Genomic DNA, 72089 nt, shown 5'->3' on the forward strand with positions numbered 1-72089 from the left:
ACGGCATTGTCTTTGCTCCTGAAACTGGATCGGATTCACGGCACTGGACAAGGTCAGTAGTGATCATTACACTGTTTTGAGAAATCGGTCAATGTTTCTGACCATATTATCCAGAACATAGAGGGCCAGGATGTATTTCATCATCTCACTCTCACCACCTCTCCACTGATTCAAAACCATAAACATCGAACGCCTTTCCATCCCAGTATGTTCTGCCAACTTCTCAAACTGAGGGAAAGGAAGGAGAGAGAGGATATTAATGGAATTATAAACTCCACATGCTTCAGCTTCACGGGCAATGGTCGCAGACGGAGAGAGACGGAGAGAGCTGTTCCATTGGGATGAGCTTCAGCTGAACTGAGTTGTGGCCAGTGTCCTGGGGAATCACGTGAATACTATGTAGACCAGGCTTCAGTCTAGACAGAAAGGGGAGGGATCCAAGGGCAGAATGCTTAATAACTGAAGAGAAAGTGAGAGAGCGGTGGCACAGAGGAGTGAGGGGGATTTGACAAACCAAGTGTGGCAGGAGGGGGCAGAAAATATCAGTAAAATGAGGCAGCACAAAGTAAAGCCTGAGTAATAGAGTTTAACACGTGGCTAAGGAGATGGTGCAGGGGGGAGGAGGACTTCAGATTATTGGATCATTGGGCTCTCTTCCAAGGAAGGTGAGACCTGTACAGATGGGATGGTTTGCACCTGAACTGGAGGGGAACGGATATCCCAGTAGGAAGGTTCTGGTGCTGTTGGGGGAGGGGGTGTTGGAGATGTAAACTAGAGCTGCAAGGGAAGGGAACCAGAGTGCCTGAACAGACAGTGGAGTGGTTGTGGAGATGATTGTTTATAGGTCTACATCCAAGATCAGGAATCAAAAAGTTGATAATGGTGTGGCTAATGTTCTGAGTTTTTTATATTTCAATGCAAGCAGTATTGTACAAAAGGGCAGATGAGCTTAAGGCTCGGATTAGGGTACAGAATTATGATTTGTAGACATTAGTGAGCTTGTTTGCAGGAGGAGCAGGTCTGATAGACCAATGTACTGGAATTCTGTTCTTCAGATATGATAGAGCGGGAGGGATTAAAAGGGATGGTGTGGCAATTCTAGTCAGGGAAAATAACATGGCAGGGCTTATACAGGATAGAATCAACAGTTTGTCTCCTGAGGCTTTATAGATAGAACTGAGCAACAAGAAAGGTATGTATGATCACGTTAATGGGATTACATTATGGATCACATAATAGGCAGCAGGATATAGGTGATCAAATTAGAGAGATCACAGACCGTTATAAGAAACATAAGGTTGTGATATGAGGTGCTTTTAAGTTTCCACATATTGACTGGGATTCCCATGCTGTTGATGGGCTGGATGGGATAAAATACCTCGAGTGTGTTTAGGAAAGTTTCCTGAATCAGTGCATAGAGATCCCAGGTAGAGAGTGCGTGATTCTAGATCTCCTATCAGGGAATGAGATGGGGAAGGTGACAGAAGTGTGTGTAGGTGAACGCTTTCTATCTTGTGATCACAATGCCGCTTGTTTCAAGTTCATTGTAGTGAAGGATAGGTCTGTTCCTTGGGTTGAGATTCTAAATAGGTGAAAGGCCAATTTTGGAAGAACCTGGCAAGTGTAGATTGGCACAGTTCCTTGGTTTTCTAGAGCTGTTGAGATATTGGTTAAGAAGAAGGAGGAAGTGGATAGCAGGAATGGAAAGGTGGAAATAAATTAGGCACATGAGGAGTGAAAGACATTCAAGAGAATGCTTTTAGAAAGAAATCAGGGTTAAAAAAAAGACTTCAGGGCTTTTGAAGCTATTTTAAGAACACAAAAACAGCCAGCAACAATACTACTCCTTTGAAGATCAGAGCTGAAAGATATGGGGAGATCTTAAATGTATTTTTTTGCTTCTGTATTTACTGAAACCATAAAATATAGGAGAAGAATTAAGCCACTTGGCCCATCCACCATTTCATCATGGCTTATCCATTTTTCACCTCAGCCCCAAACTCCTGCCTTCTCTCCATGTCTGTTCATGCCTTGAGCATCCAAAAATCTTTCAGCTCTGCCTTAAATATACATAATGACATGGCCACCACAGCTACCTGTGATAATGAATTCCACAGATTCAGCACTCTCTGGCTAAATAAATTTCTCCTCATTTCCATTCTAAGAGGACACCCCTCTATTCTGAGGCCGTGTCCTCTGGTCCTAGGCTCACCTACCATAGGAAACATCCTTTCCACAACCACTCTATCAAGGCCTTTCACCATTCAATGATGTCACCCCTTATTGTTCTGAATTCTGGTGAATACAGGCCCAGAGCCATCAAAGACACTTCATATGTCAGCAAATCAAACAGAGGTGCAGTGGGAATAAGGTTAGAGTTGTGGAGAATTTCAAATCTCCCATCATTTCCTGGGGTTGCCTTAGTATAAAGGGCGCAGTCTGTGTGGAATTAGTTAGTGTGGCCAAGAGAATTTCTGAGACAATACGTAGATTGTCTATTTGAGATGGGGCGACACTCAACTTTATGTTTGGGAATGAAACCTGGCAGCTAGTGGAAATGTGAATGGGACAGCACTTTGGGAACAATTGTTGTCTGTACATAGAAGAGCAATATTGGGACATTATAAACTACTGACTATCTTGCTCTTGGAGGACACTGTGCAGTTCTGGTCTTTCTGGATCTCTCCTTAAGACTTATTTCACTTTTGTTGTGTTGGAATCAAATTCTGTTCTCTCTTGCTCTATCATCAAGTCACTGCATTCTGAATCTCTGTCACTATCCAGAACGAATCCACTTTTCACCAAATTCAGTCTCTCACAGGCAGATAAACCCAGTAATGATTTTGCATTTTTGGCACTACCACAAATGAAAGTGTGTGCACAATATTTTTGTGTGATACTTTTGCCACACATGTTCCTTTAACTGGAATATCTGCACTTGAATACCCAGTCACTTTTATATTTTTCTGATGTACCTTTGGTCTTGTCTTTAATGCATTAAACTCAGATTCTGCAAGAGCATTTAATTGTGCTCCAGTATCCAGTTTAAGCAGAATATTGTTTTGGTTCACTTTCAATGGCATAGTCCAGCCATTCTTACCTTGTTTGTTTAAACAAAGCACATTGATATAAAACTCCTCACGTTAATTTTCAAGCACTGAATTTACTTGTTTTGCTTTCTTTCTACTTCTGCAACAGTGTTAAAAATGATTGCTCTTCCCACCGTAGTTGCACATTTTCTGAGACGCTGGACACTTTTTAGGTCAGTGCTCCCACCCACAGTGATCACAAAGTTTTTTCCTTTCAGATGACATCTTGCTCTCTGTTGGTTCCATTGCCGTTTTATTATTTTTTCTAACATGTTCATTCTTACCGGCGTGTATGTTGTAGTTCTCAACAAAAAGCTCATTAGCCTGCGAATTTATGGTCTCTGAAGCTTTACAGAGAATCAAAGCTTTTTCCAAATTTATGTCTGGTTCTCTTGAGCCTATCTCTCAGAGCATTATCCAGAATGCCGCAAGCAATTGGTCTTTTACAAGAGAGTCTGTCAGCTCTGCAAACTCATAATTTTTATTGTAGTTTCTCAATTCAGTTACCAATTGATCAATCATTTGACCAGGTCTCTGCTGACATTTGAAAAAATTATACCATTCATACATCACATTACACTTCTGTATAAAAATGCATCAAATTTGTCAATTATCACTTTTAGATTTAAATGATCTCCATTTTCAAAAGTAAAATGGTTAAATGCCTCAATTGCATCATCCCCAATCACGTGTAGTAGGATTACTGCTTTTGTTTTTTTTTCATTTTTTATCTTCTCCAATCGCCGTTAAGTATATTTCAACTTTAAGTATATTTATAGTTTTTCCGGAGGTTGCAAAAACTCCATTTTCAAAGCTGTTAGCAAATAACAAAAATGTTTGCACTTTTCTGTTGTTCTGTTTATCTTCGCTTCTCCCGTGTTAGCGAAACAAATTATTTTCCAGATTGACTTCTGACACCATGTTGTGTTCTTATACATACTGTAGGTTACTAAGAACAAATCATAATCTGGAAGAATTAAAACTAGAACTTTTATTTAACAACAAACAGAAAGCACGTTTTCATCATACAGCTTCTCGATCCTTCTGCATTTCTGCGCATTCTCTGAATTCTGTCCAATCACAATTCAATTTGTTGTGGGCATACTAGGTAAGTTCAATAAGCTTAACATAATCAATGAAATACCACACCCAACAGAGTAGACAACCAGTGTGTATTATGACATGTACCCAACGTGCCAGCTTCTGGGGTTTAGACACTCTAACTCTCCAGAGTATGGATAGTTGGCACAGCCCCTTTAAAGATTCAGATCACCCCACTGACTGGCGGCCATGTTTTGGTGCAAGGATTTAAAATTTAAAGAACACTTGAACTAAGGTGTGGAGCTCAATAATCAGCTCAATTTTGGATCCTCATCTACTGCCTAGCTGAAAACCCTGTCTTCATTTCAGTCTGGTATTATGTATCGATTCTAGTCTCTGATACTCCAGCACTTGGGTCTGAACCATCCTCCTGTTGATCTCTTGTCACAGTGTGTAAAAACAACAATCTGTGCCAATACAAAATCAATAAAGAAATAATAATAATATTAAGTAAGGACATGAGCTGAAAAGTCTTTGAAAGTGAGATCATAGATTGTGGAACACACACAAAATGCTGGATGAACTCAGCAGGCCAGGCAGCATCTATGGACGAGAGCACAGTTGCCATTTTGGGCCGAGACCCTTGTGTGTGTTGCTTTGATTTCCAGCACCTGCAGATTTCTCTTGTTTGCAATAGGCTGTGGTAACAGTTCAGTGATGGGGCAAGCGAGTTTGTTCCACTCGTTCAAGAGCCTGATGGTGAGAGGTAATAACTGTTGGTGAACCTGGTGCTGTGAGTCCTGAGGTTCCTATATCTTCTTCTGGATGGCAACAGTGAGAAGCGAACATCACCTGGGAGGCGTGGTGTCCTGATGATGGATGTTGTTTTCCTGCAACAGTGCTCCATGTAGATGTGCTCAATGGTAGGGAGGGCTTTACCTGTGAAGGCTTGGGCTGTGACACTTACTTTTGTAGAATTTTCCTTTCAAGGGCATTGGTGTTTCCCTAGCAGGCTGTAATGCAGCCAGTCAATATACTCTCCACTACACACCAATACAAGTTTGTCAATGTTTTAGATGTCATGCCAAATCTTTGCAATCTTCTAAGGAAGTAGAGGTACAGTTGTAAGTTTTTTTATAATTGCACTGATGTACTGGACCTAGGGGAAGTCTCTTGAAATGATAACATTAAGGAATTTAAAGTTGCTGACACTCTCCACGTCTGACACCCTGATAAAGTCTATCTTGTGGATCTCTGCTTTCCTTCTCCTGCAGGCAGTAATCAGTTCCCTAGTGTGCTGACATTGAGAGGTTGTGTTGTGGGACCACTCAGCCAGATTTTTAATCACTCTCCTATCAGCTGACTCGTCACCACGTTTGATTCTTCTAATGACACTGGTGTCATCAGCCATCTAATCTAGTACTGTAACCACTATGGTTACATCTACCTCCTTGACTCCATTCTCCCTGCTAGGGCAGCTCTTTATTCCATCTGCATTTTCCCATCTCAGAAAGAGACCTCGGGGCAACCTCTTCACACAGTATATATATGGAACAAACTGTTGGACATTATTATATGGGCTGCTAAGAACTATTTTAAACGTAGCTTTCGCTGCAGCACACCATGCTGACAACATCTGTACCACTGACATGTACTCTTACGATGCCCCCCTCACCTGCACCTCCCACATCCACTCACATACCTTCCTCTCTGCTGGAATGCTGCTCTTAATCTACTGAGTTATAAACTGATAATGACTGCAGTCAGCTGAGCCACTGTGTGCCGAACCTTGTGCCTGGAAAAGGGAATGACAAGAATGTGAGGAACTGCTGGCTTCAGCTTCCCTACATAACTCCATCATAGTGACAGACTGAGCTCCATCACACACGCTCCGAGTGGATAGGCATGGAGTGCAGAACCAGAACTGGTCTCATTCCATTGAAACCTGCCTTCCTCAACTTGACTACTCTACTGGCACATTCAATACCGCATTCCATATTCATACTAATGATTAAGATTGCTGTTCTCCAGATCTCCAATGAAACATCAGTCTGTTTCTTTCCCACTCATTAAAGCCTTGATTTTTTTCCAGTTCTGAGTTACACCTATGGAATGTTGTCCTTAATAAATTGAATTCATGTGAATGCTTGTTTCATAAAGCAACTATATTTGGGAACTTTATAATTAGGTGGTCAGACAAGCGATTCTATGGACGCAGGAAAGAAACATGGATGGTAGCTTTGCCTCCCAGGTGCTAGGGTCCGGGATGTTTCTGCTCGCATCCACGATATCCTGAAGTGAGAAGGTGAATAGCCAAAGGCTGTGGTACATATTGGTACCAATGACATAAATAGGAAAAGGGAGGAGGTCCTGAAAACAGACTACAGGGAATTAAGAAGGAAGTGGAGAAGCAGGACCTCAAAGGCAGTAATCTTGGATTACTGCTTGCGCCACGTGACAGTGAGTATAGGAATAGAGTGATGTGGAGGATAAATGCATGGCTGAGGGATTGGAGCAGGGGGCAGGGATTCAGATTTGTGGATCTTTGGGACCTCTTTTGGGGGCAGGAATGACCTGTACACGAAGGACAGGTTGCACTTGAATCTGAGGGGACCAATATCCTGGAAGGGAGGTTTGCTAAGGCTTTTGCAGAGAATTTAAATTAGAATTGCTGGGGAGTGGAAACAAACTGAAGAGATAGAGGAAGTGCTCTTTGGCTCACAAATTGAGCAAGCCTGGAGACAGTGTAAGAGGGAGGATAGGCAGGTGATAGAGAAGGGACATGTTCAGACCAATGGTTTGAAATGCGTCTATTTTAATGCAAGAAAGCATCATGAACAAAGTGGATGAGTTTAGATTGTGGATCAGAACTTGGAGGTTTGATGTTGTGGCCATTACAGGGACTTGGATGGTTCAGGGGTGGTTACTTCAAGTGCCAGACTTTAGATGTTTCAGAAAGGACAGAGAAGGAGGCAAAAGAGGTGGGGGCACGGGACTGTTGATCAGGGATAGTGACATGGCTGCAGAAAAGGAGGAAGTCATAAAGGGATTGTCTACTGAGTCCCCCTGGGTGGAGGTTAGGCACAGGATGGGGTCAATAACTCAAATGGGTGTTTTTTATAGACCCCACCCAATAGTAACAGGGACATTGAGGAGCAGAAAGGGAGACAGATTCTGGAAAGGTGTAATAATAACAGGTTAGTGGTGGTAGGAGATTTTAATTTCCCAAATATTGATTAGCATCTCCTTAGACCAAGGGGCTTAGGTGGGGTGGAGTTTGTTAGGTGTGTTCAGGAAAGTTTCCTGACACAATATGTGGATAAGCCTACAAGAGGCGAGGCTGTACTTGATCTGGTATTGGGAAATAAACCTGTTCAGTTGTCAGGTCTCTCAGTGGGAGAGCATTTTGGAGATAATGATCAGAATTCTATCTCCTTTACCATAGCATTGGAGAGAGATAGGAACAGACAAGTTTGGAATTCATTTATTTGGAGTAAGGTGAAATATAAGGCTATCAGGCAGAAAATTGGAAGCATAAATTGAGAACAGATGTTCTTAGGGAAATGTACGGCAGAAATGTGGCAAATATTCAGGTGATATTTTCATGGCTTTTTTCCTAGGTATGTTCCAATGAGACAGGGGAAGGATGGTAGGGTACAGGAACCATGGTTTACAAAAGCTGTTGAAAATCTAGCCAAGAAGAAAATAAAAACTTATGAAAGATTCAGAAAACTAGGTAATGATAAAGAACCAGAAATTCATAAGGCTAGTAGGAAGTAGCTTAAGAATGAAATTAGAAGAGCCAGAAGGGGTCATGGTGAGCAAGATTACTCCAAAGAATTCTACAATTATGTGAAGAGCAAGAGGATAAGACATGAGAGAACAGGACCAATCAAGTGTGACAGTGGAAAAGTGTGTATGGAACCGGAGGAGATGGCCGAGGTATCTATTGAATATTTTGCTTCAGTATTCACTACCTGAAAAGGATCTTGGTGATTGTAGGGATGACTTACAGCAGACTGAAAAGCTTGAGCATATAGATGTTAAGAAGGAGGATGTACTGGAGCTTTCAGAAAGCATCAAGTTCGATAAGTCACGGGAACCAAAAGTGATATTCCCCAGACTACTGTGGGAAATGGGGAGGAGATTGCTGTGCCTCTGGCAATGATGTTTGCATCATCAATGGGGACAGGACAGGTTCCGGTGGTTTGGAGGGTTGCAGACGTTGTTCCCTTATTCAGGAAAGTGAGTAGAGATAGCCCAGGAAATTAGAGACCAGTGAGTCTTACTTCAGTGGCTGGTAAATTGATGGAGAAGATCCCAACATGCAGGATTTATGAACATTTGGAGATGCAAAATATGATTAGGATAATCAGCATGGTTTTGTCAAAGGCAGGTTGTGCCTTACGAGCCTGAATGAATTTTTTGAGGATGTGACTAAACTCACTGATAAAGGTAGAATAGTAGATATAGTGTATATGGATTTCAGCAAGGCATTTGTTAAGGTACCCCATGCAAGGCTTATTGAGAAAGTAAGGAGGCATGGGATACAAGGGAATATTGCTTTGTGGATACAGAACTGGCTTGCCCACAGAAGGCAAAGAGTGGTTGTAGATGGGTCATATTCTGCATGGAAGTTAGTGACCAGTGGTATGCCTCAGGGATCTAATTTGGGACTCCTTCTCTTTGTGATTTTTATAAATGATCTGGATGAGGAAGTGGAGGGATATTTTAGTAAATTTGTTGATGACACAAAGGTTGGGGATAGTGTGGAAGTCTGTAAGAGTTTACAACAGGACATCAATAGGATGCAAAACTGGGCTGAGAAGAGGCAGATGGAGTTCAACCTAGATAAGTGTGATGTGGTTCATTTTGGTAGGTCAAATATGATAGTAGAATATAGTATAATGGTAAGACTCTTGGCAGTGTGGAGAATCAGAGGGATCTTGGGGTCCGAGTCCATAGGACATTCAAAGCTGCTGTGCAGATTGACTCTTAAACTCAATCATGGGGTTGAGTTTAAGAGCTGAGAGGTAATGTTACAGCTATGTATAACACTACTCATACCCCATGTGGAGTACTGTGCTCAGTTCTGGTCGCCTCACTACAGGAAGGACGTGGAAATGAGAGAAAGGGTGCAAAGGAGATTTACAAGGATCCTGCCTGGATTGAGGAGCATGCCTTATGAGAATAGGTTGAGTGAACTCAGCCTTTTCTCCTTGGAGTGACGGAGGATGAGAGGTGACCTGATAGAGGTGTATAAGATGATGAGAGGCATTGATCGTGTAGATGGTAAGAGGCTTTTTCCCAGGGCTGAAATGGGTAGCCGAGAGGGCACAGTTTTAAGGTGCTTGGAAATAAACACAGGAGATGTCAGGGATAAGTTTTTTACACAGAGAGTGGTGAGTACATGGAATGGGCTGCCAGTGATGGTGGTGGAGGCGGATATGATAAGAGAGACATTGGTAAGTATACAGAGCTTAGAGAAATAGAGGGCTATGTAATTTCTGAATTAAGTACAAATTTGGCACAGCTTTGTGGGCCAAAGGGCCTGTATTGTGCTGTAGGTTTTCTATGTTCTGGCTGAGACTTCTCGGAGGAACCTTGTCAAACGCCTTAGTAAGATCTATGTTGACAACATCAACAACTCTGCTTTGATATAAAAAATACGAAATATTAATGAGAAACTAGACTGGCACCAGGGGCAGTCCAGGAGAGATGGACAGGGCTCATCCCCGGGGTGGGGTGGAGTGCCCCATCACCAGCAGTTAGGTCCATGTCCCATCACAAACAAGAGCAAACCTGCAGATGCTGGAAATGGAAGTAACACACACAAAATGCTGGAGGAACTCAGCAGGCCAGGCAGCATCTATGGAAAGGAGTCGATAGTTGCTGCTTCAGGTCGAGACTCTTCATCAGGACTGGGAAAAAAAAGACGAGGAGTCGGAGAGAGAAGGTGGTGAGAGGGGAGGAAGAAATACAATCTGTTAGGTGAAACAGGGTGTGGGAGCTGAGAAGTTGATTGGTGAAAGAGAAACAGAGCTGGAGAAGGAGGAATCTTAATAGGAGAGGGCAGAAGGCCATGGAAGGAAGAAAAGGGGGAGAGTCAATGAGGTGTGAGAGGGAAAAGGGAATTGGGACTGGTGAATGAGAGGAGGACATTACTGGAAGTTCGAGAAATCAATGTCAATGCCATCAGTTTGGAGGCTACCCAAGCGGATTACGAGGATTTGTTCCTCCGACCTCAGTGTGGCTGCATTGCAACAGTAGAAGAGGTCGTGGACTGACGTGCTGGAATCAGAGGTGCCAAGGGCTTTGGGAGTCATTGTGCTGAATTCTCTAAAGGTTAGCTTGCAGATTGAGTTGATGGTGAGGAAGGCAAATGCAATGTGAGCATTTGTTTTGAGATGATTAGAACATAAAAACAAAGATGTAATGCTCAGGCTTTATAAAACACTGCTGAGACCGCACTGGAGAATTGTGAGCAGTTTTATGCCCCAGATCTAAGAACAGATGTGCTGGTATTAGAGAGGATCAAGAGGAGGTTCAAGAGAATGATTCCAGGAACGAAAGTGTTAATGTACAAGGAGTGTTTGATGGCTCTGGGCCTGTATCCACTGGAGTTTAGAAGAGCAAAGGGCAGATCTTTCAAATATTGAAAGGCCTAGATAGATGGATGTGGAAAGGATGCTTCCTATTCTAATCCTATTGTGATCAGAAAATTTGCTGATGATACAATGATTGGAGGTGTAGTGGACAGTGAGGAAGGTTTTCAAAGCTTGCAGAGGGATTTAGACCAACTGGAAAAATGGACTGAAAATGGCAGATGGAGTTTAATACAGACAAGTGTGCAGTATTGTACTTTGGAAGGACAAACCAAGGTAGGAATCAAGGTAAATGGTAGGACACTGAGGAGTGCAGTAGAACAGAGGGATCTGAGACTACAGATACAAAATTCCCTAAAAGTAGCATCACAGGTAGATAGGGTCTTAAAGAAAGCTTTTGGTACATTGGCCTTTATAAATCAAAGCATTGAGTATAAGAGTTGGAATATTATATTGTATAAGACATTGGTGAGACCAAATTTGGAATATTGTGTGCAGCTTTGGTCACTGAATTACAGGAAAGATATTAAGAAGGTTGAAAGAGTGCAGAGAAGGTTTACAAGGATTTTGCTGGGACTTGAGAAAATGAGTTACAGAGAAAGGTTTAATAGGTTAGGACTTTATTCCCTGGAGCAAAGAAGAATGAGGGGAGATTTGATAGAGGTATATAAAATTACGATGGGTATAATTGGAGTGAACATATGCAGGTTTTTTCCACTGAGGCTTGGGGAGAAAAAAAAAACAGAGGACATAGGTTAAGAGTGAAGGGGAAAAGTTTAAAGGGAAAATCAGGGGGACTCCTTCACACAGAGAGTGGTGCGAGTGTGGAATGAGCTGCCAGATGAAGTGGTAAATGCGGGCTCACTTTTGTCACTTAAGAAAAACTTGGAAAGGTACATGGATGAGAGGAGTATGGAGGATATGCTCCAGGTGCAGGTCAGTGGGACTAGGCAGAAAAATGGTTTGGCACAGCCAAGAAAGGCCAAAAGGCCTGTTTCTGTGCTGTAATGTTTTATGGTTCTATGATTGCGTCTAGGACCAGAGCACACAGTCTCATAACAGAACAGAGATGAGGAGGAATTTGTTGAGCCAGAAGGTGGTGAATCTGTGGAATTCTTTGCTACAATTGGTGTGGAGACCAAGTCATTGGGTACATGTAAAGTGGAGTTTGACAGGTTCTTGATTAGTAGGGTGTTCATGGCTATGTGGAGAAGGTAAAAGAATGGGGCTGTGAGGGATAATGAATTAGCTGATGGAATTGCAGAGCAGACTCAATGGGCCGAATGACCCTCATTCTGCTCCTATGTCCTGTTGTCTAATCTAAAAGAATATCTCTGTCAGGTGAGGGTTCTGTCATATCTTCTGCCTTCACTCACATACTCACATTTCCTCAACTGTACATAGCTTTTTTTCTGTATTTAATATTTCATTTACGCTCAATTCAATTGAATATGTTTGCACATATCTATATGTATATATAGTTTGATTAAGAATTCTTGTTCATTTCAATAATCCATGATGGGTTATATGTATAAATACATGAATTACATAAATCATCATGCTGCCATGTGATATATTTGCGCCTTTCTTAAATTCAACATGAAGTTCTATGCACATTTCGGACTCCCGTATCTTCCTTTGAATTAGGTTAAGATTATGAAGTTACAAAGCATAACACTGGCGATGAGGTATTTTTGAAACAAACGTGAGACGTCTACCGACCTGCTGAACTGCAGTGAGACATTCAAATTGTTATGTTTTGTAATTTCAAAACATTCAACTAATTCAAAGGGAGACACGGGAGTCTGGGACTACGGGTCTAACTTCATGTTTTAGTTTAAGTGAGGCGTGCATATGTCACATGGTAACGTGGTGACCTATGAAATTCACATATTTATATATACAGTTCATAATGAATTATGTAAATGGACAAGAACACTGTCAACCAATATATACTGTGTATGTATGTAAGTATGTATGTGTGTGTGTGTGTGTGTGTGTGTGTGTGTGTGTGTGTATTTATGTATATACACAAGATTACTCAAATATTACTAAACTCCAACTCAAGAGAGAATGCATCTCAACTGTATACACAGTATACTATATTATATGTTCCAATTGGAAGGTTAATTGTTCATTATAAGTTGCTCCATGATCAGCCAAGGGTTAAATCAGGGCTTACTGGATGGTGTGACGTGAAGGGCTGAAATGGCTCATTCTGTGCTGTATCTCAATAAATAAATAAAAACAACCATACTCACACACTCACAGTGTAGCAAATTTTAAATTGTCCCATTCAGGCCTAAAGATTTAATCACTGTGGAGGGTTTCTTACTCTTCTGGGGTAATGTCTTTCCTGACAAGGAGGATCACTCTGTTTGGCTGATGAGACTTGTGGCTGTGAAACAATCTCAGATTCTGAGGCCTCCTCTGTTGTTGCTGTGGGAGTTGATTCTGAGACTTCAGGAAGTGGTTCTGACAGTGGTAGCCACCTTTCTTCTTCTTCATTTTTCTTCGAGTTTGTTCATCTTGATCTTAGGATGGTGCATTTAGCTCACTGGAGTATTTTCTTACTAATCCATCTATCTCTCCTCTTGTTTTTTTTCATGGATAGCATCATCTGATGAATACTCTATATTTGTATCTCCATTGACTCCTTTCTGTTTGGCCTTCCATTCATCCAGCTGGGCTTTGGTCTTTGTATCTACTTTTACAAGCAGCTTTCTGTCTCCCACTTGAAATTCATGCAATATCCTCAATGCACACAGAGTAGATTCTGGTTCTTTATACACACAAATGCCGAATGATTGCAACTTTCCTGAAGCTCCTTGAAAACTCTTCCTGTTGAAAGCCAAGCAATATTTCACAAGTATCTGCCTGAACCAAAGAACTGATTGTGGATTTCAGAAAGTGTAAGACAATAGAAAATACACCAGTCCTCATAGAAGGATCTGAAGTTAAAAGAGTAGGCAATTTCAAATTCCTGGGTGTCAATATCTCTGAGGATCTATCCTGGGCCCAACACATCAATGCAGTTGCAAATAGGACATGACAGTAGCTATATTTAACTCAGAGGTTCAGGAGATTTGGTATGTCACAAAAGGAACTCCCATATTTCTACAGACGTACCATGGAGAGCATTTGTGGGGGGGGGGTGGAAGGGAGTTGGGGTGTAGTTCAAAGTATCAATATCAACTGCAGAAGGTTACAAAGACTGCTAAATTATGGGCACTTGCCTCCCCAGCATCCAGGACACCCTCTAGGAGTGATGCCTGAAAAAGGCAGCACCCATTAATAAGGACCCCCATCACCCAGAACATGCCCTCTTCTCATTACTTCCATCAGGGAGAAGGAACAGAAGGCTGAATACACACATTCACTGAGTCAGAAACAGCTTATTCCCCTCCGCCATCAGATTTCTGAATGGAAATTGAACCCATGAACACTAACTTACTTCTTTTTGCACTAATTGTTTAATTTACCTTTAGAAAAAAGATATACATACTGACATAATTCACAGTTTTATTACCATGTATTGGTACTGCTGACACATATTTCATGACATATGCCAGTGACAATGGAATTAATTCTGATTCACATATCAAAGCTTTCTCAGACATGTTGTCTACAAAAATTGGTCATCAGATCATTGCGTTCGTCACTTTCACAATTCTTCTGAACACCGTGGTCCTTCATTGGTCCAATATGCTTTCCAGCCAGAAGCACAGAGTTTGGCACCAACACCAGTTCTCCTCTGTTGGGCAACGGTTGATCATGTTCAGCATGGAGACAGTTGTGGCATCATCCAGTACATTTCTTAATTCGCTTTCAGTTAGCTTCATTGCAGGGGATGTGGCTGGATCTCTAATCAAGTTGTAGTTCTCTCAGCCAGAAACAACCCCACAGTGTTGGGCTTCCTGTTTTTACCACACACAAGCTCAATGTGGCTTGTTGGTTGTATTTCATTGTTACAAATGTCATTCCCACAGGAGTTATTTTTTCTCCAGTATAAGTTGTTAGTTGGTAATTGGCAGTCTTTACTTTAATATCTTAGAAATGCCTGTCAAACAGATTTTGTGGAATGACTGAAACAACTAAACCAATGTCCAATTGCATTTTAATCAATTTGCCATTTACTTCTGCTCTAAGCCATATTATTTGTCAAATGCTCTCCTTTGCCACTCTTACATTGCAGGTAATTCAGGAACATTTAAAGCTGAAACGATCGCTGAATGCAGAATGTCTTAGGTGTCCTAAGTGGAATCTAAAGGAAGGGGAATCCATTTCAGCATACATGGCTGAATGGAAGAAATTGCTTGAGAATTGTCAGTTCAGTGATGGTCTTCATGATGCACTGAGAGATCATTTAGCTTATGGAATCTTAAAGTAAAGCATTCAAAAATAGATCCAAATTTCTGTTTCAATGGAAACTGCAGACAGAGTTGTGGTTGTGACAGATTGAGTTGTGGTCAGGAATGAAAGTGAATGTAATCAGAATTGCAGCATCGAGATGGAGGCCTTCATGGTCAAACCAATTGTGTTGCCATTGTGGTGCAGAATCATATATGCTGGTAGGAAATCATATTGGATCAAGGAAGGACCATGCTTCTCAGAGGAATTGTGAAAATGACAAAAGTAGGGGTCCAACTACAACAGTTTTTGAAAGCAACATATCAGAGAAAGGTTCTGATATAATAATTAGGCAGTTCTTTGTCAATGTGGCTTGTCAATGTTCTTTGTCAATGTCAATGTTAGCTGGAAGAGAGACAAAAAGCTGTTTATAAATGTAGAAGCAAAGAACAAAGCCAAGCTGAATGAATAGTAGACCAAATAGAAAGGAGTCACTGGACATATGAAAACAGGGGATTTGTCAGATCATGATGTTCAGGTGGAAGCCAAGAGGAGAGACTAGATCATAAAGGAAGCAACAGAAAGATTAAACAGAGAATACTCCCATAAACTGAATGACCCTCCCCAAGATCAAGATGCGAAAAAGGAAGAAAAATGTGGCTACCACTGTCAGAACCAGCTTCTGCAGTCTCAGAATCAACACCTAAAACCACCACGGAGGAGGCCCCAGAACCTGAGATTGTTTCACATCGACGAGTCTCAGCTGCCTGTCAGAGAGATCCACCGTGTCAGGAGAGACATTACCTCACAAGAGCAAGATATCTTCCAGAGCTATTACGTATTCAGGCCTGAATGGGACAACTTAAAATTTACAATGCTGTCTGAATGTAAAAGTTGCATTATATAGTATACTGTGTAAATAGTTGAGATGCATTCTTCATTCAGTTGGAGTTTATATGTAAGCAGAGAAGAGATATGTATTTAATATTTCAGTTATATTTGAGTAATCTTGTACGTACACACACACACACACACACAAGATTAGTCAAAAGTTATTCATGTTGATTAGGCATTCTTGTTCGTTTAAATAATACACAAAAAATCCATTACGGGTTAAATAAATGCATAACTACACGAATTACACAGGTCACCACGCCACCACGTGATAGGTGCGCGCCCCGCTTAAATTAAATATGAATTTAGACCCATCTTCCCTTCAATGAATTTAATGTTTTAAAATTACAAAACAAAACAATCTTGTCCTCACATCATCCTCCTGCAATATCTAAAAGGACCTGCCCTCTATCAGCTTTACACTGCTAAATCATAGTTATTCAGCTCAAAGCTCAAACCTGCTAGATGGGTCTACCCGGACCACCCCACCCTGCCGTGCACAACGTAACCTGACACGAGCATTGTGTACTTGGGATCCCCACAGGTAACTCAAGTTGGATTTCCATCGGCACCCTGGACATCACGTTGCCGGCAACGTGGTTGACGTTCCAGGGGCAATGAAGCCTTTGTCATAGTCTTATAAACATAAGGGCTGTTCACAGTTAAGGGCTGAGTCTGAATCCAGACGAACAGAAAGAGCGGAAGGAGCGTGATGTCACTGTAAAAATTTATTGTTTCTTGCCTTACATTGAACGTCCTGCCCGAGTTCGCACATCAACCAGTCGCAAAGTGAAATTGCAAGGTAGAAATATATTTGAATTTGGGCAGACTAACTCCGCAGGTTACTCCGCACGGCGCCAAACATGGGAAGCAGTAAGTTTATATCTTCAGTCTGTTACTGAGTCCCTCTCCCCTTCCCGTGCGTGAATAAAACAAAGAAATTAATGCTTTCATATTGCATTTCAGATTTTTCAAAGGAGGACTGCTTTCACTTCCCAACCATGGACAAACGGTAGGTTCCTTTAATCACAGTGTGTCATTCCAACCGACACAGGAAACTGTGATGTTTTCGTTAACCCGTTTCACCCGGACAGCTGATGCTTGTCTCTGTCTTTGTCAGGAATCTGGACACTCTGAGGGACTATGTGCGTAACTACAACCCTCCTGAGGGCTGTGGAGGCTGTATAAACATCCTACTCTTCGGCATGGTGGGGGCTGGGAAATCATCGAGCATCAACACATTCCTCTCCGCTCTGGATCCACAAGGAGCGAGCACAACCTGTGTCCCGACGGGGACGAGTCCGCAGTCTCTCACACCAGAGGTACACACACTGCCGTCACTTTAATATAAACACGCGGACTGTACAAGATCATGTATTCACCATCAATTCATTGCCCATTTTCTGTCTCTCTGATGTACCCCAGTGTCCACATCAGAGGCAGTGAATGGTCCAACAAGCCTCACTCCAAACGATTGGGTGGAGAGCACCCTGGGAGGTCCTGAGACTGGGAAAGGTTCCATTTAAACACATGTCCTGATAACCAGTGAACAATTTGCTGGGAAATTAAGAAGGGAGGGTGGTGGCAAAAGACAAGAAATTATAGGCCAATTAGCCAAAGTTCAGAGGTTGGGAAAATACTAGACTCCATTATTATGGAAATGGTTTTGATACACTTGCAGGCACAGGACAAAATAGGCCAAAGTCAGGGAATATTTTACCTGACAATTCTGATGGAACTCTTTGAGGAAATAACAGGTAGGGTACACAAGCAGAGTCAGTGGATGTTGTTTACTTAAATTTTCAGAAGGTCTTTGACAAGGAGTCCCACATGAAACTGTTAAACAAGTTAATAGCCCATGTTATTACAAGAGAGTTACTGGCATGGACAGAAGATGGGCTGACTGGCAGGAGGCAAAGTATTGGAACAGATGGGGCTTTTCCCAGTTGGCTGCTGGTGACTAGTCGTGTTCCAGAAGGGTCGATATTGTGATTGCTTCTTCTCATGTTGTTTGCTAATGATGGATGATGGAATTAATGACTTCATGGCCAGATTTGTGGACAATGTGAACATAGTTGGAGGGGCAGGCTATTTTGGGGAAACAGGAATTCTGCAGAAGAAATTAGACAGATTGATATGGTGGTGTCCAGGTCCCAGACTGTATTGAGGCAAATTGAACCTGATGCCTAGATAGAGATTTAAGTGGGGGGTGGAATTGTGAAGTTCAGGTGCAGGCCAAATCAAGACACTGGGGCTCTGCCCCAAGACCATTTCCGGATGATTGAACTTGAAGTTTGGACGTTGATTTAGGCACCAGGTCAGATTGAAAATGTTTGGGTGTCAGGGCCTGAGGCGAGGAATGAGCCAGTACAGATCACAGTTTCATGACTTGACTCTGTGCTGACCTATGGATCTCTCTTTGCAGACTTTGGTTTGGAGTGCAATTTGCTTGTGGTTATCGTTTGCATGATGTGTTTTTTCTCTGCACATTGGGTGTCAATAGTCTTTTTTATATGTGGGTTCTTTTGGGTGTCATTGTGTTGTGGCTGCCTGTTAGAAGGCAAATCTCAAGGTTGTATAATGTATGCATACTTTAATAATAAATGTACTTTGAACTTTGAAGTTTAAGATTTGAAGAATATGGAGTGACATCTTCAGATTTTCAGTCCTTCAGAACCATGTCAGAATCAAGTGTTTCTTCAATTCATTACCAATGACTGCCTCCACAATCTTTTCAGGTACCCATTTCAGAACTAGGGCTGCAATGCATCTGGTCCAGGTTATGTCTACCTTCAGACCTTTTCACCTCCCAAGCACTCTCTTACTCTCACTTCTAGTCCCTGACACTATTGAATATCTGGCATAATGCTGGTGTCTTCCACAGTCAATACTCATACAAAGTAGGAATGAATTTGAGAAGCAGGACCATAAAGATAGTATGTAATCTTGGGAGTACTGCCTGTGCCACATGACAATGAGTATAGCAATAGAATGAGCTGAAGGATAAATGTGTAGCTGAGGGATTGGAACAGTGAGCAGGGATTCAGATTTCTGGATCATTGGGACCTCTTTTGGGGCAGGTGTTTCCTGTAGAAAAATGATGGGTAGCATTTGAATCCTGCTGGGGCGAGTTTAATCTAGAATTGTTAGGGGCTGGGAACTAAACTGAAGGGACTGGGGAAGAGGTGATTGGCTAACAAATAGAGAAGGCTTGGAAACAGTGTGAGAGGGAGGTGATAGAGAAGGGATGTGCTCAGACTGATGGTTTGAAATGTGTCTATTTCAACACAAGGAGTGTTTTGAACAAAGCAGATGAGCTTAGAGTGTGGATCAGAACTTGGATCTATGATGTGGTGGCCATTACAGAGACTTGGATGGCTCAGGGACAGGAATAGTTACTTCAAGCGCCGGGTTTTAGATGTTTCAGAAAGGACAGGGAGGGAGGCAGAAGAGGTGGGGGAGTGGCAGAGATAGTGTCACTGCTGCAGAAAAGGTGGACGGCATGAAGGGACTGTCTACACAGTCTCTGTGAGTGGAAGTTAGGAACAGGAAGAGGTCAATAACCTTACTGGGTGTTTTTTATAGGTTGTGCAATAGTTACAGGGATATCAAGGAGCAGACAGGGAAACAGATCCTGGAAAGCTGCAATAATAACAGAGTTGTCATGATGTGAGATTTTAATTTCCCAAATATCAATTGGTATCTCCCTACAGCAAGGAGTTTAGAAGTGATGCAATTTGTTAAGTGATTTCAGGAAGGTTACTTGACACAATATGTGCCTACAAGAGGAAAGACTGTACTTGATTTGGTATTGTGAAATGAACCTGGTCAGGTGTCAGATCTCTCAGTGGTAGAGCATTTTGGAGATAGTGATCACAATTCTATTTCCTTTGCAATAGCATTGGAGACAGAAACAGACAAATTAGAAAAGCATTTAATTGGAGTAAGTGGAATTATGAGGCTCTCAGGCAGGAACATGGAAGCTTAAATTAGGAACAGATGTTCCCAGAGAAAGGTACAGAAGAAATATGGCAAATATTCAGAGGATATTTGGGTGGAGTTCTGCATAGCTATGTTCCAATGAGACTGGGAAGTTATGGTAGGGTACAGGAACTGTGGTGTACAAAGGCTGTAGTAAATCTAGTCAAGAAGAAAATAAAAGCTTACAAAAGGTTTAGAGAGCTAGGTAATGTTAGAGATCTAGAAGATTATCAGGCTAACAGGAAGGAGCTTAAGAAGGAAATTAGGAGAGCTTGAAGGGGCCATGAGAAGGCCTCAGCAGGAAGGATTAAGGAAAACCTCAAGACATTCTAGAGTTATGTGAAGAGCAAGAGGGTAAGACGTGAAAGAATAGGACCTATCAAATCAGACAGTGTGAAAGTGTATATGGAACCGGATGAGATTGCGGAGGTATTTAATGAGTACTTTGCTTTAGTATTTATGAAGGAAAAGGATCCTGATGATTGCAATGATGACTTGCAGCAGACTGAAAAGCTTGAGCATGTAGATATTAAGATAGAGGATGTGCTGGAGCTTTTGGAAAGCATCAAGTTGGATAGGTCGCTGGGACCAGATGAGATGTACCCCAGGCTACTGTGGAAGGCGAGGGAGGAGATTGCTGAGCCTCTGGTGATGATCTGTGCATCATCAATGAGAGAGGTTCCAGAGGATTGGAGGATTGTGGATATTGTTCCCTGATTCAAGAAAGGGACTAGTAATAGCCCAGAAATTATAAACCAGTGAGTCTTACCTCAGTGGTTGGTAAGTTGATGGAGAAGATCTTGAGAGGCAGGATTTATGAGCATTTGGAGAAGTATAATATGATTAGGAATATTAGGCATGGCTTTGTCAAGGGCAGGTCGTGCCGTACGAGCCTGATTGAATTTTTTGAGGATGTGTCTAAACACATTGATGAAGAAAGGGCAATAGATATAGTCTATATGGATTTCAGCAAGGCATTTGATAAGGTACCCCATACAAGGCTTATTAAGAAAGTAAGGAGGCATGGGCTCCAAGGGGACATTGCTCTATGGATCCAAAACTGGCTTGCCAACAGAAGACAGAAGTGGTTGTAGATGGGTCATATTCTGCATGGAGGGTAGTGACCAGTAGTGTGCCTCAGGTGTCTGCTCTGGGACCCTTACTCTTTGTGATTTTTATAAATGACCTGGATGAGAAATTGGAGGAATGGGTTAGTAAGTTTGCTGATGACACAAAGATAGCAGGTGTTGTGGATAGTGTGGAGGGCTGTCCAAGGTTACAGTGGGGCACTGATAGGATGCAAGACTGGGCTGAGAAGTGGCAGATGGAGTTCAACTCAGAGAAGTGTGAAGTGGTTCATTTTGGTAAGTCAACTATGTTGGCAGAATATAGTATTAATTGTAAGACACTTGGTAGTGTGGAGGATCAAAGGGATCTTGGAGTCCGAGTCCATAGGTCGCTCAAAGCAGCTCTGCAGGTTGACTCTGTGGTTTAGAAGGCATACGATGAATTGGTCTTCATCAATCGTGGAATTGAATTTAGGAGCTGAGAGGTAATGATGCAGCTACATAGGACCCTGGTCAGACCCCACTTGGAGTACTGTACTCAGTTCTAGTCGCCACACTGGAGGAAAGATGTGAAAACCATAGAAAGGGTGCAGAGGAGATTTATAGGGATGTTGCCTGGATTGTGGCGTATGCTTTATGAAAACAAGTTGAGTGAATTTGGTCTTTTCTCCTTGGAGCGACGGAGCATGAGAGGTGATCTGATAGAAGTACATAAGATGATGAGAGACATTGATCGTGTGCATAGTCTGAGGCTTTTTCCCAGGGCGGAAATTGTTGCCATGAGAGGGCACTGGTACAAGGTGCTTAGGAGTAGGTACAGAGGAGATATGAGGGTTAAGTTTTTTATGCAGCGAGTAGTGAGTGTGTAGACTGGGCTGCCAGCAATGGTGGTGGAGGCAGTGTGGTGAACTATGTGCCTGTCGGAACACGCCCCTGCTGACTGCTCCTGTGGCTCCTCCCACAGGCCCCTGTATAAAGGAGACCTGCGGCCTGAAGCTCGGCCTCAGTCTCCAAGACCTTGTATGATAGACACTCACTCCTGGTTCCTTCTTCCAGTCAATAAAAGCCGATATCTCGCCTACGTCTCAGTGTGAGTTATTGATGGTGCATCAATTTTATTGACTGGAAGTTTTAAAACATGGAACCCGTTTTGCGTCCGGACCGGTTGGATTTGGACCCTCAAGACCCTGACGCAGCTCTCGCTTTTGAACACTGGCTTGCATGCTTCCAATCGTACTTGGCGGAGCTTCGTGCGACTGAACCCGCCGTTATGCACAGAATCCTACTCTCGAGGGTCTCCTCCAAAGTTTACTCCTTTATCCGGGACCTGCCGACCTACGAAGGGGCACTGGACGCCCTCAAACGACAGTACCTGCGGCCGGTGAACACCGTCTACGCAAGACATCGTTTAGCTACCCGGCAACAGCGGCCTGGCGAATCGTGCGCTGAGTTTCTCCGAGCACTACAGACACTCGTCCGAGCTTGCGACTGCAAGACGCTCACGGCAGAACAGCATGCGGAGCTGCTGGTGCAAGACGCCTTTGTGACGGGACTGAGGTCAGTGTACATGCGCCAGCGGCTGCTGGAGAACTCAGATCTTACCTTAAGCTCGGCGATCGAGACAGCCAATGCTCTAGAAGCTGCTTTGCATAACGCCGACGCTGTCCAGTCGCGCGATTCCCCGCCGGTTCCGTGGATGCCTCAGACCCTGCCACCGCTGGCTCCCGGGAGCGAATTCGCCAATGCCGCCGCCAGTCGCGATTCCACGAGCTCCCAGACCCAGACCACGGCTGTGGCCCGTCAGAAACTCGTGCTTTGTTATTTCTGTGGCCAAAAGAAACATCCTCGACAACGCTGTCCAGCGCGAGAAGCGACCTGCTCCAGCTGCGGAAAGCGGGGCCACTTCGCCAAGGTCTGTAAGTCTCAACCTCGAGCGGAGTGCAGCGCTGTGGGTGAAACGTGGGGGCCGCCATCTTGCATGCCGGGATGTGGGCGGCCATCTTTGTCGACGTCAGCACGCCCCGCCCCCGATCCTCGGATGCTGACCGGGTACCCCGGATGTGAGCAGCCATCTTTGTCGGCATCAGCATGCCCCGCCCCCGACCCTCTGATGCTGACCGGGTACCCCGACGGCGATCCAACTCTGGCCACTGTAACTCTCGACCAAAGCGCCCCACACCAGCTTGCAAGATCCATGATGGACATCCAGGTGGAGGGGCACTGGACTGGATGCCTGTTTGACACGGGCAGCACTGGGAGTTTTATTCACCCGGACACAGTGCAACGCTGCGGACTTGCAACGCGGCCGGTCAGTCGGAGGTTCCATTTGGCCTCTGGGTCGCAGTCCGCAGACATCCGGGCGGGTTGTGTAGCGACTTTGGTGGTGCAAGGCACAAAATATCGGGACTTTGAACTGCTGGTCATGCCTAATCTGTGCGCACCTGTGCTATTGGGGCTGGACTTCCAGAGCCATCTCGAAAGTGTGACTATGGTATACGACGGGCCCCTCCCACCACTCACTGACAAGAATCCTCAGTTTTGTGGGACTTCTTCACATACCTCGCTACTGACCACACACACACACGGACACACACATCCCATCCAGAACCAGGCCAACAGCTGCGCTACCGACACTTGCAGCCTCTCCACTCTCAAGATCCCTCCCCCACCGCTGTTCGCCAACCTGACCCCCGACTGTAAACCTGTGGCAACCAAAAGCAGGAGGTACAGCGCGGGGGACCGGGCCTTCATTCAGTCGGAGGTGCAGCGGCTGCTCAGGGAGGGGATCATTGAGCCGAGCACAAGCCCTTGGAGGGCCCAGGTAGTTGTTGTTTGGACTGGGCAGAAAGATAGGATGGTGGTGGACTATAGTCAAACCATCAATAGGTTTACGCAGCTTGACGCATACCCCCTACCCCGCATCGCGGATATGGTCAACCAGATTGCTCAGTATAAGGTGTACTCGACAATAGATCTGAAATCCGCTTATCACCAGCTCCCCATCTGCCCAGAGGACCGCCCCTACACCGCCTTCGAGGCGGGCGGCCGGCTCTATCACTTCCTGCGCGTCCCTTTCGGTGTCACGAATGGTGTCTCTGTCTTCCAGAGGGAAATGGACCAGATGGTGGACCAGTACCAACTGCAGGCCACATTTCCCTATCTGGATAACATCACCATCTGTGGTCATGACAGGCCAGATCACGACGCCAACCTCCAACGGTTTCTCCAAGTGGCCGCAGCTCTGAACCTTACTTATAACAGGGACAAGTGTGTTTTTGGTACCACCCGCCTTGCTATACTTGGGTATGTCGTGGAAAACGGGGTTATTGGGCCTGATCCCGAACGTATGCGCCCCCTGTTAGAGCTCCCTCTTCCCACCACTCTCAAGGCCCTCAGACGGTGCCTGGGCTTTTTTTCCTATTACGCCCAATGGGTCCCCCATTACGCAGACAAGGCTTGCCCCCTGGTCAAGTCTACCTCGTTTCCCCTCTCTGCTGAGGCCTGCGCGGCCTTCAACTGCATTAAAGCGGACATTGCCAAAGCTACGATGCATGCAGTGGACGAGACCGCTCCCTTCCAAGTGGAGTGTGATGCCTCCGATTTCGCTCTGGCTGCTACCCTTAATCAGGAAGGCAGACCAGTAGCATTCTTTTCTCGCACCCTCCAAGGCTCTGAAATTCGGCACTCCGCGGTGGAGAAAGAAGCCCAGGCCATAGTGGAGGCTGTTAGGCACTGGAGGCACTATCTTGCTGGCAAAAGATTCACCGTGCTGACCGACCAGCGCTCGGTTGCGTTCCTGTTCAGCAACCAACAGCGGGGCAAGATCAAAAATGATAAGATTTTGCGGTGGAGGATAGAACTCTCCAACTACACCTATGATATCCTGTACCGGCCTGGCAGACTCAATGAGCCCCCTGATGCCCTATCCCGGGGAACATGTGCTAGCACACAGCTCGACCAGCTGTACGCCCTTCATGCACAACTTTGCCATCCGGGGGTCACCCGATTTTACCATTTTGTGAAAGCTCGGAACCTGCCGTACTCCCTGGAGGACATCAGGACGATGACCAGGGACTGCCAAATTTGCGCCGAGTGCAAACCGCACTTCTACTGTCCTGACACGGCACAACTTGTCAAGGCCACCCGCCCTTTTGAACGCCTGAGTGTTGACTTTAAGGGCCCCCTTCCCTCCACTGACCGCAATGTCTATTTTCTCAGTGTTATTGACGAGTTCTCACGGTTCCCCTTTGCCATCCCCTGCCCCGACACCACTGCCACGTCCGTCATAAAAGCCCTGCGCCAGCTCTTCACTCTGTTCGGGTATCCCTGCTATATCCACAGTGATAGAGGGTCCTCCTTTATGAGTGAGGAGCTGCGCCAGTACTTGCTAGCTAGGGGCATTGCTACCAGTCGGACCACGAGTTATAATCCCCGGGGTAATGGCCAGGTGGAGCGGGAGAATGCCACAGTGTGGAAGGCCACACTTTTAGCCCTTAAGTCAAAAGGGTTGCCGGTCTCTCGATGGCAGGAGGTCCTCCCTGAGGCACTGCACTCTATCCGCTCTCTGTTATGTACGTCCACCAATGCCACCCCTCACGAACGCCTATTCTCTTTTCCCAGGAAGTCTGTCACTGGGACCACCCTACCAGTTTGGCTGACGTCCCCGGGGCCAGTGCTGCTCCGGAAACATGTGAGGAGCAATAAATACTCCCCGCTGGTGGAGAGGGTTCACCTTCTACATGCGAACCCCCAGTATGCTTACGTGGTCTTACCTGATGGGCGGGAGGACATGGTCTCCATCCGCGACCTGGCACCCGCAGGTGCAGCAGACCGCTACCCTGAAGGCTCTCCGGTGACTGTGAACCCTGCACCAGAGTTGACACCGTGCTCACCAGGCCCTACACAGACTCCTCACGACACTTGTATACCGGGCGTTTCGTACGCATTTATACCAGGCGCCTCGCACATGCATGAGGGATCACTGGCGCCTAGTGGGCAAGAACACGCGCAACCCCCGTCCCCTGTGCAATCACTGATGTTGCCGGCATCTATGCGGTCACAGCCGGTGCTACGTAGATCGCAGCGACAGATTCGACCGCCTGATCGGCTTGACTTGTAAGAACCTTCGCTACATGAGGACTTTTTCAAACGAAGGGGGGGTGAATGTGGTGAACTATGTGCCTGTCGGGACACGCCCCTGCTGACTGCTCCTGTGGCTCCTCCCACAGGCCCCTGTATAAAGGAGACCTGCGGCCTGAAGCTCGGCCTCAGTCTCCAAGACCTTGTATGATAGACACTCACTCCTGGTTCCTTCTTCCAGTCAATAAAAGCCGATATCTCGCCTACGTCTCAGTGTGAGTTATTGATGGTGCATCAGGCAGATACGATAGGGTCTTTTAAGAGATCTTTGGATAGGTACATGGAGTTTAGTAAAATAGAGGGCTATCGGTAACCCTTGTAATTTCTAAGGTAGGGACATGTTTGGCACAACTTTGTGGGCCGAAGGGCCTGTATTGTGCTGTAGGTTTTCAATGTTTTCTAAAATACTTATTGAGTTCATCTGCCATTTCTGTGTCTCCCATTACTACCTCTGCAGCATTATTTTCCAGCCACTTGATACCTTACCTCTCTTTGACTGTATATATCTGAAAAATATTTTCATATCCTTTTTATATTACTGGATAGCTTATCTTCTTATTTCATCTTTTCTATTCTTATGACTTTTCAGTTAGAGTTATAGTGTCATTACACAGAAGCAAGTTTTTGTCCCTTTCTGTTTATGCTGAACCATTTAAATTGCCTAACCCAATATCTCTCCATGTCCCTACAATCCATGTACCAATCCAAACTTCTCATAAACATTGAAATTCAGCTTGCATGCTCCACTTGTGCTGGCAGCTTTTTGAATACACTCATGACGATCTGCGTGAAGATGTTTTCCTCATGTCCTGCTTAAACTTTTCACATTTCACACTTAACCCATGGCCTTCCCCCTCAGTGGAAATGCCTGCTTGCATTTACTCTGTCTATACCCCTCATAATTTTGTATACCTTTCTCAAATCTCCTCTTAATCTTCTACATTCCAAAGAATAAAGTCTAACCTATCAAATCTCTACATAACTCAGTTCCTCCAAATCCAGCATCATCCATGTAAATTTTGTCTGTACTCTTCCAAATTAGGCCTCACTAACCTATTGCACAAAGTCAACATAATGTCCCATTTTCCATACTCATTACATTCATTTATGAAGACCAATGTACCAAAAGCTTTCTTTAAAGCATTATCTACCTGTGACACCACTTTCAATGAATTATGGACTTGTATTTCCAGATCCCTTTATTCTACCACACTCTTCTCTGTCCTACCGTCCCTGTGTAAGAGCTACACTGGTAATACCTCGCTCTTGGCAGCATTACATTCCATCTGCCGTTTTCAACATATTTTTCTAGCTGATGCAGATCACTGTGCAAGCTATATTATCCTTCCTCACTGTCCACTACTCCCCTATTTTGGTGTCATCTGCAAATTTGCTGATCCACTTAACCATGTTATCATACAGATCATTGATACAGATGACAAACAGCAATGGACCAGGCACTGGACCCTACAGCATACCACTAGTCACAGGGCTCCAGCAAGGTAACCATCTACTCCCATTCTCTGGCTTCTCACACAAATCCAATGCCTAATCCAATTTACTATCTCATCTTGATCTCCAAGCAACTGGATCTTCTTCAACCAACCTCCCATGCAGGACCTTGTCAAATGTTATGTGAACAACATCCACTGCTTTGCCTCTATCACATTCCTGTTAACCTCCTTGAAGTTAAAACTTCTCAGTTTCCTTTTGTTAATTTTGAAAATCTTCCCAAACCTCTAACTTCCTATGAATTTTTTTTGCTATATTATATTCTCTCTCTTTTGCTTTTCTGTTGTCTTGTACAGATCCTGTTAATTACGGTTACTCCATTACCTCCCGACTTTAGTGTACTTCTTCTTCTTTGTGATGAATCTATCCTGCATTTCTCAAATTTCTCTCAGAAACTCCAGCCATTGCTGTGCTGTTAACCCTGCTCGTGTCCCCTTTCCAATCAACTTTGGCCAGCTCCTCTCTCATGCCTCTGTCATTCCCTTTACTCCACTGTAATGCTAATACATCTTATTTTAATCTCTCTCTCTCAAACATCAGGGTGAATTCAATCATTTTATGAACACTGTCTCTTAAGGGTTCTTTTACCATAACTACTACTATGTCGATTCAGGCCGAGGGAGCCAGCGTCAGGCACGATGACGGACTCTCCACTTCTCCCTCTCCCTCATCATTGTGTTCAGTTCACCTACATTAGCCACACCGCTGTCTTCTAGGAGCATGTTGACCATAGTCTTGGGATAAACATAAACTTCTTCATAAAATCCGATTAAATTCAGAATACCTAATCTGGAATGACCTTTTCTCACGTGGGCTTGACCACATTTCTCTAAAAAGCCATCTTGCAGGCACTCTCCAGTTTCATTCTCTTGAGAACATTCCCAGTTCCTTTCTCTGGGGATTCTGCCTGATACGTTGAGTTTCCACCATATTCTCTGTTTCTCTCACCTCAGACTGTCCGTATTAATCTGGTTTACTTGGTTAACTGGAAGTTTGCAGAGTGAAAGAGGAACCCAGAGATTTAAACACAGTAATCTGGGATATATTTACTGCAGCCAGAGTAACTCATCAAGGATTCACTGACGAGGATCTAAACAGTTCCATGGCAGTAAGGGAAATGGAATTCCCTTATGTCCTGGGATATCCCATCACTGAGGGAAAAAGGGCAGTTGTTCTGTGTCTTGATGTACATTTTGTGCTGTCACCTAACAATGCAAAATCAGTTACTCTGTTGCTCACTATGCTGCAGTTTGTGGGATCTTGCTGTGAGAAAATTGACAGACATGTGTCCTACAACACACAAAACTTCACTCACCATCAAAGAAGCCATAAAAATGTACATCTTTTTGAAAATTCACAGCTCAGGTCCTACAGAGCAGAGAAGATAAAATTTTGGGATACTGCTGGATGGAATGCAATGCAGACAACGGAGCAGGCAAAGAGAGTGTTATGCATGATCCTGGAAGGAAGAGTTCCCAATGGAACAGACGTGAGTTTCCTCAGTTACTTCATATTTCTGTTACATTTGACTGGAGTTTCATAAAACACTGAGCAAACTCGGAAAGAGAACGGAGAAATGGGACCAAAAAAGTTTCCCACAAAACTGAAGGACTCAGAAGGGGCCTGATTCCAATGGGGATGAAGTGATAAATTGGGCTCAGAAAGTCTGTAAATGAAGTTATATGGAAATACCTGGAGAAAAGGAGCACAGTGACAGAGGTTAATCCTTGAGTAACACAGTGGGACACAGTGACAGAGATTAGTTCTGCAGTAACAGACAGGGACACAGTGACAGAGGTTAGTTCTGGAGTAACACACAGGGACACAGAGACAGAGATTAGTCCTGGTGTAACACACAGGGACACAGGGAGGCAGATTATTCCTGGAGTAACACACAGGGACACAGTGCCAGAGATTAGTCCAGGAGTAACACACGGGGACACAGTGACTGCGATTAGATCTGGAGTAACACACGGGGGCACAGTGACAGAGATTAGTCCTGGAGTAACACACGGGGACATAATGATGGAGATTAGACCCGGAGTAATACACAGCAACATGGTCACAGACATTAGTCCGGTAGTGACACACAGAGACATGGTGATAGAGATTAGCCCCAGAATAACACACAGGGACATGGTGGAAGTGAGCAGTAAGAAAGGCATGACCATGTGAAAGGGGTTATATTATAGATCATCCAACAGGCCAAGGGATTTGGAGGAACAAATCAGTGAGGGAATCACAGATTGTATTAATAGGTGATTTTAATTTCCACATACTGACTAGGAATATCATACTGTATGAAGGCTCGATGGGATTAAGCTTGTCCAATGTGTTCAGGGAAGTTTCCTTAATCAGTACATAGCAGTCCCAGTGAGACAGCATGTGGAACTGTAACTATTATTTGGGAATGAACCAGGGCAGTTGACAGAAGTTTGTGTAGGGGAACACTTTGCATCATGACCAAATTGCCATTGTGTTGGGTATCCATCATTTCCAAAAATGCCTTAGAACTGTGTGGAAGACGTTTTGTAGTGAAAAAGTTGTTGCACTGGGGCAGTTCCACTCTCTCAACCTCTTGGACCAATGGTATGAAAAATCACCACAAATGGAAACTTCCTCGGCTGCAGTGGATAGCTGTGTGTCTTCTGTGTCTTGTCGTGCCCTTTGCTCTCCAGGAAGCATTGCAGCACCACCTTCTTGGCTGTTGCATCTTGTAGCTGATCTTATTCACCCAGTCCGCAGGAACTGGCTTTCCACGCTGAGGTAGGCAAATCCTTTTCTTCCTGGGATTGTTGATTCCCGGTCAATCTCAATTGGTTGAGATCACCTGTCAAACGGTGTACCAGGCTGTGGCCACTGTCGCATGCAAACAGTTACTTGGAGACACCTGTGTGACAGATGGGGAATAAAGGTTGATGAGCAGGCTCTGGGCAGAGCTTGACAAGTCCACCACCAGAGGTGCTACCCACCCTGTGTACCCCATACACCCCTACACAATACAATTAGATTTAGGGTAAATATGCAAAAAGCTAGGTCTGGTCCGTGGGTTGAGATTTTAAATTGGGGGAAGGACAATTTTGACCAGAAATGATCTGGCAAATGTCAATTGGAACACTTTGTTTTTCTGTCAAAGACGCATTTAGTAAGCGGCAATCCTTTAGTAGAAACATTTTGAGAGAACCAAGTTTATATATACCTGTCAGAATAAAAGGCAGAGATAACTATGTCAGGAACCTTGGTTTTCAAGAGACATAGAGAACCTAGTTAAGAGGAAAAATGAGGTGGATGTCAAGTATAGGAAGGGATGAAGAAATGGGGTGCTTATGGAGTACAAGAAATGCAAGAGAACATTTAGCAACTAAATGAGGCGAGCTAAAAGAAGGCATGAATTTACTCTTGCAGACAAGGTGAGGGGGAATCGGAAGGGATTCTATAGATATATTAAGTGCAAAAGGATTGCAAGGGGCTAAACTGGTCCTCTGGAAGATCAGAATGATGATCCATGTGTGGAACCAAAACAAATGGAGGAATCTTGAACAGTTTTTGCTCTGTATTCACTCAGGAGACAGGCACAGACTCTATAGAATTAAGGCAAAGCAGCATCGACTTCATAAACCTTGTACAGATTACAGAGGAGGCGATGTTTGCTATCTTGGGGCAAATCAGGGTGGATAAATCCCCAGCACCCGACACGGTGTTCCCTTGGACACTCCGGAGACCAGTGCAGAAATTGCCAGGGCCATAGCAGAGTTATTTAAATCATGCTTAACGACATGCTTATCATGCTTAGTGTTGGCACGTAGCCAAGTGGTTAAGGCCTTTGACTAGTGATTTGAAGGTCACAAGTTTGAGCCTTGGCTGAGGCAGCATGTGTGTCTTTCAGCAAGGCACTTACCAACACATTGCTCTACAATGACACTGGTGCCAAGCTGTATGGGTCCTAATGCCCTAACCTTGGACAACATCGGTGGCATTGAGAGGAGAGACTTGCAGCATGGACAACTGCCGGTCTTCCATATGACCTTCCCCAGGCCTGCGCCCTGGAAACCTTCCAAGGTGCAAATCCATGGTCTCACGAGACTAACGGATGCCTATAGCAACAGGAGAGGTACCAGAGGATGAGAGGGTATACAATGTAAATGTAAACCTGGAAATTATTGGCGAGGCAGTCTGACTTCAGTTGTGAGAAAGTTATTGGAAGATATTCTGAGGGACCGGATATTTTAGATTTAGATTTAGATTTTAGATTCAACTTTATTGTCATTGTGCCGAGTACAGATACAAAGTCAATAAAATGCAGTTAGCATCTAACCAGAAGTTCAAAAGAATAGTGTTATTTACAAAATAACTGCAAATAAAAAGGAAGAGCTATAGCATACAGATATAAAAGTACTGAGTCAGTACAGTATGGGTGCAATACTGCTTAGCTCTGTGATGTGAGGTTCAGCAGGGTCACAGCCTCAGGGAAGAAGCTCTTCCTGTGTCTTCAGAGGCTCCTGTAGTGCCTACCGGATGGGAGAAGAGTAAAAAGTCCATGGTTAGGGTGAGATGAATACTTGATAATGCTTTTTGCCCTACCCAGGCAACAGCATTTATGGTAGATTTTTCCATGGTGGGCAATTGGGTGCTTCAGATCCCTCCAGACTAAGACTAATAGGCACTGGAGAAGTTTTTTCCCTACTGCGGTCACTTTGCTGAACAGTTAACTGCCGGTTAACTGTCGGCTAACTATTACTTGGATTGCACTACCTGTATGTATAATCTATATTTTCATTTATATTTATCATTATTATTGTTATGAGCAGAGAGACAACATCTGCCGGAAGTAAATTCCTTGTATGTGCACAGGTACTTGGCGATTAAAGTCTGATTCTGATTCTGATAATCCGCTGGGCAGTTTTCACTGCCCACTGGAGTCCTTTGCGGTCCGATACGGGACAATTGCCATACCACACTGAGATGCAGTTGGTGAGTATGCTCTCAATGGTACAGAGGTAAACGTCTGTCATTATCCTGGGACAGAGGTGAGCTTTCTTGATGCTCCACAGGAAATAAAGGCACTGTTGCACCTTTTTGATCAGGATGGAAGAGTTCAGGGACCAGGTGAGATCATCGGAAATGTGGACACCAAGGAAGCTGAAGCTTTATATACATTCCACTACAGCTCCGTTGATGTAGATGAGAATGTGAGTGTGGATCCTAGCTTGCCTTAAGTCCACAATGATCTCCTTGGTCTTATGGATGTTAAGTGCCAGGTTGTTGTCAGCACGCCACATGGCCAGGTGCTCAACCTTGTCCCTGTAGGCCTTCTCGTCAGCCCCCCTGATTAGGCCAATCACCGTGGTGTCATCTGCGAACTTGATTATGGAGTTAGAACCATGTACAGAAATGTAGTCATAGGTGAAAAGGGAGTACAGAAAGGGGCTCAGCACACAGCCTTGAGACACGCCGGTATTCTTGGTGAGAGTGGAGGAGAGAAGTTGTCTAACTTAACAGATTGGGGTCTGTTATTCAGAAAGTCCAAGGTCCAATTGCAGAGAGATGAGCTGATACCAAGCTGGCGAAGTTTGCCGATCAGCTGAGAGGTGATCACGGTATTGAATGCAGAACTAAAGTCAATGAACAGAAATCTGACATAAGTGTTGGGGCTGAGTTAGGATATATAAGTATTTGTATAAATATGGACATATTAAGGATAGTCAGTATGGCTTCCTGTTTGGTAGTTCATGTCCAACCAATCATATAAAGTTTTTTGAGGAAGTTACCAGGAAAGTTGATAAAGGCAAGGCAGTGTAAGTTGTCTACATGGATTTTAGCAGGGCATTTGACAAGATTCCGCATGGGAGGTTGATTAACAAGGTTCATTTGCTCAAGTGATTGAACCTTCTCGACCAACCTCCCATGTGAAATCTTATATATACAAGGTAGCAACTTGGCTGAGACATTGGAATTGTGAGAGAAGCCATAGAGTGGCAGTGGATGGTTGCCTCCTTGAGTGGAGGCCTGTGACCAACGGTGTGCTGCAGGGTTCAGTGCTGGGTCCATTGTTGTTTGGCATCAATGATCTGGATAATAATGTGGTTAAAAGAATCAGCAAATTTGCAGATGACATCAAGATTGGTGGAGTAGTGAACAGTGAGGACGGCTATCATGGCTTGCAGAGGGATCTGCATCAGCTGGAAAAACGGGTTGAAAATGGCAGACAGAATTTAATACAGACAAGTGCAAGGTTTTGCACTTACATAGGACCAAACAGGGTAAGTCTTACACAGTATGTGGTAGGGCATTGAGGAGTGTAGTAGAACAAAGGGATTTTGGGATGCAGGTCCATAATTTGTTGAATGTGGCATCATAGATAGATAGGGTTGTAAAGAAAGCTCTTGGCACATTGGCCTTCATAAATCAATGTATTGAGTACAGGATTTGGGATGTTCTGTTGAAGTTGTATAAGACAGTAGAGCAAGCTAATTTGGAGTATAGTGTGCAGTTTTGTTCAGCAACCTACAAGAAAGATGTACCTTAAATGAGATCAGAGGATATATCCAAGAATGTTGTCTGGTCTGGTGGAACTGAGTTAGAAGGAAAGATTGAATAGGTTAGGACTTTATTCTTTGGGACCTCGAATACTGAGAGGACATTTCACAGAGGTATACAAATTATGATGGGTATAGATAGGGTAAATACAAGCAGGCTTTGTCCACTGAGGTTGGGTGGGACTACAACCAGAGGTCATGAGTTAAGAGTGAAAGGTGAAAAGTGAAGTGGAACATCAGGGGAAACTTCTTCACTCAGAGGGTCATGAGTGTGAGGAACAAGCTGCCAGTATAAGTGGTGAATGTGAGCTCAACGTCAATGTATAAGAGAGGTTTGGATAGGCACATGGATGGTAGGGATATAGAGGGATTCCAGATTTTAGTGTTTTAAAATAAATGCTAACATCACATTTGGCCTCATCACCACTGACTCAATCTGCAAGTTATCTTTCCGGGAATCCTGCATCAGCACTCCTGGTCCTTATCACCTCAAATTTTGAAACTTTGTCCCCCCGTTAGAAAATAGTCTGCTCTTTATTCCTTCTACCTGTGTGCATGATCATACACTTCCCGACACTACATTCCATCTGCCACTTTTTTGCTCATTCTTTTAAACTGTCTAAACCTTCATCAGCCTTTCTAATTCATCCACACTACCTGTCCCTCTATCTGTCTTTGTATTAGCTGTAGACCTGGCCACAAAGGCATGACTTCCATCATCCCAATCATTCTGATATAATACAAAATTAAGTGGTCCTAACATTGTTCCCCGTAGAACACCAGTAGTGACTGGCAGGCAATGACAAAAGGCTCCCTTTATTCCCACTTGTTGCTTCCTGACATTCAGCCAATCCAATATCCATGTTAGTATCTTTCCTGTAATACCAGCTGCTCTTATCTTACTAAGCAGTGTCATGTGAGCCAGCTTCCCAACATATTTCAGAAATTCAAGTACACAGCACTCACTGATGTTGTCTATCCTGCTTGTCATTTCTTCAAAGAATTCCAATAGTTTTGTCAGGAAAGATTTTTCAAGAAATCTAGATTTCCTCAAAGAAACCATACGGACTTCAGCCTATTTTAATAAATGCCTCCAAGTACTCTGAGATGTCATTCTTAACAATGGATTCTTCCCAGCCACTGAGATTGGGCAAACTGACGTATAGTTCCCTCTGTTCTGCCTCCCTCACTTCTTGGAAGAGTGGGGTGACAGTTGTCATTAATAGTCCTCCAGCTCCATGCTAAAATCTAGTGATCCTTGAGACATAACTACTACTGCCTCCACAATCTCTTCAGCTACCTCTTTCCGAACTCCAGGGTGTCGTCCATCAGGTCCAGATGACTTATCTGTCACTGTTGAACTTCCAGCTTACTGCTAGTGTCTTCCACAGTGAAGTCTGATGTAAAGTACTTTATCAGTTCATCTTCCACGTCCCTTTCCCTCATTACTACCACTTTAACATAATTTTCCAGGTGGTCCAATACCTACTCTCAACTTTCTTGCTCTTTATATGCCATAAAAATCTTTTGGTATACTCTTAGATATTATTGGGAAGCTTACCTACATATTTCATCTTTTCTCTCCTTATGGCTTATTTAGTTGTGTTTGGGTGTTTTTTAGAAGTATCCCAGTCTTTTGTCTTTCCACTAATATATCCTGTCTTTTGCTTTTATGTTGTCTTTGATTTCCTTTGTTAGCCACGGTTGTACCATCCTGCCTTTAGAATACTTCATTTTTGACCTGTATCTATCCTGTGCCTTCAGAAATACTCACAAAAAACTCCAGCCATTGGTTCTGCTGTCATCCCTGATAGTGCCCCTCTCCAACCGACTTTGGCCAGCTCCTCTCATACCTCCAGAATATCCTTCATTCTACTGTACTACTGACTTTAGCTCATCCCTTGCAAATTGCAAGGTGATTTCAATCATCTTATGATCACTGCCTCTGTGTATGACTCTATCGTGTTTCAAACTGACTAATGATCTACATCATACTGCATTCTGAAACTTTATTCCACACAGACAGTTTCTGACTGATCTGTAAACCTTGCTATCATACCTTGATGTTTGGAATTACATTACTGACAGAGTAGATAGAACCAGCGTCTGAGTACTGAGAAACTGAGAGCAAATTCCAAAACAGCTCCTGGGGACAGAGTGGACCCACAGTGAAAAAATCTGCGGAGTAAGAGTGAACTGGAGTTAGCAACATTCCCAGCTGACAGGGACAAAGCGACCCCACCAATCCCTGAGCAGGAGTGAGGTTGGGGCCCACTGGATCTCAGTGGATCAATGGTGCTGATCACTGGGCTTTATCTGATGAGCCTGGTCCCTCCAGTCAGAGTTCAACTCAGTGCTGAGTGAGTGTGAACATCAGTGATCTTGCTGCCTCTCTGTAACCATTTCTTCATTGTCTCACACAGTTACACAGTTTCAACCCTAACTCAGATATTTCCAGCTATCCCGTTATTCCGGAAAATGTAATTCATGGAGCCATGCTCTTATTTGACATCAACACCATGGACGTCATCAGTGATGATAAAATGAAAGCGTTTCAAGAGTTGGAGACAACCGTGGCACAGAAGTGTAAGTGCTTTCTTTTAGTTTGTGTAACCATTGACACCTCAGCATTGCAGCTTCATATTGAAATCTGGATCATCTCTCTTTTCCAGATGCTTACAGGGTTGTGGTTGCAACCAAGTTTGAAAATTTAGGGATAGAAGAGGAACACAATGCATGGATTTATGAATACATGCCACTACAGAAGAAGGTAATAAACTGTTAAATCAGGAGCAGTGATATTAGTACAATGTTTTTACAGTGCACTGGTCCCATATTGTGTGTTTGCAGACACACATAATGTTTATTTTCCATCCTTGATTAACCTCGGGCAGGTAACAGTGAACCATGTCAATATAATTAATGACCTCTGGCAGTCATTGGACACTCAGTCAGTGACGTGCATTCATGTTCAACGTTCGAAGTAAGTTTATTATCAAAGAATATTTTTGTTGCCAGGTACAAGCCTGAGATTCATTTTCTTGCAGCCATACTCAATAAATTCATAATAGAAGAAGAACAACTGAGCACGGTGACCTGCCCAGTTGCACTGACACCAACAGTGATGAAGAGTTTTGAGAGGCTGGTGGTAAAACATATCAGCTCCTGCCTGAGAGCTGACTTGGATCCACTTCAATTTGCTGACTGGAGCAACAAGTCTGCAGCCAATTACATATCATTGATACTTCACACAACCCTGGAACATCTGAACAGGAAAGGTACATACATCAGGATCCTCTTTATTGGCCACCGTTCAGCGTTCAGTACCATCATCCCCTCAAAACTAATCAATAACCTCCAAGACCTTGGCCTCAAAACTTCCTTGTGCAATTGGATCCTGGATTTCCTCACTTGTATACTTGTCATTTCAGATTGGCAACAACATCGCCACGATCGCCATCAGCACTGGTACACCACAAGGATGTATGCTTAGCCCCCTACTTTACACCTCATTGGCTAAGCACATCTCCAAAACCATATTTAAGTTTGTTGATGACACCATTGTTGTGGGCCGTGTCAAAGTTGGTGATGAATTAGCATACATGAGGGAGTCAGAAATTTTGGTCGACTGGTGTCACAACAACAACCTCTCACACAATGTCAGCAAGGCCAAGGAGCTGACTGTAGACTCAGGAGAGGGAAACCAGAGGTCCATGTGTGAGTCCTTTTTGGAGGATCAGATGTAGAGATGGCTAGCAACTTTAAATTCCCTGGTGTCACCATTTCAGAGGACCTAGCAGGTAAATGCAATTGTGTAAAAAGTACACCAGTGCTTCTACTTCCATAGGAGCCTGTTGACAGTTGTCATGACATCAAAGACTTTGAGAAACTTCAATAGATGTGCAGTGGATAGTGTATTGACTGGCTATATCATGGCCTAGTATGGAAACACTAATGCCTCTTAATGGAAAATCCAACAAAATGTTTCGAATTCAGCCATGTATATCACAGGTAAAGTCCTCCCAACCGTTGAGAACATCTTCAAGAAACACTGCTGTAGGAAAGCAGCATCCTTCATCAGCGGTCCTCACCACACAGGCCATGCTCTTGTCTCACTGCTGCTAACAGGTCAAAACTAAAAGAGCCTCACAACTCATACCAGCAGTTTCATCGACAGTTACTACTCCTCAGCCATCAGGTTCTTGAACAAAAGGGGATAACCACTCACTTGCCCATCCATTGTAATGGTCCCCAGAACAAATAATCTCCATCGAGGGACTCTTTATCTTATTTCACATTCTTGTTAATTATTACTATTCATTTATATTTGCATTTGCACATTTTGTTGTCTTCTGAACTCTGGTTGATCTTTCACTTGTCCTGTTCTCATTACAGATTTGTAGATTTACTGAGTATGCCAACAGGAAAAAAGAATCTCAGGGCAGTTTTTGGTGACAAAATTTACTTGAACTCAATGAAAAACCACACTAAATTAGGCAATCAACCAGCGTGCAGAAGGCAACTATGCAAATGCAAAGGAAAGAAATAGTCATAAAAATAAATTAGTAACAAATATCAAGAACTTGAAATAAAGAGTCCCTGAAAGTGGGGGCACAGGTTGTGGGAACATCTCAATGGTACAAGCGAAGTTAAGTGAAGTTATTCCTTTTGGTTCAAGAGCCAGATGATTGATGGGTAATAACTTCTTGAAACTGGTGGTGCGAGTCTGAGGTATCCTGTACCTGCTTCCTGATGGCAGAAATGAGAGGAGAACATGTCCAGGGTGGTGGCTGTCCCTAATGATAGTTGTTGCTTTCCCATCACAATACTCCATGCAGATGTGCTTAGTGGTGGAGAGGGCTTTACCCATGATGGGCTGGGCCATATTCACAATTTTTGTAGGATTTCCTTTCAGGGGCATTGATGCTTTCAAGGTTTCAAGTGTACATTTATTGTCAGAGAAATGCATACAATACACATTCTGAAATGCTTTCTTCACAGCCATCCACGAAAACAGAGGAGTGACACAAAGAGAACGATGGTCCAATGTTCTCCCCTCCCAAATTTCACCCCCCTGCACTAAGCAGCAGCAAGCTACAATCCCCCCTTCCCCCACCCCACTGGCAAAAAAAGCATCAGCACCCACCACCAAGCACTCAAACTTGAGCAAAGCAACAGTAAAGACACAGACTTGCAGTTACCCCAAAGACTACATTGTTCACCCAGCATTCGACATACCACAGGCTCTCTCCCTAATAAGGGAGAAAGACGTGTCTCAATTTTTACAGTGAACAGGGAGACATAACAAACAACTCTCTGGTTTACAATGTTAAACTTCTGCCATGTTGCTTTTTATTTGAGCTCTGTGCCTAAAGATCACGAGTCTCTGGGCACACAGCCACAGATATTCCGACTTGCCCGATGACACACGGGTCTCCTGTCATGATATCAACCCTCGATCCACCCATCTCCAGAGGCTCAAGTTCCTAGGCTTCCAAATTCTTAGGCTGAGCCCTTGGCATGCTGAACAACAGCCAGTCTTGAAACCCCAAGTGCAGGAGCCATTCCAGCAAAGAACCATAGTCAGCATGTAACTCCATATCAGGGTCTTCAAAAGAATCCTGAAAGCGAAAAATAAAGATACTAAAGATGGAAATAGACCTGTTCTGAAGATGCAAGCAAAGGAATCACCATTCAGCACTATCATCACTCTGCTCTGCCTTCTATAAGCCTTTTATACCAGGCTGTGAGACAGACAGTCAATATTCTCTCCACTACAGATCCAGAGAAGTTTGTCAAAGTTTTAGATGTCATCCCAAATATTTGTAAACTTCTAATCTTCTTCTTTGCTCATAATTGCACCTAATTTTTAGGCCCAGAACTTGTCCTCTGAAATAGTAACACCGAGGAATTTAAAGCCGCTGACTTCCTCCACCTCTGAATCCCCACTGAGGACTGGCTCATGGACCTCTGGGTTCCTCCTCCTGAAGTTACTAATCAGTTCCCTGTTATTGCTGACATTGGGGGGGGGGGGGGAACATAGCATCCAATCTTTGCTTAGCATGATCCCACTGACAGAGAGGTAGGAGAATGTCACTCAGATCCTCTTTCATGCTGCCCCTATCATTACAATTCAGCTGATCTGTCCTGGACCTCATCTACTTCTCTCCCAGTTCCCAGCACCCTTGAACCCCAAACTTTCAAACTCTTATCCAGTAGATAGGTGACCAAAATTGGACACATTACTCCAAATTAGGCTTCACCAACATCTTATGCAACTTCAACATAGCATCCTACTCTAGTACTTAGTAGATTGATTTCTGAAGGACAACAGGATAATGTGCTAAAAGCTCTCTTTACAACCCTATTTACCTTTGATGCCACTTTCAAGGCATAATGTTTCTTTTTTTCCTAAATCTCTGTTCTACTGTACTCCTCAATGCCCTACCACTCATCATGTACGTTCAAGAGCCGAGAGGTAATGCTGCAGCTATATAGGACCCTGGTCATACCACACAAAGTACTGTGCTCTGTTCTGGTCGCCTCACTACAGGAAGGATGTGGAAACCCTAGGAAAGGTGCAAAGGAGATTTACAAGGATGTTGGCTGTATTGGGGAGCATGACTTATGAGAATAGGTTGAATAAACTCGGCTTTTTTTCCTTGGACTGACGGAGAATGAGAGGTGACCTGATAGAGGTGTACAAGGTAATGAGAGACATTGATCGAGTGGTTAGTCAGAGGCTTTTCCCCTGGGATGAAATGGCTAGCACAAGAGGGCATAGATTTAAGGTGTTTGGTAGTAGGTACAGAGGAGATGTCAGGGGTAAGTTTTTTACGCAGGGAGTAGTAAGTGCACGGAATGGGCAGCCAGCAGTAGCGGGTCTTTTAAGGGACTCCTGGGTGGGTACATGGAGCTTAGAAAAATAGAGGGCTATGGGTAAGCCCAGGTAGTTCAAAGGTAAGGACATGTTCGGCACAACTTTGTGGGCTGAAGGGCTTATATTGTACTGTAGGTTTTCTATGTTTCTAAGTCCTATCCTGGTTTGTCCTCCCAATGTGCAAGACTTCACACTTGTCAGCATCAAATTCCATCTGCTAATGTTTTGCCGATTTTTCCTGCTAATCCAGATCCTGCTCCAAGGTTTGATAGTCTTTTTCACTGTCCATTACACCACAATCCTGTTGTCATCTGCATATTTGCTGATCCAGTTAACCCCATTGTTATCCAGATCATTGATATAAATGGCAAGCAACAACAGACCAAGCCCTGATTCCTGTCGTTCACCGCTAGTCATGGGCCTCCAGTCAGAGAGGCAAACATCTACTACCACTCTCTAGCTTTTATTACCTTATCTTGAATACCAAGCTCACACATGGGACCTTGTCAAATGACTCGCTAAAGGCCATGAGACGACATCCACTGCCAAGCCTTCATCCACTTTCCTGTTAACTACCTTCTAAAATTGGTTAGATATGACATATCATGTACAAAGTCATGTTGACTATCACTAACCAGTCACTGTCTATCCAAATATTTACTATATATCTGGCCCCTTAGAATGCTTCCAATAACTTACCGACTACTGACGTCAGGCACACCTGACTGTAATTTCCCAGCTCATTTTCAGAGGCTTTTTTAAACAACCGGACAGCATTAACAATCCTCCAATACTCTAGCACTTCACCCATGAAGGATATTTCAAATATCTTGGCTAGGGAATCTGCAATTTCTTCACAGGCATCCCACAAGGTCACAGGGAACACCTGTCAGGCCCCAGGAATTTATCCACTATAATTTGTCACAAGGCAGCAAACACCTCATCCTGTGTAACCTATACTGGGCCCATGGTCTCACTGTTGTTTTGCCTATCTTCATAGACTTTGCGTCCATCTCCCAAATATCAATGACTTGGATGTCAGAATTGATGGCTATGTTGCAAAGTTTGCAGATGATACAAAGATAGGTAGAGGGGCAGGTAGTTTTGAGGAAGTAGAGAGGCTATGAGGAGAATGGGCTAAGAATACAGTGTTAGGAAGCGTATGGTGTTGAAATTTGGTAGAAGAAAAAAAGGGTAGACTATTTAATAAATGGAGAGAAAATTCAAAAATGAGACCTGGGAGTCCTTAAGCAGGATTCCCCAAAGGATCATTTAGGCAAAATTTAGGGATGTATTAGCATGGACAGAAGATTGGTCAACTACAAAGCAGAGAATTGGAATACATGGGTGTTACTCTGGTTGGCAAACAGTGGTGAGCGGTGTGGCACAGGGGTCAGTGCTGGGCCCACGACTGTTCAAAATATACGTTAACAATCTGGAAGAGGGAACAGAGTGTAGTGCATCTAGGTTTGCTGATGACACTAAATTGAATAGAAAAGCAAATTGCGCAGAAGATATGGAGAGTCTGCAGAGAGATATAGGTAGGTTAAGTGAGTGGGCAAAGGTCTGGCAGATAGAGTACAATGTTGGTAAATGCAAGGTCATCCACTTTGGAAGGAAAAATGAAAGAGCAGATTATAATTTAAATGGTAAAAGAAATTGCAGCATTTTGCCAAACAGGGACTTGGGAGTGCTGGTGCATGAATCACAAAAGGTTGGTTTGCAGGAGCAGCAGGCTATCAAGAAGGTAAATGGAATGTTGACCTTCATTGCTAGAGGGATTGAATTTAAGAGCAGGTTGCAAATGATTATGCTGTAACTCTACAGGGTACTGATGAGGCTGCACCTGGAGTACTGTGTGCAGTTCTGGTCTCCTTACTAGAGGAAGGATATATTGACTTTGGAGGTGGTGCTTAGGAGGTTCACTAGGTTGATTCCAGAGATGAGGGAGTTAGACATGAGGAGAGATTGAGTTGCCTGGGACTGTACTCTCTGGAATTCAGAAGAATGAGAGGAGATCTCATAAAAACATATTAACATTATAAAAAGGATGGAAAAGATAGAGGCAGGAAAGTTGTTTCCACTGGTAGGTGAGACTAAAGCTCGGGGACATTGACTCAAGATTTCGGGGAGTAGATTTAGAATGGAGATGAATTGCTTTTCCCAAAGAGTGGTGAATTTATGCAATTCTCTGCCCAATGAAGCAGTGGATGCTACTTCAGTAAATATATTTAAAGCAAGGTTGGACAGAGTTTTGCTTAGTAGGGGAATTAAGGGTTATGGGGAAAAGGCAGATAGGTGGAGATGAGTCCACGATCAGATCAGCCATGATCATATTACATGACGGAACAGGCACAGCAGGCAAGATGGCCGACCCCTGCTCCTATATTCTATCATTTTCAGGTTGTGTTTGTGGTAAGGAAAGCAAATGTGATGTTAAAATTCAGTTCAAGGGGAGGAGAACATAAAAGCAAAGATGTAATGTTGAGGCTTTATAAACCACTGGTGAGGCCTCTCTTGGAGTATTGTGAGCAGTTGTGGGTCACTTAGAAAGGATGTCCAGATACTGGAGAGGATGCAAAGGATGTTCACAAAAGTGATTCCAAGATTGAATGGTGTGTCATATGAAGTGTGTTTGATGGCTCTGGGCCTGTATTCACCAGGGTTCAGAACAATGAGGGGTGACTTAATTGAAACCTGTCGAATGGTGAAAGGCCTTGATAGAGTGGAAGTAGAGAGTATGTTTCCTATGGAGTGAGTCTAGGACCAGAGGAGACGGCCTCAGAATAGGGGGGTGTTCTCTTAGAATGGATATCAGGAGGAATTTCTTTAGCCAGAGAGTGGTGAATCTGTGGAATTCATTGTCACAGGTGGCTGTGGCGGCCATGTCATTATGTATACTTAAGGCACAATTGATAGACTTTTGGTTGCTCAAGGCATGAAGGAACATGGGGAGAAGGGAGGAGTTTGGGGCTGAGGTAAATAATGGATAAGCCATGACAAATTTTTTGGATTGGCCAAGTGGCTTAATTCTTCTCCTATATCTTATGGTTCCAGTAAATTCAGATGCAAAAAATCCATTTAAGATCTCCCCCATACGTTTCAGCTCTGATCTTCAAAGGAGCAATTTTTTTCCTTGCTGTCTTTGTGTTCTTAAAATATCTCCAACAGCCCTAATGTCTTCTTTTAGCCCTGATTTCTTTCTTAAAGCATTCTCTTGAATATCTTATACTCCTCATGTACCTAATTTGTATCTACCTGCTCATTCCTGCTATCCACTTCCTCCTTCTTCTTCACCAATGCCTCAATAGCTCTAGAAAACCAAGGAACTGTGCCAATCCACATTTGCCAGGTTCTTCCAAAATTGGCCTTTCACTTATTTAGAGTCTCAACCCAAGAAACAGACCTACCCTTCACTGTAATTATTTTGAAACAAATGGCATTGTGATCACTAGATAGAAAGTGTTCACCTACATGCACTTCTGTTACCTCCCCGTCTCATTCCCTGATAGATCTAGAATTTTCATTTGGGATCTCTATGCACTGATTCAGGAAACTTTCCTGAACACACTCGAGGTATTTTCTCCCATCCAGCCCATTAACAGCAATGGAGTCCCAGTTAATATGTGGAAAGTTTAAAGCACCTCATGTCACAATCTTATGTTTCTTATAACAGTCTGTGATCTCTCTAATTTAATCATCTAAGTTCTGCTGCCTATTATGTGATCTATAACGTAATCCCATTAACATGGTCATACATACCTGTCTTGTTCCTCAGTTCTATCTATAAAGCCTCAGGAGAAGAACTGTTCATTCTATTCTGTATAAGCCCTACCATGTTATTTTCCCTGACTGGAAATGCCACATCATCCCTTTTAATCCCTCCCGGTCTATCATATCTGAAGCCACAAAATTCCAGAACATTTGACATTCAGACCTATTCCCCCTGCAAACAAGTCTCAGTAATGTCTACACATCGTATTTCCATACCCTGATCCATGCCTTCAGCTCATCTGCCCTTCCTACAATACTCCTTGCATTGAAATATTCAAAACTCAGAATATTAGCCCCACAATGATCAACTTTTTGATTCCTGACCTTGTACGTAGGCCTATAAACATCCATCTCCACAACCACTCCACTATCTGTTCAGGCACTCCAGTTCCCTTCCCTGCAGCTCTAGCTTACATCTCCAACAACACCGCTCCAACCCTTACAGCACCAAAACATTCCTACTGGGATAATGAATTCCCCTCCAATTCAGGTGCAAAGCATCCTGTCTGTACATGTCCCACCTTCCCTGGAAGAGAGCCCAATGATCCAATAATCTGAAGCCTTCCTCCTCCTGCACCATCTCCTTAGCCACGTGTTAAACTCTATTACTCAGGCTTTACCTTGTGCTGCCTCATTTTACTGATATTTTCTGCCCCTCCTGCCACACTTTGTTTGTCAAATCCCCCCTCACTCCTTTGTGCCACCGCTCTCTCACTTCCTCTTCAGTTATTAATCATTCTGCCCTTGGAACCCTCCCCTTTCTGTCTAGTCTAAATCCTGGTCTACACAGTATTCACGTGATTCCCCAGGACACTGGCCACAACATAGTTCAGCTGAAGCCCATCCCAATGGACCAGCTCTCTCTGTCTCTGTTACTGCTACCTTTGCCCATGAATCTGAAGCCTGTGGAGTTTATAATTCCATTAATACCTTCTCTCTCCTTCCTTTCCCTCAGTTTCAGAATTTGGCAGAACGCACAGGGATGGATAGGCGTTCCATGTTTGTGATTTCGAATCAGTGGAAAGGTGGTCAGATTGAGAAGATAAAATGCATCCTGGCCCTATATGTTCTGGATAATATGGTCAGAAACATTGATCGATTTTTCAAAACAGTGTAATGATCACAGCTGACCTTGTCCAGTGCTGAGAATCCGATCCAGTTTCAGGAGCACAGACACTGCTATGGGATTGATTTTTCTATTGTTTCCCCTGTAGTTTTAGTATACTTGCTTATATATTAGTACAATCAACTGTTTGCCTGTAGACATTTATTAACTTGTTGTATAATTGCTTCTATTATTCTTTAGTTTCTTTCCCTGTAAAGCTGAAGAGGGAATCACTTTCTCAAATAAACTGGCCGAGACCACTTGGCAGAATAAAAGCAAACAATGTGTTCATGTTCCTTTGATACAGACGGTCACCGTTAAAGTCGATCACTGTTACAACCAGTCACTGTTACAGATGGTCATAGTTATAGTCGGTTACAACTCCAATGGTCAAAGTCACACCCATTCAGTGTTACAGCATGTCACTGGTACAGTTGGTCAGTGCTATAGATGGTCACAGTTACAGCCATTCCCTGTTACAGCAGATCCCTGGTACAGCTGGTCACTGTTAAAGTAGGTCACAGTTACAGCCATGTATTGTTACAGCAGGTTAAATTTACTGCTGGTCACAGTTACACATGGTCACATTACAGAAGGTAAGTTACAGCCAATCACAGTTACAGCTGGTCAGTATTAAAGCCTTTCACAGTTACACCGGGTCACAGTTACAGATTGTCACTATTATATCTAGTCACAGTTACAGCCAATCTCAGTTACAGATGGTCACTTTTAGAGCTGGTGACAGTAACAGCCAGTCACAGCTACAGCCATTCATTGTTACAGCTGGTTACAGTTACAGCTCATGACAGATACAGATGGTCACCAGTAAAGCCATTTATTGTTACATCTGATCAGTGTTACTGATTGTCACTTTTTCAGCCAGTCAAATTTACAGATGTTCACAGAGACAACTGGTCACGGTTCGAGCTGATCACAGTTACAGCCAATCACATTTACAATTGGTTACTATTACAAGCAGTCAGTCACAGCCAGTCACTGTTACAACCACTAACAGTTACAGATCATCACAGTTATAGCTGGTCTCAGGTACACACATTTATTCTTACAGCAGGTGACAGTTACAGCCAGTGACAATTACAGACAGTAACAGATAAAGATGGACACAGTTTACTTCCAGTCATGGTTATAGCTGGACACAGTTACAGATGGTCACAGCTGCAGATGGTCACTTTTACAGCAGTCACACTTACAGCCATTCATTGTACTAGCCTGTCACAGTTGTAGCTGGTCACTATGACAGCCAGTCACAGTTACAGCTGGACACAAAGACAGCTGGTCACAGTTGTAGCTGGTCACTATGACAGCCAGTCACAGTTAATGATGGTCGCAATGACAGATGGTCACAGTCAATGTTCCCTCTAACTAGTGATGACCGGTGTGAACAAAAATCTTGTGCTGTGCAATTTTTTACCCAGTGACAACAACATTTGCTCACTGAATTTTAAATGGTGTGCACTCACACTAAACATACATAGCAGGACTGCATCACTGCAAACTCCACATTGTCAATACTGTCCGCCTCAGAAACTGAAAATGTGATTGTGCACGATTGTGAAATATACTTAACATGCGAACAAGGTAGAGGGTGACAACCATTTGTGCACAGTTCAAATTCATTTACTCACTAGTAGCAAATGACATGTGTGTGCTCGCACATGCACACACCTTACAGGGTACATTGGTCACAGTTACAGCCAGTCACATTTTCATCAGTCACTGTTACAGAACATCACAGTTACAGCTAAATACTGTTACAGCTATTCATAATTACAGCTCATCACAGTTACAGCCCTTCACATTTACAGCTGGTCACTGTTACAGCTGATCACTGTTATAGCCAGGCACAGCCAGTCATTGTTACAGCCAGACACGGTACATTCATTCACAGATACAACCAGTTACAGGTTGTTACAGTTATTGATTCTCTGTTCCTTCCCTGCCTTGCCTGCTGATGTAGACTGACTCTGTCTGACCTGCACCATGATGAACATCTAACGAAACTGTGGTAAACATAAGATTTGTGCCTCATTCTTGATTTCTGAAGAAGCTGCCGGACATCACTCCCAGATCTAACAGAATGGACAGGAGCACAGTAAGGGAGCAAGTGGCCACAGCTTTAAGCTGCGGTGATTTCAGTGCTATTGGCTTCACGGGCAGGTAGGATGGACTTAGGATATGGACTGGCACTGGGAACTGGGATATCACAACCAACAACAGAAACAAGGTTGAGGGAAGGGTAGGGTGGGCAGCTCAATGGTCCAGGTACAGATGTTACAGGTGTGACTGAGGTACAGGTAAGAGAGGAGGAGGGTGAGTTGACATTTGGGGAAAGAGGACATAGGAATGCTTTTTGCTTGGGAGATCATCCAGTGAGACTGTTAGAAACGGAACGGGATGGATTATAGGCCCAATCAATAGTCAGTGGCAATTGGATGAACAGATATATCGACATAGATGTAAACATAAAAGGGTTGCGTTAATGGGAGATTTTAACTTTCCAAATACCAGAGTGTAAAAGACAGGAGCAGGGTGGAATTTGTGAATTATGTCCAATAAACCTTCCATTATTATATACTGGAGCTACCAGAGAGAGTGCAGCACTGGATCTCCTCCTGGTGAATGAGGGAGGGCAAGTGTCAGAAGTGGGTGAACACTTTGGACCGAGCAAACGTAATTGTGTCAGTTTTAAAATATCTACAGAGAAGGAATCGACTGGCTCACAGGTTCAACTGTGGAACGGATCCAGCTTCAGACCACACTCCATACCTTAGCCTGCTTCAGTAGCCCCAGCCTGTAAACCAACTACCTTCTGAGCTGCAATGTGTAGGCGATTGGAAACTGAGGCTTTACCAGTTATATAGAAATATTCAACAAATCTCATCAAGCTGATTTAGACAAAAAGAGGACAGTTCAGAAAGCTGGAAATCTTGGGAAGTTACTTCAGCATGTAAACTTTACAATGTTAACTCAAGAGAAGGTGGAGGGATTAAAGATGTTAGAATATGGAACTTCTCCTGACTCAGGGTCTCAACATTAAATGTTTATAAGACTATAACCTATAGGATTAGGCCATTTGGCCAATTAGGTCTGTTGCACCATTTTATCATGACTGTTCCATTTTGCCCTCAACCCCAATCTCCTGCCTTCTCCTTATATCCCTTCATGCCCTAACTAATCAAGAATCTACCAACCCCTGTTTTGAGGTCCTGGTTAAGTGGTAAAAGGAGGTGCATAGCAGGTATAGGCAAATAGGAACAAATGAGGCTTTTCTGGAGCATAAGAAATGCAAGAGAACAATCAAGGAGGAAATCGGGAGGGCTAAAGGAAGGCTTGAAGTTGCTCTTGCAGACAAGGTGAAGGAGAATCTTAAGGGATTCTACGGATCTATTAAGAGTAAAAGGATTGCAAAGGATGAATTTGGTCCTTTGGAAGACCAGAATGGTAATCCATAGGTGGAGTGAAAGCAGATGGGGGAGATTTTAAATACTTTTTTGTGTCTGTATATAGCCAGGAGACAGACACAGTCTATAGACGTGAAGCAAAGTGGCATCAACTTCAGGACCCTGTACAGATTACAGAGGAGGGGTGGTTGCTATGCTGAGACAAACCAGGGTGGATAAACACTAGGGTCTGACAACATATTCCTCGGACCCTCTGGCAGTCAAATGCAGAAATTGGCAGGGTACTAGCAGAGATATTTAAATCATCCTTAGTGACAGGAGAGGTACCAGAGTATTGGAGGTTAGCTAATATTTTTCCACTGTTTCAAAAAGGCTCTAAACAAAAATAACGGGAAATTATAGGTCAGTGAGTCTGACGTCAGTAGAACCATAGAACATTACAGCACAGAAACAGTCCTTTTGGCCCTTCTTGGCTGTGCTAAACAATTTTTCTGCCTAGTCCCACTGACCTGCAACTGGACAATATCCCTCCATATCCCTCTCATCTATATACCTACCCATGTTTTTCTTAAATGTCAAAAGTGAGCCCACATTCACCACTTCATCTGGCAGCTCATTCCACACTCCCACCACTCTCTGCATGATAATGCTCCCACTAATGTTCCCTTTAAACTTTTCCCTCTTCACCCTTAACCCATGACCTCTTTTTTTTTCTCCCCTAGCCTCAGTGGAAAAAGCCTGCTTGCATTCACTCTATCCCCATCATAATTTTATACACCTCTATCAATTCACCCTTCATTCTCCTATGCTCCAGGGAATAAAGTCCTAACCTATTCAACCTTTATCTGTAACTCAGTTTCTCAAGTCATGGCAACATCCTTGTAAACCATCTCTGCACTCTTTCAACCTTATTAATATTCTTCCTGTAATTAGGTGACCAAAACTGCACACAATACTCCTAATTCAGTCTCACCAATGTCACCATTACATTCCACTCTTATACTGAGTACTTTGATTTGTAAAGGCCAATGTACCAAAAGCTCTCTTTACAACCCTATCTACTTGTGATGCCACTTTTGGGGAATTAAGTATCTGTACTCCCCAGATCCCTCTGTTCTACTGCACTCCTCAGTGTCCTACCATTTACCTTGGTTTGACCTTCCGAAGTGCAATGCCTCACACTTGTCCGCATTAAACTCCATCTGCCATTTTTCAGCCCATTCCTCTACTGGTCCAAATTCCTCTGCAAGCTTTGAAAACCTTCCTCACTGTCCACTACACTTCCAATCTTTGTATCATCAGCAAATTTGCTAATCCAATTTGCCACAATATCATCCAGATCATTGATATAGATGACAAATAACAATGGACACCACACTGATCCCTTTGGCATACCACTAGTCACAGGCCTCCACTCAGAGAAGCAATCCTCCACTATCACTCTCTGTCTTGTTCCATTGAGCCAATGTCTAATCCAATTTACTACCTCACCATGTATACCAAGTGACTGAGTCTTCCTAACTAACCTCCCATGCGGGACCTTGTCAAAGGCCTTACTGAAGTCCATGTATACAACATTTACTGCCTTCCCTTCATTCACTTTCCTGGTAACCTCCTTGAAAAACTCTAATAGATTGGTTAAACATGGCATACCATGCACAAAGCCATGCTGACTTTTTCTAATAAGTCCCTGTCTATCTAAATAATTGTAGATCCTATCTCTTAGTATTCCTTCCAACAACTTACCTACTACTGATGTCAAACTTACCAGCCTATAATTTCCCGACTTACTTTTTGAGCCTTTTTTAAACAACAGAACTACATGAGCTATCCTCCAATCCTCCAGCACCTGACCCGTGGATATCAACATTTAAAATATTTCTGCCAGGGCCCTGCAATTTCAACACTAGTCTCCTTCCAGGTCCAAGGGAATACCCTGTCAGGTCCTGGCAATTTATCTACCCTGATTTACCTCAAGACAGAAAGCACCTCCTCCTCCCTAATCTGTATAAGTTCCTTGACCTCCCTTCTTGTTTTCCCTGTTTCCATAGTCTCCATCCCAATTTCATTAGTAAATACAAATGCAAAAAAAAGACATTTAATATCTCTCCCATTTCTTTTGGTTACATACATAGCCACCCATTCTGATCTTAAAGAGGACCACATTTATCCCTTACTATCCTGTTGCGCTTAACATACCTGTAGAAGCTCTTAGGATTATCCTTCACCCTGACTGCCAAAGCAAACTCATGTCTTCTTTTAGCCCTCCTGATTTCTTTCTTAAGTATTTTCTTACTCTTTTTATACTCTTCAGGCATCTTATTTCCTCCCTGTTGCCTAACCTTTTATACATCTCTTTATCAGAGTTCCAATATCCCTCGAGATCCAAGGTTCCTTATTGTTTTTCATTTTGCCTTTAACCCTGACAGGAACATACAAACTCTGCACTCTCAAAATTTCTTCTTTGAAGGCCTCCCACTTAGCAGTCACGTCCTTGCCAGAGAACAACCTGTCCTAATCTGCGATTTTTAGATCCTTTCTCATTACTTCAAATTTGGCCTTTTTTCCAGTTTAGAACTTCAACCCAAGGACCAGATCTATCTTCATTCATGATCAAGTGTAAACTAATGGTGATATGATCACTGGAACCAAAGTGCTCCCCTACACACACTTCTGTCACCTGCCCTAACTCATTTCCTAATAGGAGATCTAATATTGCATCCTCCCTAATTGGTATATCTATATATTGATTTAGAAAACTTTCCTGAAAACATATTACAAACTCTAACCCATCTAGACCTTCAACAGTATGGGAGTCCCAGTCGATGTGTGGAAAATTAAAATCCCCTACAATCACAACTTTCTGTCTCCTGCAGTTGTCTGTTACCTCTCTTAGATTTGCTTGTCTAATTCTCACTGACTATTGGGTGGTCTATAATACAGCCCTATTAATGTGGTCATAGCTTTCCTGTTTCTCAGCTTCACCCATATGGCCTCAATAAACAAGCCCTCCAATCTGTCCTGCCGAAGCACTGTTGTTATATTTTCCCTGACAAGCAAATCAAACCCCCCCCCACCACCCTTCATCCCTCTGCCTCTATCATTTCTGAAACATCAGAACCCCTGGAACATTGAGCTGCCAGTCCTGCCCCTCCTGTCGCCAAGTTTCAGTAATAGCTATGATGTCATAATTCCATGTGTCAATCCAGGCCCTCAGTTTATCTGCCTTTCCCACAATACTCTCATTGAAATTTACACACCTCAGAAGATTATTACCACCACACACACAACCTTACTATTTGTGACTTTGCATGAACTACTAACATAATTTATTTTTACCCCCATTCCACTATCTACTCTGGCACTCTGGTTCCCATCCCGTGCAAATCTAGTTTAAACCTTCCCCAATAACACTAGCAAAGCTCCCTGCAAGTATATTGGTCCCCCTGCAGTTCAGGTGTAACCCATCTCTCTTTTACAGGTCCCACCTCCCCCAGAAGAGGTCCCAATGATCTGGAAATCTGAAACCCTGCCCCTACACCAGTTTCTCAGCCACATGTTCATCTGCCAGAGCATCCTATTCTTACCCTCAATGGCACGTGTCACAGGCAGCAATCCGGAGATTACTATCCTCGAGGTCTTGTTTTTCAACTTCCTACCAAGCTCTCTGTACTCACTCTTCAGGAACTTCTGACACTTTCTACTGTCATGTACCCCATGAGTGGGTTACCAAACCTGCAGAAATGGAATGATATGCTGGAGTCTGGTGGTACTCTAACTAAAAGTGTTCATTAGTAAACTAAGGAACACAATATCAAAAATGCAAATATACATGTAAAACAGGTTAGCAATGATAAATACAGAAGTGTAGAAATAAGAATCAAAACCAAGCTCTATCGTAGTCTAGGGGTAAATGAATAGTCTTAAGATAATGCAGAGTCCAGTTCAGTTCAGTTTGTGTTGAAGTAGTTACTGTTGTGACACTACAGAGAGAGAGAGAGAGAGAGAGAGAGAGAGAGAGAGAGAGAGAAATGAGCAGCTGCAGCAGGCAAACCTTCCTTTGTCTTCCTGTTCCATTGTGATCGTCGACTGTGATCCCTCCGTTCTTGGCCAGACTGTTCTTCAGTGGTGGACTTGTCACTCAGGCAAGGGTGGACACACACACACAAGCCCCCACTGACCTGCCTTCACACACTGTGAGCTTCTGACTGATTTCCCCCAATCGATCCTCCAAGCTCCCACTTCCTGTGGGTGCACAACACCCGTGCAGTGTCCAGTGGTGTGTCTGCCTGTGTCTCAGCAGACTCGTCTTTTATCTCCCCTACCGGGATACCAGCCATCCACCAACTGATCATGTCCATCAAACTGGCCACTCCCTCCTGTCTCAGTAGGCACCTGGCACCCACTATGCTGTGCCAGCAGGGATTCACACAAGCAGGCATAATGGCAAAGTCCATGAAAGTAAAGTCAACAATCAGCGAAGAATGCATAATTTAAAATCCTTGTGTCTCTCATTATCAGCATGTGCAACATGCCGCCTCTTCTCCTCTTTACCTCTCTCTTGTTAGCAGCATAGTTCATGGGGCATCAACTCTGGACCCCATCTCCCCATGGTTTGCTCATCACACATAACACCCCCACCCTTAAAAGAATTTTTACCGGGGGAAACATTCAATAGTAAGGCACATTACGGAGTATAATATAATACAGAAGCAGTCATTAACCAACAGAGTAACACAGAGATAATTTCAAATTTAACACCTGGATAAACAATCAGCAATTACATTGTCAGTCCCCTTTACATGTTGTATTTTAATAACACATTCTTGTAACATCAGACTCCAACTTAATAACCATCTACTTTTATCCTTGATGTTCGTCAAAAATACCAATGGGTTGTGATCCGTATAAGCTATCAATGGCTTTTGTGCCAGACAAACGTAAACCTCAAAATGCTGCAATGCCAGAATAAGTGACAGTATTTCTTTTTCTGCAGTGGAATAATTTCTCTGGTGCACATTGAACTTCCTAGAAAAATACGCCACTGGGTGCTCAATTTCAACCTTAGCTTTCTGCAATAACAGTGCTCCTGCAGCCTCATTGCCTGCATCAGTTGCCAGGGAGAAAGGTTTCGAAAAGTCAAGTGATTTTAACACAGGGTGGTAACATAAGATGGTTTTCAGCCTCTCAAAGGTTTCTTGGCAAGGATTGCTCCACAACAATGTTTTCATTTTTTTGCAAAAGCTTTGTAAGAGGGAGGGCAATATCCGCAAAGTTTTTACAAAATTTCCGATAGTACCCCACCATTCCCAGAAACCTGCTCAGAGTCCTCTTATCTCTATGTATCATTTTCTTCACTCCAAAGTGTCCACCTAGAGTTATCTTGTGGACCAGGTTCAATATTTCATCCCGAAAAACCTTTGGAACTATCACCTGATGTACCACTGCCCAGTCCTCATCTGCTGGCACTGTAGCTGGTCTCCACTTTCTGATTAATACTCCCTCCTTAATATAGAATCCCACTGGTTCCTTTTCAATTCCCTCCTCTAAGAGAGCTGTCTCCTTCAAAGCCACATGTTCCTCATCACATCTCTGCTCCTTTATAAGTTCCTTCTTTGGTAAGAGTAAATCTACCTCCTCTCCCTTACTTTCATTAGCTCCGCTATCCTCTTCCTTCTCATCCTCTAGCCCCTCCTGGTACAAGGCTGGCAAAAACGTTTCAGCTAAATCAACGCCGGACTCAGTTAAATTTGTGCCTGTTGCAGCCGCCTTTTTCGACATGCTGCAGGTTCCTGCGCAGGTGGAATAAACCTTGGAATCTATGGGCAGGTCCTCAGCACTGACAGGCTTGCTCGTCAGCTTCACTGCTGAGTACACATCCCCACCTGCAAGATCATTACTAAGCAAGACATCCACGTCATGTATTGGGAGTGCAGACTGCACCCCGATCATGACCGGTCTGGATATCAACTCACGCTTCAAAAATATTTCATGCAACAGCACTGCCTCAGTCCCTTTTCCAACCCCTTCTATGACTACATCACTGGTCTCGGTCTCAGCATTAAAGTCCAACACACGGCTTAGGATTAGGGAGTGAAAAGCCCTAGTGTCTCTCCAGATAATCACTGGCACTGGGGTTGACTCTTCCTTCACAGATACTAACCCATTCAGAAGAAATGCCATCTCTCCTGAACTCAGATTAGTTCCTCTTCCTTCTTCTTTAGTGACATTTCGGTTGGCTTAATGCAGGCAGTTGGGGTTGGTGCCTTCCCTTTCCCTCTCACTTTCTTCGTAGCCAGGCACTTAGATGCTATGTGACCAGCCTTTCCACAGTTATAACACGTAAAGCTGGGAAACTTCCTGCCAGCTTGCTTTTCCTCCTTTTTACCCTTTCTAATAGTCCCTGGCTTATTCTCTGACTTCGCTGGTGAGCTTTGTCTACCATCCTTACAACCCCTCTTGTAGCTCTGATTTGGGGGAAATTTTATCTTATGCGTTATGGCATACTTGTCTGCTAACTTGGCAGTCGCAGACAGAGTCTCTGCCTCCTTCTCGTCCAAATACATCCTCATACCCTCAGGGACGCAAATTTAAACTTCTCAATCAGCATCAGTTGTTTTAATTTGTCCAGATCCTCACTGGCCCCTTTTGTGGCGCACCAATGCTCAAATTACATGTGCATTTCACCGGCAAACTCTAAATACGTGTGGTCCCACGGCTTTCTCAAATTCTGGAACTTCTGCCAGTATGTTTCTGGAACCAACTCGTTACTCCTCAATATAACCCTTTTTACTTCATCATAATCTTTAGTTTCATCCATAGACAATGCCAAATAGGCTTGCTGAGCCTTCCCCTTAAGAACATTCTGTAACAGAACTGCCCACTTCTCCTTAGGCCAGTCCTGATTCATAGCCACTTTCTCAAAATGGAGGAAGTAGCTATCAACATCCATCTCCTTGAATGGGGGTACCAACTTAACCTCCTGACCAATCTTGAACCCCCTGTTTGGGTCCATCACGTGTCCCCTTTCCTGCAATGCTCGTAACCTATTCATCTCATACTGCCTTTCCCTCTCCCTTTCCTCAGCCTCCAACTTCCATACTTATAACTCATGCTCGCTTTTCCTTTCCTCCTCCTCCTCCATCTCTGCATCTGAATCTGAAACTCAACCCCACTGGGTTTACTCTCAGAAAACATCTCCTGCTCCTCTTCAGAAAACACCCCCTCAGATACATAGTGGTCAACTATTGCTCTCTGTATTCCTGAATTCCTCACTGCTGGTTTCATCTTCACAAGTTTCAACCGTTTTGCAATATTCAACAATTCCAACTTTCTGGCATCCCCTAATTCCTCCAAGGTTGGTTCCCTTAGAAACTTGTCAATCTCCATTTCTGCTTTTCTCATTTCTGGTTTTCACACAACCAGATCAGATAAGGGAATTTACCGCAATCAAATCAGCAGTCTCCCAATTATAAATTAAAATCCCGGATGAGCCCCCAATTTGTCATTATACCCCGTGACTGGGTTACCAAACCAGCAGAAATGAAATGATACGTTGGAGTCTGGTGGTACTGTAACTAAAAGTGTTCATTAGTAAACTAAGGAACACAATATCAAAAATGCAAATATACATGTAAAACAGGTTAGCAATGATAAATACAGAAGTGTAGATATAAGAATCAAAACCAAGCTCTATCGTAGTCTAGGGGTAAATGAATGGTCTTGAGATAATGCAGAGTCCAGTTCAGTTCGTGTTCAGGTAGTTACTGTTGTGGAGAGAGAGAGAGAGAGAGAGAGAGAGAGAGAGAGAGAGAGAGAGAGAGAGTGAGAGAGAGAGAGAGTGAGAGAGAGAGAGAGAGAGAGAAGAGAGAGAGAGAGAGAGAGAGAGAGAGAGAGAGAGAGAGAGAGAGAGAGAGAGAGAGAGAGAAATGAGCAGCTGCAGCAGGCAAACCTTCCTTTGTCTTCCTGTTCCATTGTGGTCGTCGACTGTGATCCCTCCATTCTTGGCCAGACTGTTCTTCAGTGGTGGACTTGTCACTCAGGCAAGGGTGGACACACACACACAAGCCCCCACTGACCTGCCTTCACACACTGTGAGCTTCTGACTGATTTCCCCCAATCGATCCTCCAAGCTCCCACTTCCTGTGGGTGCACAACACCCGTGCAATGTCCAGTGGTGTGTCTGCCTGTGTCTCAGCAGACTCGTCTTTTATCTCCCCTGCCGGGATACCAGCCATCCACCAACTGATCATGTCCATCAAACTGGCCACTCCCTCCTGTCTCAGTAGGCACCTGGCACCCACTATGCTGTGCCAGCAGGGATTCACACAAGCAGGCAAAATGGCAAAGTCCTTGGAAGTAAAGTCAACAATCAGTGAAGAAGCCATAATTTTAAATCCTTGTGTCTCTCTCATTATCAGCATGTGCAGTATGGCACCTCTCCCCCTCTTTATCTCTCTCATGTTAGCAGCATAGTTCCCGGGGGGTTAACTCTGGAACCCATCTCCCCATGGTTTGCTCATCACACATTACCTATGTCATTGGTACCGATGTGTACCATAACATCTGGCTGATTACCCTCCCACCTCAGAATGATGTGCATGCGATCAAAGACATCCCTGACCCTGGCACCCAGGAGACAACAAACCGTCCAGGAGTCTATGTCACGACTACAGAATCTCCTGTCTGTACCCCTGACTATGGAGTCCCCTATCAATACCACTCTCCTCTTCTTCCTCCCACCCTTCTGCACTGCAGAACCAGACTCAGTGCCAGAGATCCAGCTGCCACAGCTTGTCCCAAGTAAGCCATCCCTTCCAATGCTATCCAAATTGGTATACCTGTTTTGGAGGGGAATGGCCACAGGGGAACCCTGCACTACCGGCCCTTTCCCCTTCACTTGCCTGACGGTAACCCAATTACCAGTGTCCTGTTCCTTAGGTGTGCCCTTTTCCTTAGTAGGTGGGAAGTTATTGGAAGGCATTCCAAGGAACTGGATATACAAGTATTTAGATAGACATGGACTGATTAAAGATAATCTGCATGGCTTTGTGTGTGGTAGGCCACATCTAACCAAACTTAGAGGAAGTTACCAGGAAAGTGGATGAAGGCATGGCAGTGAAGATTGTCTATATAGGCTCTAGCAATGTGTTTGACATGAGGTAATAAATAGGATTAGACATTTGCTTTGTGGGAGAAGTCAGGGAGTTCTGGTAGATGGTTGCCTCTCTGACTGGAGGTCTGTGACTAGTGGTGTGCTGCAGGGATTGGTACTGAGTCCTTTGTAGTTTGTCATCTGTATCAATGATGTGGATGATAATGTGGTCAACAGAATCAGCAAATTTGCAGGTGACAACAAGATTGGGGGCATAGAGGACAGTGAGGTACCACACTCCTCAATGGCTTATTGCTCACTGTGTAAGATCTACCCTATTTGGTCCTACTGAAGTGCAACACATCACACTGGTCAGTATTAAATTCCATCTGTCATTTTTCTGACTATTTTTGCTGCTGGTTCAGATCCCACTACAATCTCTGATAATCTCCTTCCCTGTCCACTACATCCCCAAGCTTGATGTAATCTCCAAATTTGCTGATTCGGTTAACTGCATTATCATCCAGATTATTGATATAGATGACAAACAACAACAGATTTGGCACAGATCACACTCAGAGTCCGTATCCGGGACACAGATCACCCTCAGGTTCGGCATCAGGGTTACAGATCAAAGTCAGGGTCAGCATCAAGGACACCGATCACAGTCAGGGTTAGCATCAGAGACACAGATCTCAGTCAAGGTCAGTTTCAAGGACACAGATCACTGTCAGGGTCACAGATCACAGTCAGGGTCATTGTCAGAGTCACAGATCACACTCAGGGTCAGTGTCAGTGTAACAGATCACAGTCAGGGTCAGCAACAGGAACTCCGGGCACACTCATGGTCAGTGTCATGGACACTGCACACATTCAGAGCAGAAGAATCAGAGGATTGAAAGATAGCCAATGTTTAAGTGACAGGATATATATTTTTTGATAGACATAAGCTAATTAAGGATTGTTGGCATGGCTTCATGTGTGGTTAATCATGGCTAACCAATCATATAGCATATTTGGAGGATGCTATCAAGAAAGTGGATGAAGTCAAGGCAGTCGATGTTGTCTATATGGACTTTACCAAGACATTTGACAAGGACCTGCATGAGAGGTTGGTCAAGAAAATTCAGTCGCTCAACATTGAAGATGATGAATTAAATTGGATTAGACATTAGCATTGTGGGAGAACCCGAAGAGTGGTAGTAGATGGTTGCCTCTAGTAGATGGTAGTAGATGTTTGCCTCTCTGATTGGAGGCCTGTGTCTTTTGAAGTGCCATTGGGATCGGTGGTAGGTCCAGTGTTGTTCATCATCAATGATCCTGATGATAATGTGGTTAACTGGGTCAGCACATTTGCAGATGGCACCAAGACTGGGCTGCAGTGGAGAGTGAGCAAGGCTATCATGGCTTGCAAGATGATCTGGATCAGCCAGAAATATGAACAGAACAAATGGCAGATTGAATTTAATGCAGGCAAGTGCAAGATGTTGCACTACCATAGAACCAACTAGGTTTTGTCTTACAGAGTGAACAGCTGGGCATTGAGGAGTGTGATTGAAGAAAGCAATCTGTGAATACAGGTCTATAATTTGTTGAAAGTGGCATCAAAGATAGTAGAAAAGCTTTTGGCACATTGGCCTTCATAAATAAATATATTTCGTACAGGAGATCAAATGTTATGCTGAAATTATATGAAACATTGGTGAAGCCTACTTTGGAGTATTGTGTGCAGTCTTGGTCACCTACCTACAGAAATACTGTATGTAAATACAGTTGAACAAGTACAGAGGAAACTTACAGAATGTTGCTGGGTCAGGAGGACATGATTTATAAGGGAAGATTGAATAGGTTAAAATCTTATTCCTTAGAACATTGAAGATTGAGAGGATAGTTGACAGAGGTATACAATTTTATGAGGGGCATAGACAGCGTAAATACAAGTAGTCATTTACTTGTGGTAATACTGATGTATTAATGGTCAAAGTTAAAATGTAAAATGTTTAAGGGGAGCATGAGGGGAAATTTCTTTACTCAGAGGGCCATGAGAATGTGGAACAAACTGCCAGTACAAGTGTTGCATGCAAGCTCTATTTCAACATTTTAACGAAGTTTGGATTGATACATGGATAGTAAGGGTAAGGATGGCTATGATCCCAGTGCAGGTCAAAGGGAGTTGGTAGTTTAAGTGCTTTCAGCATGGGTTGGATGGGCCAAAGGACCAGGTTCTGTAATGTTCTTTTCTATGACTCTATAAATTCTTACAGGTTTGCAATAAATGCCAACATGTTTTTTTGCTTTCCTGCCTACAGTGTCTCTTTTACCTACTTTTTAAGATTCTTTAGCAATTAATTTTCTTAAAGCATCTTGTAGCCAACAGCCTCCAACCTCCAAAATAACATGAAAGCATATTGAGACATGTCAAGTCCCAAGAAAGGTGTCACATCAGTGCAGGCCTTGGCACCTTAAGTCACACCAATAAAGGTTTCTCCGCCCTCAGTGAGGATCCCTGCATCTTCAATTGGAATTGATTTATTATTGTCAGATGTACCGAGGTACAGTGAACCAGAGTCAGGATCACATTGATTGTCACTGACATATGTCGTCAAATTTGTTGATTTGTGACAAGGTGTAACAGCTACAAAGAAAGTGTAGTGCAGACAGACAATATGGTTCAAGGTTAAAACAACATGAAGAATCCAAATTATTTTCCTGGGGAACTATTCATTATAACAGTAGCATTGAAGCCTTTCATGAGCCTGGTGGTGCATGCTTTCATGCTTTGTGGAATCTGAGAAGTAGAGAAGTCAATGAGAATTCCAAGGAAAATGTTGTAACTGATGTTTAATTGTTAAGGTTTCACATTAGCCAGGAATACAATAAAAGCAAATGAAAGACCAGATCAGAATCAGACTAATTTATTATCACTGACTTCATTTTGAAATTCATTTTGCGGCAACAGTACAAGATATAATTTACAAAATAATTAAATAAATATATAGTGTTCAGCAGAATAAGGAGGTGGAGTTCCTGGGTTCATGGTCAAAGCAGAAAACGTATGGCCGAGGGAAAGAAGCTATATATTGTGTGTCATTCTTCCAAGCTCCCATACCATCTCAATGATGGTAGTAATGAGAAGAGTTCAAAGTCCAATGTTCAAAGTGAATTTACTGTCAAAGTGAATATATGTCATCACAGTTTCCTGAGATTCAGTTTTAGTTGGTTATTACAGTAGAACAAAGAAATACAACAGTATAAATGAAAAACTGTATACAAAGACTTATACAGTATGCAAAACAGAATAACAACAAATAAATAAATAACCAATAATGAAAACATGAATTGTAGAGTCCTTTAAACATAGTCCATAAGATGTTGAATCAGTTTAGAGCTGATTAATGTTATTCATGCTAGTTCAGGAGAGTGGTGGCTGTACGTAATAACTGCTCCTGATACTGGTGGTGTGTGAGCCAAGTCTCCTGCTGCTCCCTTCCAATGGAAGCAGTGAGAAGCCAGCATGCTCTGGATGATGGTGGTCCTTGATGTTGGACGTTGCTTTCTTGTGACAGCATTCCCTGAAGATGTTTTCAATGGTGAAGAAAGCTTTTTCTATGATGAACTCAGCTGTAATAATCACGTTCTGTAGGCCTTTCCATTCTTGGACATTGGTGTTTCCATACCAAGCCAGTATGTCCCGAATGGTGAGTGTCTTTAAAGGCAGATGCAGTCTTCTTGCGGCACCATCTTAGCAAGACTACTTTAAAGTATGGAGGCTTGTGCCCATGATAGAGATCGCTATGTCTACAAAGCTTTGTAGTTTATTACAATCATGTGCATTGTCACATCCCTACAAGATCATTCAGAATGATGCAAGTGCTCTCAAATATACATCTGTAGGAAGGAGTCTTTAGTAACATACCTAATCTCCTCAAAAACCTCATGAAGTAGTGCAACCGGGGTGCCTCCCTGAGATTCTATCAATATGGTAAGCCCAGAGTAGGTCACCTGATATGTTGACAGCCAGAGACTTGAAGCTGCTCACATTTTTAACTAATGAAGATTGATGTGTGTTCTCACAATGTTACCATCCTGAAGTCTACAAACAATTTCTTAGTCTCTGAGTTGGTCTCCGAGTAGACTCGACCAACTGATCTGTTTCTATCATATATGATTGCTCTTCAACATTTGAGCTTCTACCAACAATATCAAGATATAGAAATATCTTTTCAGCTGCGCCCAGTCAAACAGTCATGGATGCAGAGAGATAGAGCACTGGGCTAAAGTAAACGTAAAGTAAAGCTCCAAGTAAAGTTAAAATTTATTATCAGATTACATAAACGTCACCACATACGACGCTGAGTTTCTTTTTCCTGCAGGCATACTTAGCAAATGTATGGAACAGTAACTGCAAACATGACCAATGAGCAACAAACTGTGCAAATGTAAACATAAATGAATAACAAGAGCATTAAATAACAAGATAAGGAGTCCTTAAAGTTAGAACATCAGTTGTGGGAACACCAGAAATAGAAAGAGTGCAGTTATCTACTTTTCTTCAAGAGCCTTATGTTTGCAGTGTAATAACTGTTCTTGACCCTGGGGCACTTGTACCTTCCGCCTGAAGGCAGCATGAAAACAGAGCATGGTCTAGGTGATGAGGATCTTTGAAGATGAATGTTGCTTTCTACGGCGATGTTTCATGTAGATGTGCTCAATGTTTAGGAGTGACCTGCCCACGATGGACATAGCCAACTCCAATACATTTTGGAGGACTTTCCACACAAAAGCATTGGTTGTTCCCATACCAGGCTAAAATGTATCTAGTCAGCACACTTTTATCGAACATCTGTTGAAGATTGCCAGGGTTTTTGATTAGATGCCAAATTTCTGCAGCCTGCTAAGGAAATAGAGTGCCTTTGTTGCAATTATTTTTATATTAATGGTCCAGGACTGGTCCTCTGAGATAGTGACACCCAGGAATTTAAAGTTACTGATCCTCTCCACCTTTGATCCTCCAATAAGTGCTGGCTCATTGACCTCTGATAAGCACATATTTTTGAATCACACCAGTGAAAATTATCAGTGAGGTGGAGATGTACATTCTGATCTACTCTGACCGTGGTGTCCTGTTGAGGATGTAAGGGATCCAATTGCAAAAGTGAGATACCGAGGCCTTTGTTTATTGATGAGTTCTGAGGGTCTGATGGTGATGAGTGCTGAACTGTAGTTAATAAACAGCAGACTGATGTATGTTTTTGTGCTGTCCAGTTCTCAAAGCCAATTGAAGAGTCAAATTTTGTCTCCTGAAGTCAGGTTTTCGCAATAGGGATTGCAGTGGGCCCAGGTGCTTGCTCAGGTAGGATTTAATTTTAGATATGACCGACCTCTCATAGCACTTTAGCACATTAGATGCTGGCCAATAGTTATTAAGACAGCTTTAATTAATTCTATACAATGTTACTGTACTGCTCTTGCCCTTAGATTCTACACATAGAACATATACTCTTAAAGTATTGCTGTGATGTTCTCCCAAATAGTTATGCCACTCAACTTCTTTTTTCTCATTCCCCTCTGACCCTGCTTTTTTACTTCTTCCCTTCTGGAACAAGAATATCATGTTTGTTGTTTTGGTAGCCTCTTGGATATTGTGAGTTTTGGTAAGTTTCACTGTCCACTGTCACAGGATCCACACTCTCTGCAGGCCCTTCTTGGGTGCAGATCAGCAGATTCTGGTGAGGTCTACTTTTATCCCTGTGAGTTTCCTCATGACTTGTCAAGTTTAATTACTTCTACTTTCAAGGTCATATATACCAAGCAAAAATTGTCATTAGAACTGACTTTTTGCAGCAGCATAGTATTTTACAGACACAGCAGACAAAATTAACAAAAGCTAAAGTGATCTCACAATAAACAAAGATATAAAATACCTAAGAGCCAAAAATATTGAGGTAGAATTAAGTTTTTTTTATAAAGTAGAAGAACCTGATACCAGTGGGGAGAAGCTCTTTCTCTTGTAAAGGATTATTACACATCTTCTGTGTTACTTGAAATTCTGAATTATATGTTGAACATTTCCAGTGTAGTGCACAGTGAAGACTAAGACAAAAAAAGTATCTGTCAATTGTTTGTTTCCTGTGTGAATCAATCAGCCTCATTCTAAAAGTATCACATTGCTACTGTCCTACTTTCTATATGAACATAATGTTTTACGTTTCATTTTGATGTTACATTCAAGATTTCTGTCAAAATCTTCACAGCATTTTAATTTCCCACTCATAGTTTTTTTAAAACCCTAAATTATCATTCACCCTTAAACAGACTGTATAATCTACTTTAACACATTTAGTCTACTTTAACTGCACAATTACTTTCCCTTCCTGCTTGAATCCTTCATTTCAGTTAGGATATAGTTATCTTTAGAGTCACAGACCATTTGACTGAATATATGCAACTGTTCATCTCTTAGCTTATTGAACTTAGATAACTTCCTGCTATAATAATTGTCCTTATTTTTATCAGAGGTCTTGGCCTTGGACCTGTTGAGTTTTCACTCAACTGGAAATGGAATTCTATTGTTTTGCTGTCACCATGTGTTTCTGCTTAATCCTCCCTCATTACACATGACCAAATATAAAGGAGTCTGTTGTTGAGTAGGTTCTGTGATGCAACTGCTGTAAGGAGTCTGACAAATGTCATTCTGTCCTCTATAACAATGTTGTGTGTGTGTGTTTGGTTGGTTCAGTCAGTGTGTGGATTAAATCCTCCCATGTTAAATACAGTCTTCTCAAACACACCTTTCATATTTTCCTGATTTGTGTTCCAACTCATTAAAAGGGCACACTTACCGGTCTATGGATGGCTCCCATCTATGTCTTCATTCACCATTTACATATCAGATCCCCCAGCGCTGTCCGCTGAGCCTGCACGGCTCTGATACTTTACTTCAGCAACAAAGGTGTGTGTGTGTGTGTGTGTGTGTGTGTGTGTGTGTGTGTGTGTGTGTGTGTGTGTGTCTGTGTGTGTGTGTGTGTGTGTGTGTGTGTGTGTGTGTGTGTGTGTGTGTGTGTGTGTGTGTGTGTGTGTGTTGTCTTGTACATGACTGATGACTATGGATATTACGCTTTGCAACTTGGCTCCAGAAGAATGCTGTTCTGTTTGGCTGTACTCATGAGTAATTATGCATGTCTGACTGACAATTAAACTTGAACTCTGGAGTTCCTTTTCCTTTTGGATTCTTCAATGTTCAGCAGCTCTCTCTTGTCTCCTTTTCCCTTTGGATTGTTCAGCGATCAGCAGTCCTCCCCTGCCTCCTGCCTCCTTTCTCTTTTGACCTGTTCAGTGTTCTGCAGTTCCCCACTGCCTTTTCCTTTTTGTCCATTTCTGGGAATGTTGTTAAACTGCAATACTGAATTCCCAGTGCCTGAAATCCAGCAATCACTTCCCTGTAATAGTATTCAAGTGATGTTGATATGTTACCGATGCCTGTGCCATGAATTCATTCATTTTGTTGCAACTTGTGAAATCAAGTAAAGGGCGGTATTCTTTGAATTTTTACATTTTCAATCCAATTTTTAATTTACCAAATTCCTCCCCCTCACTATTCTGTGCTATCCCTCTTCATTACCTCTTCATTTATTCTGACCTTGCAGACACCACCCCTCCCTTTCAGCAAGCTGGAAATCAAATCTACAATCTGTTCACATGATTCCCCAAAACACTGGCTTCAGCACAGCTCAGCTGAAGCCCATCCTGATGGAAAACCTATCTCTGTCTTTGTTACTGCTGATACAACCCAGTGAATCTGAACCACTTTCTTCCCCGAGCCCTGAGACACAGGTTTCTTCATCTATCCACATTTATCCTCCGCCTGTCATCCTGAGATTACTGCCCTGGAAGTCCTACTTTATAATTTTAGTGATTGTTTCTTCTCTTTAATGGGCAGACAATGCCTTGTACAGATGTGTGGAACTGATCCCCTCTCAGGACCACCATCACTGCCTTATATTGCATCAGAGGATTCAGCCCTCTTAGCCCACACTCCTCGCTTCTACCTCCTAGACAAGATGCACAAAGTGGACTGTTTGAGTAGACCTATTGTCTCCACCTGCTCCTGCCCCTTGGAACTCATGACCTCATACCCCAATTCCATTCTATCACCCTTGGTTCAATCCCTTCCCACCTACTCTGTGATACTTCTCATGCTCTCGGCTTCCTCAGTAATTTTCAATTCCCTGGCCGTAACCGACTCACTTTCACCATGGATACATTTGTATCATCCTTTAAGAAGATATAAAAGTTCGCTGCTTCTTTCTTTCCAAAAAATACAACCAGTGCCACTCTACCAAAACTGTTCTCTGTCTGGCAGAACTGGTCCTCAGAATAAAAAATATTGCCTTTGGTTCCACTTTTTCCAGACACAAGAGGTAGCCATAGGCACCAGCACAGGCTCCAGCTATACTTGTCTCTTCACTGGTTATGCCATACATTCCATACTTAACATTCCCTGGTAATAGGCTCAAGCTCTTCCTCTGTAACAGTGAAGACTGTATTGGTGTATTGAAGACTGTATCCATAATATATAATATATAGGAACAGAACTAAGCTATTTGGTCCATCGAATCTGTTCCACATGCACCATGCACCAACACTGAGCTTGTCAATTTAATCAACTTCACCTCTAACTTCCACCCTGCCCTTAATTTCTGAACATTCACACTCACCCCATCTTCGCGCTGCCTCAGTGGTGAGAGAGTTGCTCTTGTCCTTTCCTACCACTTACCTACTTCAGCTTCTGCATTCAATATACTCCGTAAATTCCACCATCTCCAAAGGGATCCTGCCACTAAACATATCTTTACCTCCCTTCCCTCTGCTTTGTGTAAGGATCGCTCCCTCCTTTCTTCGTTCATCCATCCTCACTGATCTCCCTCCCAGCATATATCCCTGCAAGTGGTCTAAGTGCTATACCAGCAGGAGGAATACACAGCAGCGGCTGATGAGACAGTGGAGGTCAACAGTCAGGAACAACCCCATAGGACCTTCAACCTACTGCTTCAACCCAGGAACACAGGAGGGGATCAACTGATGGGTCAAGGGAAACCCATGTGAGACTGCCAGAGGAGAGGATGAGAATAAACTGCCCCCCACCCCACAATAAAGGGTGGTGAGCAGGAGAATTTCGACGAGGACATGGACAGGCTTCTTGAGATGATACTCATAGGATCTGTGGAGAAGAAGCTTGAGAATATATGCAGATTGGTGTACTCCATCGGAGAAGATCGAATTGTTATGGTGGAGAATATAAAGGAGAAGAGAGTGTACCAGCCTCGTAGATGAGAGAGGGAGATAACCAGCATAAGATGGGAAATTAGAACACTCTCCAACAGGTACAGAAGAAGCAGTGTAGAAGAGACAGAAGGACTGAGGCAGTTGAGACAAGACCTGAGAAGGAGGCTTAAAGAACTTCGGAATGCGGAAAGGATGAGGAAGAACAAGCTTGGGAAGAATTGGAAAAGGACTGCTTTATCATTTTTCTGCAAGTGTGTTAGAAGGGGAGAGATCAGACAAACTGGGAAAACCAAGAGAGGAAGTGGAGGCATACTTGCAGGAAACACACTCAGATGAAAGACGAGACCTGCCACTGGGGGAAAGCAGCAGGACTGAGCCAGTGCAACACCTGCAGAAACCTCTGGACAAGAATGAGTCAAAGAATGAAAGTAAGAGAAGCTGTCAAGAAGGTGAGGGTACGTTCAGCACCCAGGTCCAATGGGATCACATATAAGATTTACAAGAAGTGCCCAAAGCTTCTCAAGAGGATGTGGAGACTTGTGAGAGTCATCTGGAAGAAGGGCCAAATACCATCTTGCTGGGAAGTGGCTGAAGGATGATTTGTGCCAAAAGAGGAAAACTCAACTGAGATCAAGCAGTTCAGTTTGTAAATATCTAAAAAAAATTAGATTTAGGTAACTTAAATTTGTTGGAAAGTTGGTCAAAAGACATCAAACTACCTTCAAAAAAAATCACGAAAACATATTATACCTTTCCTTTTCCATATGTTAAAAGCTTGATCTGTTAAAGAAGGTTTAAAAAATTAAGTAAGATAGGGCTATCAAGAACAAAGTTTTTCAGAGTAAAAAACTTACGAAATTGAAACCAAATTCGTAATGTATGTTTGACAATAGGGTTAGATATCAGTTTATTGAAGTTAACTAAATCAGCAGGAAGAGAAGAACCAAGAACAAAGAATAAAGAATATCCTTGTGCATCATTACATTCTAAATGTACCAACTGTGGGCACAATGGTGAGTCTAAATCTAATTTCCAATATATTAAATTTCGAATATTATTCGCCCAATAATAGATAATTACAAATTAGAAATTTTTTATATAAAGTTTTACCATCCTTTCCTAATTCAACTTTAATAGATTTTTCAGATATGATTTTTACTTTAAATCCCTGTCAGAAGGGATTGGTGGCTCTTATTTAAAATATGATTATGAAGATACAACCAGAGGTATCGAGTAAAATTAAACAGAAATGGGAAAAAGAACTTCAATACAATATATCAACGGAAAAATGGGGAAAAATTTTACAAATGGTTAATTCTTCTATATGTGCTAAACATGCTTTAATACAATTTAAGGTCATACATAGAGCTCATATATCTAAAGATAAGCTTGCTCGATTTTATTCTCATGTTAACCCTCAATGTGACAGATGTCATTTAGAGGTGGCTTCATTGACCCAGATGTTTTGGTCATGTCCTACCTTACATAACTATTGGAAGGACATATTCACCACCATTTCCTCAATTTGGAATATTGATTTACAACCTCATTTTATCACTGCAATTTTTGGTATACCAAATGAAGATGATAGTCGACTTTCCCCTTCAATTAGACGAATGATTGCCTTTGCAACATTAATGGCCAGAAGGTCTATATTACAAAATTGGAAAGAAGTAAATCCTCCTACCACATTTCAGTGGTTCGCTCAAACTATTTCTTGTCTGAGTTTAGAAAAAATTAGAAGTACTATTTTCGATTCATCAATTAAATTTGAAGAAACTTGGGGACCGTTCATTCGACATTTTCATATGAATTAATTTGGCTGCTTCCAGAACTTTTCTCTTTTTATTCTTGTTCTGGTATGGAGTTCTGGAGTTTTTGACACTATCATATACATATAAACTATTATTATTGCCCATGTTAGTTTAGGTTTATTATTTTCTATATATTTTTTTTCTTGTATTTTTATATATTTTTTTTCTTTTGTTGACTATTCTTAATCCTTTTCATGTATAATCAATATAGGTTAGATTTATTATTATATGATCTTTTTTTGCCAATAGCTTAATAAGATATTGTTATCTTGTTACTAATTTAACTTTAAGTTTAATGTAATAACCTATTTAATACAATATTATGTTATGTTTTTTTATATATGAAATTCAATAAAAAGTTTGAAAAAGAAAGAAAGATCAAGCAGTTCAGAGCCATTTCCCTCCCCAACGTTGAAGGAAAAATCTTCTTTGCTATTCCAGCAAGAAGAATGTCATCATACATAGTAGAAAACCAATCCATAGATACTGCAGTGCAAAAGGGAAGGAATCCAGGATTCCCAGGATGAGTGGAACACACGTGTCATATCCCAGCTGTTAAAGGAGGCTAAGGCAATCAAAGGGAACCTGATGATTATGTGGTTGGATTTAGCCAATACCTATGGTACAGTGATGCACAAGCTCATCGAGACAGCACCGAAACAGTACCATATCACGGAGGTCACCAAGCTACTTTGAGGGGATTCATCAAAGGTTCAGCGTGCAGGACTACGTAACATCATGGCAGCAAGTAGAGAAGGGTATTGTGACTGGCTGCACTATATCAGTAGTCCTCTTCATCAAGGCCATGAACCTACTTATAGAGGCTGGGAAAAGAGAGACCAGAGGGCCAAAGACAAGCACCAATATCAGACAGCTGCCAAGCAGAGGATTTATGGATGACCTTACAATTACAGCCACAACACATATCGAGACCGGATGGGTACTCCAGGCAATGGGCGAGACAGCCACATAGGCGAGAATGAAATTTACACCTGACAAGTCAAGGTATTTGGTGATAAAGAAAGGCCAACATACCCAGAAGTTCACCTTGAGGACCCAGGATGAAGAAATCCCATCTATCATAGGAAACCGCATCAAGTGCCTGGGGAAATGGTATGATGACAGCCTGAAGGCTGTCAACAACAGCGGACGCCTGGAGCAACAAACGACTGTAAGGCTGCTAAAGGTCAATAAATCAGCTTTATCAAGAATGATCAAGGTACAGACCTTCCAACATAGGCTCCTACCCAGACTAATGTGGCCAATGATGGATGCTGTATGACATTGCCCTGTCAATGATTGAGAGCATGGAGAGGAAGATTAACCGGTATCTGAGAAGGTGGTTGGGAGTACCACAGTGTTTCTCTTCAACAGGGCTCTACAGCAAGTCAGCCAGGCTCCGATTGCCCCTCTCCTCAGTTGTAGAGGAATTTAAGGCAGGGAAAGCATGGCTCATCATGACCCTCAAAGACTCCAAGGATGACAAGGTCAGTGAAGCAGGAGTCAGGATACAGACAGAGAGCAAATGGAAGGTGGCAGAGGCAGTAGAAGATGCAGAGACCCGACTTCGCCACAGAGACATTGTCGGAAGAGAGTGTAAGGGCAGACGAGGCCTGGGATGTGAGTCAACAACTAGGTGGAGGGAGGCCAACCCTAAGGACAGACGGCACTTGGTCCAGCAGGAGATAATGGAGAAAGAGGAGAAGGCTAGATATGTGCGTGCAGTGGAGATGGGGAGTCAAAGGACCTGGACAAAGTGGGAAACAGAACAGAGAGTGTTGACATGGGATGACATATGGAAATATGCATCTTTCCAACTCCAGTTCTTACTGAGGGCTGATAATGATGTATTACCAACTCCAACAAACCTGCAGAACTGGGGAATAACAGAAGACCCAACATGCCATCTGTACCAGAAACTAGCCAACCTAGAGCATGCTAGGGTGCTGACGGTACAGTTGGAGAGAAGACCAGGTTCTGACAGCATTCACCCACACTTTGGAGACAGAGAGGAAAAAGGACCACAAAAAGGATGGCTAACCAAACTTCATCAGGACTGGGGAACATGCTGCAGCAACAAACAAGTGTAGAGACAGTATCCTGAGCATGGCCAAGGACTGGGTGAAGACGATCAATCTCAAAAAGAAGCTGATGTTCCCACCAATAGTAGACACCACACCTCCACCAGATGTTCTACTATTGTCAGAGAATGCAAAGAAGCTCGTGGTGATAGAGCGAACAGTACCATGGAAGACCCGATGCCAAGATGCTTGTGAGAGGAAGCTTGTGAGGTACGAAGACCTGATGGCAGACTGCAGACAGCAAGGCTGGCAGATGTGGAACTTCCCTGTCAAAGTGGGGGCAAGAGAATTTCCCGCCATGTCATGCTGGAAGATGATGACAGCTTTAGTGATACAAGGGAGAACTAGGAAGAGAGATGTTAACACCATGCCCCAAGCAGCAGAGACAGCGTCCAGTTGGCTTTGGCTGTGAAGGGATGA

The 72089-nt window shown here is 43.1% G+C and overlaps 1 protein-coding gene across 2 annotated transcripts; it reads left to right on the top strand.

Moving 5' to 3' along the window:
• The first annotated feature begins 16661 nt into the window (after positions 1-16661).
• Positions 16662-46247, top strand: LOC132393624 (interferon-induced protein 44-like). 2 transcript variants are annotated; one of them, XR_009512011.1, is made up of 8 exons: positions 16662-16852; positions 16946-16991; positions 17100-17301; positions 29039-29167; positions 36638-36800; positions 36887-36984; positions 37262-37492; positions 45824-45958. XR_009512011.1 is itself a non-coding variant. In XM_059969052.1 (7 exons), exons 1-7 carry the CDS (start codon positions 16843-16845, stop codon positions 45983-45985), a joined length of 810 nt encoding a protein of 269 aa, XP_059825035.1. In that variant the 5' UTR covers positions 16672-16842; the 3' UTR covers positions 45986-46247. The 2 variants fall into 2 exon arrangements, 1 of the variants encoding a protein (XP_059825035.1); XM_059969052.1 differs by lacking the exon at positions 37262-37492 and having other exon boundaries at positions 16672-16852; positions 45824-46247.
• Positions 46248-72089: the final 25842 nt, after the last annotated feature.

This window comes from Hypanus sabinus, chromosome 1, assembly GCF_030144855.1.
Source record: "Hypanus sabinus isolate sHypSab1 chromosome 1, sHypSab1.hap1, whole genome shotgun sequence".
In the NCBI taxonomy this organism is placed as follows: Eukaryota; Metazoa; Chordata; class Chondrichthyes; order Myliobatiformes; family Dasyatidae; genus Hypanus; species Hypanus sabinus.

Bases quoted from the DNA above. Each gene is read 5' to 3' on its own strand.
- LOC132393624 (XM_059969052.1), top strand. The intron at 36,801-36,886 runs GTAAGTGCTTTC...TCTCTTTTCCAG, and splicing joins GACAACCGTGGCACAGAAGT to ATGCTTACAGGGTTGTGGTT. The intron at 36,985-45,823 runs GTAATAAACTGT...CCTTTCCCTCAG, and splicing joins ACATGCCACTACAGAAGAAG to TTTCAGAATTTGGCAGAACG.